The following is a 68,068-nucleotide window of genomic DNA, read 5'->3' as shown; positions in this document are numbered from 1 at the left end:
CAGTGATAATCTACAGTCCTAAAGATACCTGCCGTCCTCTTTCAACACACTTTTGAAAGTTGTAGCCAATGTTGTGAGGTCCCTCTGGTTCTTTGTTTGGTGATGTCCTTATGGCATTTCCCAATGACAAAGTAATTTACAAAGAATAATAGGAATCTGATAATGTTAAATCCAATTTAAAACAAGCGCTCAACTAGCATCTTTTCTGGGAGAGTAACTAACAATAATGTGAAATTATTTGTAACTGAAATAATGTGGCCCAATAAGGTGGAAGTCTAGATTGATATCATTTCAAAATGTCCAAAGTAAAGGCAACAAATGAACATCAATCAATCGTCAATAATCCAATTTCTGTTTTTCAGCCCAGGACTCAGGAGGTTCTCCTTGTCCCAGCTCGTGTCCTGATCTCAACAAGTCTCAGACGCTGAGCTCCTTATCAGAGAGTGGCGCTGTGCTTGTGGAAGTCTGCTGTCTGCTTGTGCTGGCCGTTGATAATAAGGTATTATTTTGCATCTGTGACTATGCTTAATGGAAAGGTCAGGAAGGCTTGTATCATGTGGTCACACAAACAACCTGACATTATAGAGGTCTGCTAAAACAAGTGCTAGAGTTAGCTAATGTCGCTATCGTAGCTATGTGTACTAAGGCATGGATACCCGAGTCCGACGGGACCCGATGGGCCGGGTTCGGACAGATATTTAGGAATTATGGTCGGGCTCGGTCACATCAGCGTGATAAGGCATTTGCTGTAAAATGGTGCTGCGGCTCCTTTAAGGTGTGTGTGTGTGTGTGTGTGTGTGTGTGTGTGTGTGTGTGTGTGTGTGTGTGTGTGTGTGTGTGTGTGTGTGTGTGTGTGTGTGTGTGTGTGTGTGTGTGTGTGTGTGTGTGTGTGTGTGTGTGTGTGTGTGTGTGTGTGTGTGTGTGTGTGTGTAAGAGAGGAAGCAGACGTGTTGTAGCCTAGGCTATGCAACCAGAGCAGAGTCGGTGGAATAAGTTTTGTAGGCTACACAGTGTGTGCGGTGTCCGAAATAATCCCCAGACTGAAGTTCATTCATTTGCTCACAAGAAACGGGATTTTCACCCCGACGTTAATCATTTTATAACGTCGACCCTGCAGGTAACGAGTCTCCCCTGGTTTTCTGACCACGGTCGGAAACGAAGCAAGCAGGAAAGGTTAACACATTGAACAATTTAACAGCTTAACGTGCGCTGATGTGCTCATCTGTTGACATTTCCGAATGCCTTCCTACAGTTGCTTAATAAAAGCTGGCTTTCCACACACAAACGTAGCCTACATGTGTCATTAGTAGGTATGAGAAGGTGTCGGGCTCGGGCCGGGTTCGGTCACGGCTCTGTCGGACACGGGCCGGACTCGGACAGAAAAATTCGGCCTGATCCGGACTCTAATGTGTACGTTTTTAAAAGTTGTTTTAGTCGTGCAAAAGAAAACTCAGATTGGACAGATAGTCTAGCCAGCTGTCTGAATTTACCCTACAGAGATCTGATATATCGGCTGGAGTTTAAAATGCCAACACAAAGGAAGCCTAAGGCAACAGATATCCGGCCTAAATGAGCAAAATCCGGCGGATTTTCCGGCAGCAACGGAGCAATCCCGGAAGTGGAACGTCAAGGATATAGACTAGGCTGTGACAGGCAAAGGCAGAGGGAAACAGATTTACTTTCTGTGTGAGAGCTAGTCGTGAAAGCCGTTGCTGTAGATGTAATGTTACAGTAAAGCCGGAGGCTGACTGCAGTCGGGTCAAGCCGTCCGTGAGCAATGTGCACAGAGATGAGGCCATAGATGAGGCGCTCTGTTTTTCTATGCCAGAAGAAGGAAGCCTTCTTCTTCTCCAGCATTTAGCGGCAGACTAAAACTCTTGCAGGCGTATACTGCCCCCGTCAGGTCTGGAAGAATTGCATCCCTCGCTGCCTACGGTACAGTAGAAAAACGAGTACAGTCACGTTTTCAGAATGATTGTATCGGCTTGGTACCAAAGTACCGGTTCTTGTGACATTCCTACTGCTGACATCATTACATGTTACAGAGAGTACTGTCATAAATTAGTTTCTGTAAAAATAGTGCATTATTAATAGCTAAAGTTTTTGTCTTTTAGGCAGCAGCAGAGGAGCTGTGTCTGTTGCTCAGCCAGGTCTTTCAGATTGTCTACACAGAATCAACCATCGACTTCTTGGACAGAGCCATTTTTGATGGAGCAACTACACCTACCAGACACCTTTCTCTATACAGTGGTAAGGGACAAAACAGACTTGCTCTTGAGAGGAAAAACAAACTTAAACACTTTTTTTTTTCTAAACGAGCATAACAAATGTGTGTTGTAAAATTGGATTTTCTGTAATCGTGTAATACTCTCTTCTCAAGCTACTGAAGTTTCAGAAGTTAAGTCAGATATGAACTCTTTTGTTTTGTGCAGATGATTCTTCAAGCAAAGTGGATGTTAAGGAGGCCTTTGATGCAGAAGCCAGCACATTGTAAGTACTCCGTTGAAAAGTCGATGAAAGGTTTCCATTTTGGGCACAGTGATCCAGAAAGATGTTGACCCATCTCTGAAACATGTTTACATTTTGCTTGTCACTTACAAGTGATGCTTTCTTCTCTCAGTCCTTTCCAGGTCTCTATGGACGCAGAAGAAAACTCTCCCTCAGCATCCACCCCAGCATCCCCTCAGATAAAGACTGCGAGTGAAGGAGAGCTCAGCACCACTGCTGCAGAGCTGCTGCAGGACTACATGACCACAGTATGACAATTTCATCCTCTCTTTCTTTGTCCCTTTCTGTTTTTGAGAGTATTTAGTAATAATTCTTGATTTGACTTTTCAATATCTTTGTCGTTCCCTTCTAGCTGCGGACAAAACTGTCATCACAGGAGATCCAGCAGTTTGCCACCCTGCTCCATGAGTACCGTAACGGTTCCTCCATCCATGAGTTCTGTATTAACCTGCGACAACTCTATGGGGACAGCAGGAAGTTTCTTCTACTTGGTACGACCCCTCTATTCCCACATAAGTTCAGAAACGATGATCTTGTCTTAAAGGGGTGATAGAATGATTTTATATAGGGTATTTCACACTGTTCCTTAAAGGAATACGCCACAGTTTGTTGAAAAAGGGTGATTCACTGTCTCCTCTATATTTATATAGATATAACGTGGATTTCGGTGCCTTATTTAGGTGCCACTGAAATGCCTGCCCTTCTCTCTGATGCTCCGAAACGGACGTTAGAGGCAACCTAAACATCGCCACATGTCACGCTAGTTAACGCTACACTTGGCAGCAGGTAACGTTAGCCTACCGTTAGCTAGCTAGCTAGAATGTGTCCCCTTTTTCAGCCCTTCTGAGTTTGCAGGTATGATTCTATCACCCCTTTTTTAAAATACTGTATGTGCTTAAAGACAGATGTCATGTCAGACACAGTCCATGACCATGTGCATTACAATGTGCCACTGCAGGCCTGCGTCCCTTCATACCAGAGAAGGACAGCCAGCACTTTGAGAATTTCCTTGAGACCATTGGTGTGAAGGACGGCCGAGGCATCATTACAGACAGCTTTGGTCGTTACCGGCGTACAGCCAGCTCCGCCTCCGATTCCACCACCAACGGCAACGGAGCAGCGGGAGGAAGCGCCGCCTCAGACGAAGGACAGGAAGCCTCAGAGGGAGACGAATGGGACCGTATGATCACAGACATCAGTAATGACATTGAAGCTCTCGGCTGCAGTATGGACCAGGAGGGAGTGACACCCTGACACGGTGAACAAAGGGAGGTATTGTTTTTGCAAGAGCAGAGGACACACAATGATCTGTTCATGAGCTAAATGGATCAGATGAAGGTGGTCCAAAGCACCAACCTAAGATTGGTTCATTGTATTTTCCTCTAATTATCAAGAGGACGTACCATAGTCCCTACACACTCAAGGAAAACCTCAACCTATTGCCAGAAAACATGAAGTCAACAAATGCACTTATGCAGACCTTGTATATGACACCAGTCAGTGGCTAGTTTTGCATTTCAGTGGGATTTGTAGCCTCTGATATATTTTTTTTTTAAAGTTTCTTTGATTTTTGTACTCATTTATTGGCAGTATCTGCCACGGCTGTCAGCAATAGTAGCAACAATCTCCAGAGTCTTTGAGAATATTTCAGTCTGTTCTGAATACCCTCAAAGGCTGCGGAGGATCCACCAGAGGACTGTGTACATGTTTTTGAAGGTTAAGACTGAGGCTGTACTTGTTTGTGCTTTGTATTACTATAGGTCAATCAGCTTCATCCAGCAGGAGAACTTTGGTTTTTCTATGTTTGTTTCACATTTTGTGTGTCGCTGTGAGTTTTTATATATATATATATATATATATATATATATATATATATATATATATACACACACACACTTTGGTTTTATAAGGTTCCTGTACCACTTTTTACACTATCCTTTTATCAGTGTTTACTCATTTATATATTTTTGCCTTACTCAAACTGACCAAGGAAATGCTGTAAAAACAAAAATTCTCATTCAATTAAAGCGAGTGAGCGGTGACTGTATTTGACAAAGCCAGTTATGGCTGATGTAAATTTATGATTTTTTGTTCTTCTCCTGCAGGTTATCGAGTATTGTGACTTTACATGTATCTGTCATTGTGCCTTTACAGTGCAGGACTGCTGCCAACTGTCTGTCACACACAGACAGGTAATTATGAACTGTAACTACAGTTGTTGAGCAAATCATGGTTATTAAATAACAGCTACTTTACACTGATTTGTCTCTTTTTGTTGTGAAATTACAATATTATTATGCCTTTTCAAAATTATTATCCTTTCCAACTGTCTGCGACACTATAAGCAGTTTGAAGTGACGCTAATCTCGTTGAAGTTGACTTTAATACACCAAAACCTGACACATGAGGTGATTTATCCGATTATGATCCTCTCTGACTGATCATTTGCTTGATTGCACTTAAGCTGCTGTGGAACTTCAGACTGAGTTTCATCAGAGCAATCATGCCAGACATTCCCCTCAAAGTTTGGGATTAGTTTTGGGAGTCTGCTGGATGAGAAATTGGCAGGACAGTTTGAGTTGAGCACATTCCAGTCTGTGAAGCCACTCACCAGGCTTTTAAACCATTTCCTTCACAGATCTACTTTTATATGACCTTCCTTCAGAAAGTACAAAACTACTGGGATGGGCTGTCTGGTGTTTGTTGTGGGAATGGAGCAGAGGTATTAGGAGTGCATGAACAGACTGGAACACTACACCTGGGTTCATATAGCCACTTTGGCTTGAGACGCTGTCTGCCTCGCGCAAAATGGATGAGATAATCAAGAAGCTGATGATCTCACCGAGCAAATTCTTCTTTTGTCATCACTCAAGCAAACTATTCTTGGTTAGTTTGTGACTGTGTTTGCATCATTGTTTTGGTGCAGAGGGAGAGTAAATGATTGTTTTTGACACGGCCTCAGTGTACCTGACCGTGTCTGCTTTCTCACAGGGCTTGGTGGACTCCTAATTGGCCTCCTGTAAATTCTCCTCTTTAGTCCAGTTTTTAGACAGAACAGAATGAGTCATCGCAGTGCCTCATTTGAAGCAAGTCATTATTAAATAGATCAGTTGGTTTAATGAAGTCATTAAAAGATCCCATGCTGCTTTGTAAAGAGTTTGCCAATTATCTTTACGACAGCGGCTGGAGCCCCTGCAGTGCCACCCATCACCTTGCATGATCACGTCTCATGAAGAAGAATCGGATGGGTGTTTACTTGTTTCACTGAGAAGATAATTGTAGTCACGAATGAAAACTTGAGATTTTAGCCATAATAGTAAGTGGATTTTTTTTTTTTACTGTCTGTGACTACACTGGATTGGCAACTTCAAATGGATGCACTGTATTAGACAGGGATTGAAGAAAAACTGATTTAAAAAAAAAAGGCTGTTTATTTTTAATACATTTTACTTCATTTAAAGGTCTCATGGCATGAAAATTTCACTTTATGAGGTTTTTTAACATTAATATGTGTTCCCCCGTCCTGCCTATGGTCCCCCAGTGGCTAGAAATGGCGATAGGTGTAAACTGAGCCCTGGGTATCCTGCTCTGCCTTTGAGAAAATGAAAGCTCAGATGGGCCGATCTGGAATCTGGTTACCTCCTCTTTCTCTGCTTTGCCCCCCCAGAGAATGTGGCCCACCCATGAGAGAGAGACATCATGGCTTTCAAACGAGCAAAGTGGCAGTTGGTCAAGGCCATACCCCCACCCTCCACCTAGTCCCCCCCTCTCTCCTAAATAGCTACGGACACAGAAATGGCACAGTGGCTGTAATTCTGCACCAAAGCTGAATTTCGGGAAAGAGACTTCAGATACAGTATTAGGGGACCACTAAGGTCTATATAAAAGCATCCAATGTCATGGGACCTTTGAGCTTCATAAAGCCGAAGTAGAAACATTCTGCAATTACTATAATCTGCTACACTAAATAGGTTTTATATTAACAATAGATATACTCAGAGAATTTTCACCTGACAAGTTCTCCGTTCTACAGAGCTTTTTAACATCTTTCAGCTCATTATTTTGGTTTTACTGCCTTTTACTTTACTGTTCACACTCACTGCTCTCATGGAGATACAGTATGTTCTGACCGCAGCAGGAAGCTGTTTCCAGCAACAACCAAAAACCGATAGATACACTGCACCATACCTGCCCAGCACCAAACCAGACAAAGTCAGTGACTAGCTGGATATGTTGCAACTAGTTGGACACATCCGCCCCAAAGTGGCTGAAAACATATTCAAATTTGCTTCACATATACAAAAAATAGTGACATTGGATCCACATTCAAGGCCCACTAACTGAATCTCACACAGAGCACACAGCCTAATCCCAAAATGAAAAGGAATCTGCAAGCAAGGGGCTTTTTCCCCAAATTAATATCCCACATAGAAAGCTATGGTTTAACTGCTATTTTTAGCTCCTGGACATGTTTAATATGTGTCCGGGAGCTGGTCCAAGTGTTGCTCTGACCTTTTAAATCTATTTTCCAACAGCCGACACAGTCAGAATCAGTGTCTCGGCACTCCAGGGGTTTAATTGTGTGGTCAAGCTTAAGCCTCTGCAACGTGCCTTGTTTCTCCAACAAAAACAGCTCTTATTTCCAAACCATTAAAAAATGAAGAGTGCCATTGCTGGTGAAGTGTTTTCCAGTAAATCACTGAGAGTGGTCAAAGTTCTAGCTTTGCAAAGTGTCACCAATGAGGAAATAGGAAATTTAAAAAAAATCATCCAGGTCGGCATGCAAAATGGGGAATAACCCATCGATTAAACTTACTGCATTTGTCTATTTATTGTGTTCTTCTCTGGGCCGGGGTGTTAAATGTCCCTTCTTTACACTAAATGTTTGCCGAGATGGGATGTACCGAGATACTCCTACACAAAGGCTCGGCGTGAAGATGCAGTCTGGGCTTCTCGCCAGCCTCACCCTGCGGTGAGGTTTCTGTCAGCCATTCAAGCCTGTGTTTGCAGCCCAGCGGTGGTGAGAACTGCATCTCTGTGGTGTTACATCTGTTACATTCCTGGAACAGGATGGCAGCTACATTCCCCTTGTGAATATGAAATAAAAGCTCTTTGTACACAAAAGGTAAAGATAGCAAATAACTGACCGCATGCTTCTTTAAAATATGTAGAACTCGGAGGATATAGCGTAAGTTCCCTTAAACTGAATGCAGATCATACCGTCAAAGTGTTTTCCATAATTTGTCGTCCAAATCATCCTAAACCAGCTGCCTAATTTTTGCATCAGGACTGTGGCTTTTGATACAGTATCTGGTCTTCATGCTTCAGATTTTATGCCTGTCAAGTCATTTTGTCATGCAGTTGAGATGGTTTAGGCATGTAATGGGCAGAACTGAGATTTAAAAAGTTGTTGCACAGAATTTATTTCATTCATAACAGCTTATTTTTTTTTTTTTTTTAGTTTTTTTGGTAGAACAGAACAAAAGAAATCCAACCAAACCTTGATCACCAGCAGCTAGTTAGAAAAAAGTATGCGATCGCCCCCTCTGGCAGCCTTTCAGTCAAAAGGAGTTGTGGCTTCCAGCAGGGATAAGCTCACATAAAGCTGGAGCTCATGCATGAAAATCTCCGGCTCAGCAAAGTCATTCATGACATGGCACTTCAGGCCCTCCAGATGGAGGGGGACGGGTTACACTGACTGTCACATGCAAAACCTCATGACACCCATGCTCACACATATCCTAAACCCGTGGGAGCCCCGGTCGTCCCCGACTGTTTACACAAGTTTATAGTCAGTCCCTCCAGGATTTCGCGGCCTTTTTTTAGATTGTTTCGGCCCAAAATGCCTGATTTTGCGGGAGCTTTTGCAATAAAAGTTGCGATTTCTTTTGTATTTTTGTTGCAATGAAGTTGAGAGAGACAGAGAAAGTTGCAAAAAAATTTGATATTTTTTTTTTTGTATAGTTCTTTAAAAATAAAAAGGAAACATGTTTCAGGTATTATAAAACTACTCTTGGCTGAGTTTTCCTAGTAACTTTACCAAAAGGGCTCAGGATGCTGCAAATGTTGGTATAATATGAAAATGGCTGGTGGATTTACGACAAAAATAATAACTTGTTGATCTTTACATTGTTAGTTAATTAATATCTTGGCCTGGGCCCCACATTCATACGGTTTGATCAAGTACTTATTGGACTTTAACTTATCATTGCACTTAGTGCTGCGTGCACGGATGACAGCTATTTGGAGAACAAAAGCATTAGGACACAAATGACAGAGAGGCTCATTTGAAGAAAGGAGGTGAGATGCCCAATTCATGTCACATTCCGACGCTTAAAGAAATAATTTATTCTGGTTGGGAGTTTGACGAGAACATCGACACCACTCTCATAGACCTTTTACAAGACAACCATACGTCACCCCAAGTCCATTCAGGTCAGCCGACCAGTCGCTCCTTGTGGTCCCAAGATCAAAGGCTGAAGCACAGGGGAGATCCCGCCTTTACAGTTGTAGCCCCCCAAACTCTGGAACGAGTTGCCTCTGCATGCAAGGCTGGCCCCTACACTGCCTGTTTTTAAATCCCATCTTAAAACACATTTTTATTCTTAGGCTTTCCACACACTATGATAGTTGCCTTTCTATATTGCCATTTTGTCTTTTGAACAGGTCTTTCTGATTTCACTGCTGTAGTTGACTTTACATATGTTTTTTTATTTTTTGTTGTACAGAACTTTGGTTAAAGGTCCCATGACATGGTGCTCTTTGGATGCTTTTATATAGACCTTAGTGGTCCCCTAATACTGTATCTGAAGTCTCTTTCCAAAAATTCAGCCTTGGTGCAGAATTACAGCCACTAGAGCCAGTCCCACAATGAGCTTTCCTTAGTATGTGCCATTTCTGTGTCTGTAGCTATTGAGGAGGAGAGAGAGGGGGGGAGGGGGCTAGGTGGAGGGTGGGGGTGTGGCCTTGACCAACTGCCACTTTGCGCGTTTGAAAGCCATGATGTCTCTCTCTCATGGGTGGGCCAAATTCTCTGGGCAGGCAAAGCAGAGAAAGGGAGGTAACCTTGCTCCTTATGACCTCATAAGGAGAAGATTCCAGATCGGCCCATCTGAGCTTTCATTTTCTCAAAGACAGAGCAGGATACCCAGGGCTCAGTTTACACCTATGACCATTTCTAGCCACTGGGGGACCATAGGCAGGCTGGGGGAACTCAGATTAATGTTAAAAAACCTCATGAAGTGACATTTTTATGCCATGGGACCTTTAACTTTTGTTGTTTTTAAATGTGCTTTCTAAATGTGAAAACAAATATCCCCATAACAATAAAGACTATCTAAATCAATTTGGCTTGGATATATGTCCATTAAAATGAAGCTACAGCCAGCAGCCAGCTAGCTTAGCTTAGCAGAAAGACTGGAAACAGAGGGATACAGCTAGCCTGGCTTTGTCAGAAAGTAACACAGTACACCTACCAGCACCTCCAAAAGCTTAATAATTACAGTACATTTATCTACTTTGTTTAATCTGTAGAAAAACTTTATTTTAAAATGACAATTTGCAGTTTCATGGGAGATTATGTGCAGGACTGTTTCTTCATGCAGTTTGGCACAAAAACAGCAAATTACAGTTTGTATGATTCTTTACACGTCATTTAGCTGACACTTTTATCCAAAGCAACTTACAATTGCTACATATATATATATATATATATATATATTGGAGGTTGCACACCTCTGGAGCAACTAGGGGTTAAGGGTCTTGTTCAGGGACACATTGGTTAATGTACCACAGTGGGAATTGAACCCAGATCTCCCACACCAAAGGCATGTGTCATATCCACTGCACCATCACACTATGTAAGATGTTAAGATGTAAGCTTTAGAGGTGCAGATAGGCAAGCTAGCTGCTTCCATCTGTTTACAGTCTTTGCGCTAAGCTAAGCTAACTGGCTGCTCGCCGTAGCTTCATAGGAGACCATTGGTGAGATTTTGTTGCGATGACAGGAAATTAAAGGCTAAAAAAAAAAGTAATACATCCAACTTCTTCATGGGTTATTTATTTCCAGTACATTTGTGTCATCATACTAGCACTAACAACAGCCCATTTAAGGTATCGGATTCTACCAAACCACTTTTAAGGTATTTTCCAGTCATTATAGGCTCAGTAACACAAGGTGGCATTGTGGCTCACTGTATAGAGGACACTATACAGTCTTTGTCAAACTGAGACAAAGACCAAAAAGCTAATCCTATAATGTTGGAGTAGTCTGAGCTGTGTAGACACCAGTGATAACCTCGTCATTTCAGTGGTTGTTAAAACTCTATTGGTACCACTGTTGTTGCAGACAAATTAGATGTGGTGTGTGAGAGAGCTTTAAAGCGCTGGTTTTGTTCAGATTGTATTCTAGAATATCTGGGCCACAAGGAGGGGCATCTCAAACCCTGACACTCAGGACTATACTTAACTCATATGCTCACATTTCAAATGCAAACCCCCCACAAAGAAAAGTAGTATGGAAGGATATATCCCATCATAACTGCAAATACAACAGAAGGCTCATAACAAGATCCACTTAATCATGTCATTTGGTACACACTAGAAGACTTCAATGTTTATCTGTAAAACTAAACCATGGTTTTCGTTCAGACAAACAATGCCACCTAAAATGGTTAGTTCCTGGCTGGAACTCAATAATTACAGCATAAAAAGGACAAAGCTCCAACCAAGAGCTAAATCCATCTTTACTTATAAGAAGCAAACTTCAGCAAACCATAATGAGATCCCCAACTAGTGCAATATGACAATCATTATAAAGAATAAATCATTTTCATCATAGTCTACAAAAAAAGCAGTCCTTGCTAAATTGATGCAACTACTCGCTTAAATATGCATTGGGTATAGTATACAATTTGTATCAATAGTAAGGCATTTTTTTGCCTTTATCAAAGCACAAGCTTTTAGATTAAGATGCAGGACGTGGAAAAAAACATATTCTTGACTGTCACTGAAAACATCATACAGACAGGTCTGTATACGAATAAATGTAAATATTTAATCTGTGCTTGATTATTTTAGTTTGTAGATAAAACCCAGCAAAACAGTCCCAGCAAACAACCAACATATATGGAAATATATAGGGTAACAGTAAAACTGATAAGGCTTAAAAAGTGGACAGGAATAAGCTTGAGATTTCTATTCTGTAGTTGAAAAACAGTATGTATTCTATTTCAAGTCATAATGGCCTAAAGGTCTAAACTCTTCTGCGGTTTTAGGACAGAGAGGTTTCTGTATATAGCTGCCATGTATAGTTTAGTGGCAAACACACTATATATGTACCTACTACACTTAAATTTGTCTTTCTAAATAATATACATGACCTAAATCTCTCTCTTTGATTATAGGGACTGTAAAACGAGTTTCCATCTGGGTTTATCCTCACAACATTGTGGTCAAAAGGATTTCACCACAATCTAACAAATGGCCAGGAGCAAAGATAGTATTAGACAGGCTTTTGTGTTTTCAGGATTTTCTGCCCGGAGTGGCATCACTGCCACTAGCAGAGCGAGAAGCGGCGAGAGTTAATGTTCATCTTGGTGACGCCGATGAGTCTCAGCGGGGCCGAGAGGCCGAGCCCCGGGGTGACTGGACACTCACACAGCAGGTCCGACAGCTCGTCCCGCTCCTCCAGGCCAAAGGTGGCGTCATTGAGCATCCGGCGATGCAGGTGGCACGTCTGCTCTATCTTTAACTTGTTGATGTCGCTGCGGAGCCGCATCAGCTGCCTCGCCAGCTGCTGGTCCTGCAAGCGCATGTCTGTCTGATGGGAGAGAGACAGAAAACAGTGGTGCTCTAACAACCTGCTGATGAACTGATTCATCACAACTACAATTCTGATGACATAATGTTTTAGCCAAGTGAAAATACCAAAAAAAGGATGCTAATCTGTTGGCTGCTTGTTGGCAGATTTTCTTAGTTTTGGACAGAGCCAAGCTAGGTGTTACCCCATTTCCAGTCTTTATGCTAAGCTAAGCTAATTGTTTCCTGGCTATAGCTTCATATTTACTGTACAGACATGAGAGTCTGTAGAGATCATGTCTTCTCATCTAACCCTCGGCAAGAAAGCAAATAAGCGTACTTGCCAAAATATCCAACTATTATAACACAACTTTTAGTTATATGCTGAACTGTTTGACTTCTTATTATGAATCCAACAACATATTATATGTAGTTCACAACAATCTAGATTCACTGGAGGTCCATGCATCCAGTCCTTATTGTGTAACAAAATCTAAAAAGAAAACTCACAGTAAGACATCCACAAACAAGTTTCTTATCATAAGCTCTCTCAATTTATCGCTCTCGCGGCCACTGTTTATGTGCAAACGTCCGTGCAAAGATCGTAATCACCTCTCTTGTCCACTGTCTTTGTGCAAAACGTTTGTGGCCTCATGCTTTATGAGTGTGCTTCTGCCTCCGACCGTGCCTCTTTGCGTGCTCAATCCAAGTTTATGAACCGTGGGTGAATGTGCAGCGTAATTGAGCGGAGTGAAAATGATTACACTTGCAGAAACTGTGTGTAACAAATGGCTAATGGTATTGCCTGAGCCCCAATCAATCTCACTCAATAATGTGAATGGGAATCTTCTTGCCACTAATTGGACATTGTGCCCTTTGTTAAATTCTAATTAGCTAAGTAGCAGGAAGTTATTATCTATTCTGGCCTTTAACTGCAAAATTATAAGGCTCTTCAAATTTAAAAACTTTAGGCCTAAATGAACCGGTATTTAAATCTCAAGTATTAAGCCAGGTGCCTAAACAGGATCTTTGAAAAAGGGTCATCCACTGGCTGCAAATACTAAACCAAATTAAATATTGTACAAACTGCTCCATATTTCAAAGATAGATGATACATTGTAAAGAATTTAAGCAATGTCTCACCAGTTCTCTCCTCAGCCAACAGAGAGCTTCATCTATGTTCCCGAATCCCTTCAGTACACCTGATGGCAACTTGCACTGAATCACATCAGACTTCACTACAGTCTCTTTGGGGGGGACAATTTCCCCCTCAGGTTCCAATTGGATTGGGCCTTTTTCAATTCTGGACTCTCTGAAGCTTTCCACCTCGAGTCGGGCTTTCCACTCCAGATAAGAAGGTCTCCTAGTCTCCAGTCTTAGTTTCTCCGTCAAGGCCTTCAAGTTCATGAGATGGTCATCAGTAGGCAGATCCACGTCCTCCCCACATTCTGCTTCCTCCAGGACACTAGTCTTGTCCACAATAATCTGAGGAGCTGAGGGAGTTTCCATCATTAATCTGCTAAATACAAAACGCTCCTTAAAAAAAAAAAAGTGTCAAAATAAAAATAGATAAAAGATATCTGCTCTTCATTGGTGGCCTCTTTCGTTTTTACAAATGACCATAGTTGTAGGTTTTTGTCCTTCCTGCATTTACTGTCTTTCTTTAAAGTTCCTTGATAGCTCCATTTGTGTTTCGGAGGCAGAGTATGTTTAGATCTGCAGGGGAGAGAAGAAGCAGGTTATGCAACATTTGCTGACTATTACCACTGGCAACCACATCCAAATGACAAGAGACAAAACTAACGCGACATCTGATCTGACAAGCAAGACACCTCAACTGTAGCACGACAGGCTCAGTTATATGCCAGAATAGATTATATCTCAGAAAGATTGAATGATGAGCATAATGAAAGTTTGTGCAATTTCTTATTTGATTATTATCAAATAATGTCAGATCAGCTCACTGAGGGAACACACCGCCAGGTCTTTCCTTTAAAAGGAACAAACTGTTTCCATAGCAACGACACAGGCACTGTAAATTAATCAGCAATTTCCCCTCTCCTCTTCTCAGGGCTTATCAACCAAACTGTGACAGACGACATGGCAGGGTGGCACAATGGTGGATAATCTTGCTCTTTTCCAGCAACACTGAAGTAATACGCGTTAAAGAAATAACAGATTGTGAACATTATGGGCATATGCAAGTACTACTTAAACAAGGGTAGGTCAAGGAAACTATAAAAGTGTCACCAGCTAGTGTTTTCTTCATATGTTTATTGTATATAGTGTGGTGGTTTGCTTTTGGTTGTTGTTTTCTTTGCTTGCCTGGCACGGACACTGATGACACCTCCAAACGCACCTGAGGCGCATCTCCTAATCAGGTGAGATAGGAGCTACATACGTATGTGTTCTGGGGCTGAGGACGTGAGGATTCTGATGTGGAAGAGAGCGGAGGTGGTGCGGAGCTAGCGGGCGCACCCTTTTGGTGTGCAGGACGACGTGCAGTGGGTCTTGCTTGGACGGCGGAGCTGGACCGAGGCCAGGACCTGAAGGGGTGCTGGTCGAGACCTGCGGAGACGCCCTTTGGGGGCGCAGTACGACGCGCAGTGAGACGTGCGATAAACGACGAGCTGGACCCAGGATAAAGTGGCAGGCCACTGTCCCCCTTCCCCGCCTGACGGGGTAAAGACTGTAGCCCCTCTAAAAAGAACACAGTTTTTAAAACTACTTGTAAAAATAACTCGTATAAAGACAATGTTTCACTAAACCCAAAGTCTGTGCGAGTGTGTAATAAGCCTGGGGATTTAAAGGACCTAAAATGTCTACTTTGTGACAAAAGTTTATTATAATATATAACTAATTTTATAATATATAACTAATTAAAATAGATCTGATGGAATGTCATTAGTGTTGCAGGTATTTGTTCATAAACCAAAGTATTGAAAAAATTTTGACCGGATTTTGTCAAATGTAAAGTTACAGTGTCATCCTGAGGAGGGCATGAATGTATGTACCAAATTTCACATTATTAATCCAAAAGATATTTACTTGTCAACCTCATTATGGTGCTAACCTTTTTATCTATCTATAAATTGCAGGAACGTCTGTCTGTGTGTGTGTGGGTGTTAAGCGCATGTCTCTCGAACCGTTAGTCTGATGGATTTCAAACTTGACAGGTGTCTTGCTACGGGCACGAGTAAGTGCAGTGCCAAGTTTGATGTTGTTTGGATAAGAAACGCAAAAGATATCGTTAAATATATAGGTAAAAGAAAAAGAAGCACACATTGGCTTTTGCCGCTCTCACACTGCATGCAAACACTGACTGAGCACCTGTTTGTGTTGTGACTCACTCTACACCGTCTCTCTCTCTCTATATAGACACACACACTGTGCACTGCCATGAGTCCATGATTACTCAATTACTTAATCTTCAGGTAAATCAGTAAGTTAGTAGTAAGCCTTGGGCTTGGACTCTTCATACGACACAAGACAACACCATCTCTCTCTCTTTCTCTCGCTGCACACACACACAGGTTCTGGTGGTTGATGAACGTTTATTTATTTATATTATTACATTTATATAGCGCTTTATCATAGACACTCAAAGCGCTTTTGGGGGGAGGGGAGATGGGGACTGCTCTCTAACACCACTAACACCGCTACACATTAGTGGAGCACCCACCTGGGTGATGCACGGCAGCGCCCATGCAACGACGCCAGACGCCAAAACGCTCACTACACATCAGCTAGTTAGGGAGGGGTAACATATTTTTAGTGGTGGGGGAAACCGGAGAACCCGGAGAAAACCCACGCAGACACGTGGAGAACATGCAAACTCCACACAGAAAGGCCTGGATTGTGTGCCTCTTGCTGTGAGGCCACAGCACTAACCACTGGGCACCGTGCTATGTGATATGTGCTGTTTAGCGCTCATACGACACGAGACAACACAGTCTCTCTCTCTCTCTCTCTCTCTCTCCCCCTCTCTCTGCACGCGTGCACGCACACACACCGGTTCTGGTGGTTGATGATCGCAGATATGTGCTGTTTAGCGGAGGGCCGGTGGGTAGCACACTTCCATGAGTCCATGATGCTAATGTCTCATTACTCCACATTTTCATTGATATTTTGTGATGATTACATTCTGAATCTGCAACGTTCTGTGTCAGGTAAACCAGTAAGTTAGTAGTATTGCATTTGAAGTGGTTTGGGGTCCTTCTGTAAGTAATTTTGGGGTAGGCTACAATTTGGTTTTGATGAATTCTACAAGCTGCAATACCACAGGCCAAGTAATTGCCCGTTCCGAACAGGCACATTTTCAACGGGCACTGCACTAGTAAAGGAAAATCCAGGAGGTTACTAAAGTTAGTAGGGTTCTTCCTCTGGTGACCATGAATGTCTGTATGACGTTTCACGGCAATCCATTCAATAGTTGTTGTAATTTTAGTCTGGACCAAAGTGGTGGACGGACCTACAGAATAACCTTGCCATCCACAAAGCCATGCATAACATTTAAAAAAAAACTGTATTTCCATATACATCCATAGACAAATGGATATACATTACATCATATGGCATCCAAATCTCAGTATTTCATTTTTTTTTATTTGAACGGTTTAGAAACACTGGGGCTAGTCTGGAGGATCCCAGGAAATAACTTAGGGAAAAAGTCACAAACTAAATATTTAAAGCATCCTTTAGAATAATATAACAAAACTTACAGTGGCAGCAAAAGCGGACTTTCTGCCCAATGTCCCCTTACAAAGTCTTCAAGCACTAAATAAGGGGTTAGTGCTCAGTTATTCCATAATGGGCACAGCAGACCAGACCAGCAGTGATGTAATTCCCCTTTCTCTAATGATGGGCTTGGCTATTCTGCAAGGTAAACTAGACCCGACTGTGCAGAGTAGCTGACTTACTGTATGAATGCCCGGGAATGGATCTTCTTATTTTTCCAAAGGAATCCGTGTCTCTCTGGAGACCCCATTGTTACAGGAGACCAATAAAAGGAGGAGGAAAATCCATGCCACATGCATTTTTAAAGAGTTTGTAAAGACCCTGTATAAGGAATTGATTTTAAATTGTGAATAGGAACTGCTGAGCAAAGAGGTTGAAAGATGGAGAGAGAGCTGCGATCACAATTAAAGTTCAGAATCCGAACAGCAAAACCCCCAAACCAGGTTCTTGTTGGCTGCTTGATCATTTAACAGGCACTTTTGGTGAACACAGCCACTCTTGCATAGACCAGCAGGAAATATTTATCGGAAGCCAAAATGTACATACCTGAATATCAAATGCAGTCTGGGGCAAATACAAACACTCACAAATTAGTGGGAAAGAGTACCATTTATCGTCATTATCCAAATATCTCAACTGGCATCCAAATCACCCAGCATGACCCATATATTCCTCTGGTTTTGAGGCAGCAGAGTTTGACTGCTTGGCAACATCCAGTTGCAGCGTTACATAAAATAAAATGTATGTTGTGGTGTGTTATGAGATGCCAAAACCGGGTCTGGCTAAAGAACTTAAGCAGTCTGGCACACGCAGGCAACATGACTGCAGAGTGACTAATCAGGCTTTAAACACAACACACCTCAGTTATTTACAATTAAAAAGACGTTACATTTAAAACTGGAGATTTAATTATGTGCTGATCTATCCAGTACAGCAGCATACATGAGAATATGAGCATTTTCCATATCATCAGCAGGATCACAAGGGGACTCAAAGAGATGAGTAGCCTAACACAAAAGCTATTCATAAAGGCAAACACCCAAATTACTGTGGTATATTGGATTCTTCGTTATGGCAACAGAAACTTAATAAAACAGTCTGTGGTTCAACATTAATAGCCTAAACCAACCACAAATAAAGAGGGAAAACCAAGACTGGATATCAGTAGCCTATCAACAGGTTTTATTTTCTGGTTACATGTTCAGAGGGAGGGATGAATGTAAATAAAAAGCACATATGGAGAGATTTAAGATAAATTATTTAAAAAATAATCTTACGATAGCCTACTTTGTTACAGTATGTTTTCGTGACCATCAAACATGATTCCTTCTGACTTTCATCAAATCCCACACACACACAGTAAACTATCAAGTCAACATATTAATAGTAAGAATTTAACATTTTTTCTCCTAATCAACACAAAACATTCTAACGTTAAGCTATGTAACTTATAACCGCAATACTAGCTTAATTAATGCCTTATTCCCATCTGTAGGATATTTCTATTGACCTTATATTATAGTCTTAGCCTAACCCATAAATATCGGAATATTGTGGTCAAGTTTACTAATTTCATACTTTTTCTCAGCATAAAGACAAAATGTAGTTATCATTGGTTTCTTCAGGATATAACGTTAGCCTAGCATAATTTCTGTAAACAAACGACATAGCCTAATGTTAAATTTAACAGATAAACAAAGTGCTACTAGCAACGTCCACATTAATTTTTTTTACCCACGATTAGGAGTTCATTTTAACCTCCTCTTGCTTTTCTGACAACGTGCTCCCTTAATTTTACTGTCTATGCGTGCTCCGGAGTGAGACACCACCGGAATCATCTGAAATTGAAACTGCGTGTGGCTCGGTGGCTCGTTTACCTTGTAAGAATCCCCCTGCAGCAGTCCAACTTTGTAGTTCAAGCAGCGACATAAACGAAGACCATCTCGAGCCCGCTCTCTCTTTCATATCATCCCTAACTGCTACACGGTCCACTTGTTTTTTTAACAGAGAGCTACCGGAGGAGGGGCGGGAACATGGTTGCGTCAGGTTCAGGTTGCTTGGAGACGTCCCAGGAATCCCTATCAGACTTCCCGCCGCATGAATATTACTGCAAGTGCGCCACAGTCTGATAACTAGAAAACTACTACTATCATGTATTTCCATTCAACAAAATACGACAAATACACTTTTTATAACAATACAATTGGACCATAAGTACAAAAAGTGGAGAAAAAGAAAAAAAGACAAATAAATACAGACCGATCACCACAGTTTTAATCTGTTACAAACAATGTGAAAAAATATACAGGTATCAATTGTACAGCTTATTGTCACAATGTGGTAATAGCCTTGTGCCACATTTGGAGTTGTAATGTAAGTCTATAAGAACTCAACATAAATAAATAGATAAAAGTAGAGCATTTTTGTCACTGGTTTTAGTCATAGACAGTATATAAGAAGGTTTTAGTGCTGATTGTCTGCAGGAGTGTGGTGCTGTCATCACAAGAAGCATATCAGTGACGGGGACAAGGACCCAGAACAGAACAATACCAGGCAATATTGATATTTACTGTTTTACAATATATTCAAGTCAAGTGAATCAAATAGGAACAACTTTTCTTTGTTAAAACACAACATTTCATAGACTGATTTAATGTAACACAAAACTACACTAGCTTGCAATGAGGTTGTTTTCACTTTATAGCATACTTTGATAATAGGACTTTACCATTTTTCTAAAGGGTAAATTATTTCTTTGTAATGGGACATTTAATCAGTATTAATATGATATTGGTGGTCATAACCTGCAGAAAACCATTTTCATAAAGTTGTAAAAAAAAAAAAAAATACATTCACAGACGACCAGGGTGCAGTTTAAACATACTATGATTGTCATATTCCTTAGTGGTAGATTATTATGGCATGGCCTCTAAAACAACTCCAAAATGTCTGTGCCCAAATACTAACATTTGTCCATATAAAGAAGCACAAAGAATTGTAGGATCCCAAACTATCCAACAACAGCAACCCCAAACTATTATTACTTCAAAATATTCAAAGCGCTAAAATGTGAAATGCAAAGAGACGTGATTTGCAGCAAAAGTCAGTTTCATTTTTGACCTGCATTTGTTGATTGGACAAACATTCTCGGGGCAGGGATTCTGTGTGTTGTGGTGTTGCTATTGTTGTGGCATTGGTCGGATAAACTACCAGTTATATTCTATCAGAAAAACTGGAAGGCAACCTGAGAAGTCTCTTCAAATGTAACAAGTAAAAGCCACTGTCTACACTGCACAACACTTACGAGTGCAACTAGCATTAAAACAGATCAAAGGGTAAAAAAATCCTATATTAAGTTTCAGCCATCCATGTGTCTACACACGTGTATCTAAATGTTCGAAGATCACTTTAAATTAAAGATTTTCTATATGAAACCTTAAAAACAGTCACACAAGTTAAATGATTTATCATTTATATTGTCATATAGTATTTTAGATTCTTTGTAGAAACCTTTTTTCGCTTCTAAGTTCGGTTCTGTTGATCATTTTAAAATGTGTATTGGGAAATCAATAGTGTTCGGACTTAGATATACAGACCGTGTTCATCCCTCCATCTCTTATTTTGGAGATCACCTCACGGTTATCATTGATGGCCTTCTATAAGACAAGCTCCTCTATGTCATCATCAAATGAGGTGATGGCACGGATGGCAGGCCTGCTCTCTGCCACGTGCAGGGTGTTCAGGGAGGATGCTGGAGGGGTGGAAGACCCTGAGTTGAAGCTGAGCAGTCCTTCCCTTCTTGAACGCACTCCATTGGTAGTTGGAGGACTGTTAAGGACCTCCATTTTATTGGAGGTGCTCACACTGTCACAAGCAGGTGTTGCCAGGGCACCAAATAGCTGCTGCATGAGGCTAGACTTCCTCTCCTTCCCCGACCCTCTTTCCATCTCCTTTTCTTTCTCCATCTCCACCCCTCTAAAAACACCTATTGCTTCTAATGCAGAGTCCCTGTCCTCTTTGGGCGGAGGTGGTGGGAAGCCTGAGGAACCTCGAGAAGCTGAACGCCCGAAAGAAGGCGCGTAGCTTCCAAATGCCAAGTCGTCACTGGAGATTTGGGGCCGCGGTGCTCTCCTCCCTACTCCTGTTGTAGCAGCTCCACCCTCCATGCCTGATCTTCTCTTTCCGCCTTCCCCGCTTCCAGCACCAGCGCGCAAACTGGCCGAATCCTCTGATTCGGTGTGGTTAAAAATGGAAGAGTTAAGGTTCCTCTGCTGAGGAGAAGAATAGTTACTGGTAGCTTTAGGACTAGACTCAGCAAACATGGTGTCCTGGGTTCTGTTGTCTTGACCGTCTATTTCACGCATCTTAGCCAGCAGCTGTTCTTTTTTGCGGCGTGCTTCCGCTGCTGCCTGCTGATTGGCCAGAACCTCCTGGTTCCACCTCTGCACCTCTTCCTGGACATGGCCACGCTTCCGGTTGTTCTCTTCCTCCTGGTTTGACAGGGAGCTTGTCCTCTTTCTATCTTCTTCCTCTTTTGTTTTCTCCCAGCCTGTGGACATAAGACAAATCCCTTACCGTTTTTGTACTCTTTACTAATTTTCTCAATGCAATAGGGATGCGTATGCTTATTTTACCATCTCTTAGTCTCTTTGCCTTCTCCTCCAGCACATTAAGCTCCAATTTGAGTTGCCGCTTCTCCTCTCTCTCCAGCTCTTTATCTTTCTCCTTCACCAACTCCTCCTCCTTGTCTCTGTCTTTTTCTCTGTCTCTCGTCTTCTGCTGTTCCCACTTTTGATGTCTGTCTTCTGTCTCTGCCTGTCTGTCCACTCCGTCGAGCTCCTGCTGATGTAAAGTGATTGAGATTAAGAGGCATAAGAGGTGTGTGATAGATGAAATGACTGACTGAAGAAGTGTGGACATGGGGGGTGAAGTGGAGTGACTTTACCTTGAGTGATAGGTATTCGTCAGGTGCATGTTCAATGTACTCATTGGCATCAGTAATAGCAGGGGGAGGTGTGGGGAAATCCACACTGGATGTCCTGTCTTTAGTCTGCACTGCCTTGGTGCTGCTCCTGCTGGGGACTATGTATGAAACAAAAATAAAATATATATATATATATATATATATATATATATATATATATATATATAAATATATATATAAATATATATATATATATGTGTGTGTGTGTGTGTGTATGTAGAGATATATATACATATACACACACATACATACACAGTATATGTATTAGTTAATTTTGCTATACGTATTCCAAACCTTACCTTGATACAGATAGTATGGTATAGTAGTATAGTTTCATGATTAATATTTATTAGCATCCATGCTCAACAACTTTTCAAAACTATTTCAATATGCATGAACTATGACAAGCTATGACACACCATTTTGATTTCCCTTTTACTCTTCCAGGTTTGCCATGAGCACTGCTTAAGGTTTTGTGATGACGAATGAGCTTCTATCTACCTAAACTAATATTAGGCATTACCTTTCCGCTTTGTGCCACTGTCAACATCTTTCCTAAGTGCGGGTTTCATCACGCGGTTGGCATAGATGTTCTTAGCATCTAGTTCTCTCTCTTTCTCCTGATAACAAAACATATCAACAAAATGAAAGATTTCATGCAATGCTGCTTTTTATACCCAATAATGAAGAAAGACACAGCTGGTTTCAGCTGGTATTTGTAAGTATATTTTTACTGTATTTGGACCTTGAGTTTAATGGTCAGTCGTTCCAGCTCCTCCTGCAGAGTCCTGATCTCTTCCTGGGCACTGATTGTCTTCTTCCTCTCTGCAGCCAGCTGCCTCTGGTAACTGCTGTTGCTCAGCTCCATGCTACGCTCCAGCTCCTTCAAACACACAGACAACAAATACACTTTTCCAGCTGCCGCATTACAAAAAGGAACTCAAGTCTGATGATGACATTCTGTTTGTATGCTTGTCAGAGAACCACACAGATTTGGAGCAAATGAGCGTGTGTTGTCTGCAAGTGATTGTTTATGTAACTAGTAAAAGTAGTATAACCTTGTAAACCAAACACAAATTATTTCATCCCAAGGATCCAAATCTGTAAGCCTCATTTCAAGAAGACAAAGATCATGTAAAGAAATAGTTTATTATAGGGCAACTTTTATCAAATCTGAACAGTCACTGTCAGTCACTGACCCAACAGCCAATAATGTGAAAATACCCAATTTATTTATAGATATTGTAAAACTGAAAACCTGACCCATTTAGGCAATTTCCATTGAATGAGATACAATTCAGAGGCTCTCAAATCTGTCCGTACAGATAAGGGTAAGTAATAGCAGCACTACATTCTACAGTATCTGCAAAGCTCAGCATTGTTGATAAAGAGCTAAATAAATGAAATCTAAAATAAATGTACCTTAATCTTGCGTTCCGCCTCTTGTGCCCGGGTCTTCTCTTCCTCTAGCTTGCGGCTTAGCTCGTCTCTGGTTCCTAACTCTCGCTGGTCGACCAGCTTCTTCAGCCGTGCGATTGTCCCCTGACTCCTCTGTAGCTGCTCCTCGCTGTCCTTCATCCGCCGCTCGGTTGCCCGCTCCCGCTCCTGAGTACGCCTGAGCCGCTCACGCAGCACGTGGGTCTCATTGTTGTGGCGTGACAGTAACTGGGAAATCTCGCTTTCTGTGTCATCGTAGCGATGCAGGGCTTTTTCTTGACGCACCTGAAGCTGCAGCGTGGAAAAGAAGAAATTCAATTTTAGAACGCCACAGGTGTTGAAGATGATGAGAAAACTGATTTAAAAAAGGTGAAAGATTATGTGATTGATTTTCCTGCTAAGATGTGTGTGTTTATGTTTTCTTTCTTCTGTTTTTTACTATAAAATATCAGTACTGGACACCAAAATCTGATATTGTTTAATTAAAACAGTCTCTCTATATAGTTAACCCAAACTTAACTAGAGGGGTAGGCCTACCTGTCTGAGAACTCGATTTTCCTTCTGCAGCTCATCAGTGCGTTGTTGCAGCTCAGCAAGGGAGTTACGCAACTCATTGATCTTCAGCAGGCGGGCTGAAAGCATCCTCTTGGTGACCAGGTCCAGGTCTTTAGGCGGTGTGGACTCCTTGCTTTGTGAAAGCATTCCCCTGCGATGCTGCTGGATCAGAGGCTGGCCACCTGGACGCTGTGGGCGAGACACACCCCGGCGCCCCACACCAACTGCCAGGAAGAGAAACACACATGATGTAGAAATAATTTAAAGGCAATGACAATAAAGACTTTTACAACACATGGACATGTGCACTAGTAGTGGTGAATAGAAAGTAAGGTTAGGGCTACAGACTGATCAAAATCAAACTTTATTAACATAATTAGTGTGTTAAGAACTTTTACAATATTCAAATGGAAATTGTATTTATTTGTATCAAGTTCGGGGTGAAAAACAGCTCATAAAAATCTACATGTCTAAAAGGAGAACTTTTGTTAAAATCTGCCTTACACTGCCATCATCTGGACAGTAAATTAAATGTAACCAGCGAGGGTTCCGTTTCATTCATTCATCGTCCATACTTGATAATTTTCTTGCTTTACATACCTGTCTTGTAGAGGGGGCTGTTATAAATCCTCTTTGTCCGCACCCCTCTTTGAGGAGTAGGGGATGGAGTCCGGGACCGGGAGTATGGGGAGATCGAGCGGTCTGAAGGAGACTCATTCTCATAGTCCTCTGAGTACAACGACCGACTACTTCTCTGTCCCTCTTCATCTGATATCTGGTCCCGGTCTGGATCTGAACGGCAGGTTCGGGTTTTGGATCTACTCTCAACACAGCTGTCTTTTTCCCCCTCATCCTGGATCTTGTCCTGGTAGTTCTTTTTGTGTTTTTGGAAAGATGATGCTCGGGAATCTTCCTTTGTACTCTGGAGTGACTGACGACTTTGAATAACATCCCGATTGTCTTGATACGGATCAGATATGTTTTCAGATTCCATGTTGTCACTTTAAGAAGAAATGCTGTGCTGAATTTAAACACAAAAAGTGGGAAAGAAACATCTCAGACTTTGAATTATATTAGGGTTACAATTATAATAACAATTTAACAATAACAAAGCCTTACTTGGAATGGATGTATCTTAGCGGATTTAACAAACTTACATTAATAGTCCCCTGGTAAACGGACCTCAACATTTGTAATGTGCAACCCAGATGAAATTTCTTTAAATTCATTCAAAACAGTAATAAGAAGCTCGGCCAACTGGTTTGTCTTAGGTTTTCTGTATTGTGTGTCTTGGTCACTAAGCAACAACACACATGAGGTGGAATTTTCCATGAGGCTGAATGATGTATGATATCACTAGTCAACACTACTGCTGCTACATCCAAAATACTAGCCTGCTTCCATCTGCCCTGGTGACTTATTAAACAGCCAGATTATTATTTCTGACTGCAATAGGATATGGATAGGAACACACATTCAAGTTCAAATAGTACAGAAAAAGAGGAGGGGGAAAAAAGCATTCAGGTGTTGTTACCTGATGTTTTTATTCTGCTGATTGTAGTGTTGCATATAAAATATATTTTGTACACATATCTTTTTATTTTGTAAGTAACTGTTTGTATCTATTATAATGTTGGTCTTTTATGATACCAGCCTAATGGGTAGGTATTTTTAGTTTTTCTACATTGAGCAAATACTATATTAAACATTTCTACACATTTGCCCGACTCATTTTCTATGTGAACAAAGGCCCATGTGTTAAAAATAGTCTAGCAACACCAGATTTTCTTGTTGCTGAGATCAAACAACCTTGAATAGTTGAAGAATAAATATAGAATTCAAGACTAATAGCGAGTACACGCTTTGACATTTGTGCTAATGGCATGTAAAGGTCATGCAGTCATCTGGCCCTTTCATCAGTCCTGACAATAATAGAATCACTTGACAGGTATCTATGGAAAAAGCAGCCCAAACCTTAATACAGTGGTTTTCAGGGGTTCTTAAGGAGGTTCCAGGAGGTCCCCAGCAAAAGGGGAATTCTTTTTTTTTTTTTTTTTTTTTACAATAATTCCATCCATAAGTAACACAATGACAGAATGCATTAATATTTTGGTATTCGGTTTCCTACACTTTCTGTAATAAACATCTAAAAGCAAAAAGCCTACCAAATGGGGGTCCGTATTCTAATTTGTGTCAATTTAGGGGTCTTTGGCATAAAAAAGTTTGAGAACCACTGCACTAAATTTGGTCAAATATTTTGAACACAAAAAGTGATTTAATTATATGAATTACCATTATTATCAAATATGGCTGGGTGTATAGGAGTATTAAGGTCAGCTTATTGTAACATATCTCATTAGATTGGTTCCATTATATCCCCATCATCTCTGTTGACATCATCATTCACATCTTCGGGTTCATCGTGCTTATGTCTGACTGTCTCCGGAGGCTTCTGATAACTCTATTATAGCTGAGAGAATATATGCAGTCGGGTCACAAGCTCTCCAGCTAGTGAAAACAATTATTCAAACAGATGCGTGTTATCAAGGGCTTAATATAGCGCTACTACAAGCTTCCTCTGGCCTGCCATCTGTGTGACACGCACAGATTGGATTACAGTAGGCCGTCTGCTGTTGACAGGTGTATTGTTGTGAGACTAACGGTCAGGTAAAAGCTACAATGTGGCTAGTAGGTTAGTGGGATCTATACTCAAATGCAACATGATAAAATAGACGTCAATAAGAGAGAAGTAGCTTTGTTAGATGAGGTTCCAAACAACATTCAGCGCATTTGCATTGGCAAACGTTAGCCCCAAAGGGGTTGTAGAAAGCTAACGGTGATGGAGGACTGACTGATAATAATAGCTTATTAGCTTAGCTATAGCAACAACAACAACAAAAAAAAAGACTACCATCAACAGGTGGAGTGTGTTTTAACGTTACCGCTCGGCGTCTGCTGGCACCAACCTGTCAGTTTTCCGCGTTTACTCTTTTAAATCTTGCCGACTGGTTTACCTTTAACTTTGTAGCAATTCACGGCTTGTTGTTTGGACTCGATCGACTAATGTTAGCTAACGCTACATAGCTTCAACTATTAGCTAGCTAGCTATCTAGCTAGCAAGATACTATGAACTTAAGCTAACTTAGCTAGCTACCGTTACATATAAGAAGGCATAACGTTAGACGTCCGCCCTATTTGGAAACTGTCATGGCTATCTTTTTTTAAGTGCGTCGTCCTGTAATTATCCACAGTTAAACAGCAAACCGGAGTATAATCCTGACAGCTATTTATTTGGTCCACGCCTTGCTTGAGGTTTGCTCCATTCCTACCGCTGACGCCGCACCATGGCAACCGCAGCATTCCCTGCAGTACCACTTTAACGCCAGAGTGGCGCTGTAGTGCATAGTTTTAACTGTGCTTTTTCAAGATGTACAAACCATAGACTAATATTATAAGGCTATGGTACAAACGTGGGGAAAGCTTATGCTGGGAGGCTCAGTTAAAGAAAAATAGTATGTAGGAAATCGAAGGGACATATTAAAATATATTAATATGTCATCTGACCATCTAATATAATATGGTACATAATTGTGCAATGCATATTTCAATTGTGCTAAAGTTTTTAGAATGTGTGCAGAATGTCTGTCCCTTCAAGACCATTTGCTTGGTGTTTGAGATTTATGTCATGAGCCATACTGCTATCTGGCCATCTGTAGCATACCATTGTCACAAACTGGACAGAAAACAACCTTGCTGCCAGAATCCTGAGAACTAGACCATAATCCTGTTATCAACCCCTAGTAGCCTACTGTACCTGAAACTGACGGAGGTTACCAGTCTGAACTTGGGCCTCATATATAGTTCACAATTTGTTGAGCTCAATTGGCTCCCTGTTGAGTCTCGTGTTATTATGTCAAGGCTGACCATGATCCATGACCATGATCCATAAAATATTGTCAGATAGTGTCCCAATTGTTTTGTACACACACAATATTTACACTCGTGGCAGCATATCAGACCTGTGTCCTTATACATTTAAGTCAGTGTTAGGGAAAGGAACCTTTGCTTATATAGGGGCAGTTCAGTGGAAGAAATTAGACCGGCAAATTAAAGTCATTTTCAGCATGAACTCTTTCAAAAAGAGAATCAAGACCTGGTTAGTAGAGAGGGTAGCTGAATAGAGCAGGGGGCCAGTTACCGTTTTTATTTTTATTTATTTAAGAAAAATGTTTTTATGTCATGTCATTGATTATCACACACTCTGTAAGTGTCTTGCCTTGTCCTGATGTTATGTGTTGAGGACCACAATGGAAATAAGTCCTGGACTTTATTGTGTGTGACTCGATTGTATTTGATGTCTTTTCATGTGTAAGGCATTCTTGATACAATTAAATAAATCAAATCAAATCAAATCAAACCAGTCAAGTTGCCTGATATAGCCAGAGTCAAGAAAAATACATATTTTTTTCCTTTCAAAATAAACAATATTGAATTGAATATCTAATTGTGCTTGGTAAAAACATGAGGAAATACTAAATCCGAGGAATTAATTTAAAACACATACAGACTTTAACCTACATTTATTTATACCTTATTTTGTCTATACTTTACCAATGAATAATATTATGGATGAATTGTAGCCTACAGTATTACGCACTATAATTTTAGTTCTCCAAAAAAAGAAAAGTAAAGAAAAGAAAAAACACTTAAAGATTGACTTTTTTATTTTGAAAACTGTGACCGGAAATCCAATGTTTGATATGACGTCTGTTGCATCTGTGCTGTAAGAATTGTTGAGCGCCACAGTCTGCAGAAACCAAACGCACGCTGTTTTATTATCATGGTTCAGTTTAAATAGGCTACTGGAGACGCGCGTCTTCTCTCTTCTAAACACAGCCGGTAGTTTAAAGTCTGAATTTGTGATATTGAAAACCAACGGGACTTGCTGCCACCAAACAGTTTGTTTGTCAACTGTCTGACATTCATTTGGGATTAAAATGGTCATCAAGGTTTACATCGCCTCCTCAACCGGCTCTGTCGCGGTGAGTGTTGACAAATGTATTTTCAAGCTTTTTGACAGTTGTATATAAGACATGCGGGCACATTACAAATGCAGGCTAGCCTACATCTTTATGCTCGCCGAATAGTGTTAATTGCCATTTTTTAAACTGGACTGTAAGTGCGACTTCAGACAGTTCACAAGCAGTAAAATTAATCAGCATGATGCAGTTCATTCACTGACGAAGACGCACAGATTTATTTGGAGAGGCAGATTTATTTTGTGTTCTGTGCAATGCATTTGTTAATTCAATCTGTTGCATTTTTTTTTTTGTGAGATGCATTTTCAATTCATGTACAGTGGGCCTTCGTTGTGTAGAAGCTTAATAAATAACATGATCTTGTAAAACTTCTCCTTCCTGGTAGAACAAAGTCCGTGTTTGGTGTGCAACCCTCCCACTAACACATAGGCACTTTACTTTGAAGCCAGCATCAGCAGCAGGTAGTACCTCTGGAACCTTGTCCTTTTTTGGGGTAATCTACTCTTATATGTTGTGAGATGTTACTTTCAACTTGAACCCCTGAGTAATTCTAGGGTAGGGCTCCTACAACTGAGCAGCAGCATAATTATTCAGAAGGGCCTACTGGAAATACATAAGACTTAATTAGAAGGCCATTTACTGTGGATCTTGTGTAGTGCAGAAATGATTAATTAGGGAGTTGATCAACACAAAATTATATATTGTATACTGAATATGATTGGGTTTTGGACAAGACAAGAAAAAGACATTTGACGATGCCACTATTTTCTGACATGTTATAGACTGAGAAATAAATGGTAATCCAAAAAAAATACTAGACAGATTAATTAATAATGAAAAAACGAAAATAATTGTTAGTTGTTACCCTAGTCCTGTAGTGCCTGCTGGGAAACAACAGGCACATGTCATAGAGAAGGCCCTGCTGATATTAGAGTACCAGCACAAAATCATCAAACAACACTCCTGCGTGAATGCTTCAAGGCTTAGGTAATGGGGGAAATGAGTAATATATTTATTTAATCATGATTTGTCTTGAGAAGAGGGCAGCACAATCTTTGAGCGTTTACAAAGGAGTTATTTTTAGGCCTATGACACATACATTCAAAACACACAGACTCTATCTCCCCACACACACACACACACACACACACACACACACACACACACACACACACACACACACACAAAACACAGTCATGCACGCATAAATAGGTCTACCATTTGGGTCAGTTATGTGAGTGTTGAGCTCATGTGAATGTAATTTACTGTGAATGCTTTTGAATTGAGTTACAAGTGATTGAATAAAGAGGTGAGACTGCTAGAATCCCTCAGCTGATTTAAAGTGAAATGGAAAGAGTAAAAAAAGAGAGAGAGATAGTAGTGTGAGATATGAAGGGAGACAAACTGTGAAAGATAGTGAAGTCAGGGGAACCAGACAGGTGCTGCAAGCAGCTAATATCTGAGCGGACTCAAGGCGGGAGCAATAATCAAAACATTACAGTGAACCCATCAAATGAACACACAGCTTAACAACAGCAGATTAGTGGGGCGGAAAATCAACACCCCAGAATGAATGAAGTGCAAATTAGGTTATTCCCCCCACCCTAACCCCCACATCCAACCTCTTCTGTGGATAGTCTCATCAGATTTTTACATATACTTGCTGTTCAGTCTCATCAGATTTTTACATATACTTGCTGTTCTAATTTCTAATGCCTAATGCCTAATCTGTATTTTTACTAATTTAAAAAGTCACCACTGTGTCCTCACATTATTTGATCTCAGCAATGATTTTATACGCTATACGCTTGATTAGAAGGCCATGCAAGTTGAAAATAGTTTGTAGTGGTAATGTTGGCGACAACAGAAACTGTCCCGTACTTTTTATTTTTTTTATTTCAATTTATTTAATTTTTTTGCTCAGGATATAGGTGGGATTTATGTACGTTTTCCTATCCCAAGTCCTCTCTTTCCCTGTGTCGCTCTCTGTCCGTGACTAAAGGATAAGTCTTAGCTCTAGTTAATCCCTATTTCAGAAAGTGCTCTTAAACAAAGCATGCATTACTCATATACTGAAATGTGAGCGTTTGTTTAGGAGTGCAATTTGTGTATGTGTCTTTAAGCTTTTGTGCACACCAAAATCTGAACTCACCTATCTCCTGACACACACTCTCACTCACCCTCACTGGGGGGAACTTCTTTCATTATTTAGACTCACGCTGCCTACTCACTTCTTTTCATCTCGGAGAGAGGTCGTATCATTTGTACCATGTTGGAGAAAAGCTATGTGATATACAGCATGGAATCAGACCAGTTATTCTATATGGAGGTTTAACTTTTGACCAGAGCAAACAGACATTGTTTCTCATTAAACACCGTATCCTGGCACTTCATTTGCTTTTCCAGATAAAGCTGTTTCATGGCCACAGAGACAATTGCAGTAGGAAGAAGACACAACAGATTATCTTGTTTGGGTGTGTGTCTATAACAGACTGTACAGAACAATCCCTTACTGTCTTTAATGTAAAACAATAGCTCCATTGTGGCCCTTAGCATCACTAAAACAATGGGCACACATGACATGTACACAAGCACAGGGCAGATATTCAATCTTTGTGTATTTATTTTTTTCGAATAATCAGCCCTTTTGTCATGTTAATGAATGCTCAAGCATAACTATATTGCCTGAACTTGAATCACCATGATAGACTGCATTAGAAAAACACAGATGACAATTCAAAATATATCAGAAATATAATGGAAAGTATGTTGTTGCGTGTCATTGGGCATTTTTAAGTGGGTATATGGAAATCCTGGAGCTTTCTTAGTGGGTATACTGCGTATACCTGCATATCACGTAGACCACCACTGGCTCCAAGCAAACTTAGAATGACTGGATCAATAATACAAGCTAGATGTGAATGCAAAAGATAAATAAAAACAAGTGTAAAATAAGTCTGTTTTACCTTTTTTGTATCTAAGCCAATTGAGCAAATTATGATCATCATCTAGTAATAAAACTCCAAGACGTGGACTTGGCCTCTGTGTCTAATGTTTGTTTACGACTCTCCCTTCCGTGGGAGTTTTCTGTCTTCTAAAATTATCTCTGTATTTTTTTCCCTCTCAGCATTCACAAACACTGTCATGCAGTTTCAAACACAGAACATCCCAGAGCACATACAGTACTGTGACAATACCACAGGGAGCTGTAGTATCCATCCCCATAGACCACAAATGGCTTCATTGCATGGTTTTCAGGTGGACTTTCCTCTTAAATGGACACTTCATTGTGTGCTTGGAAAGTGCACAAAGGGCACACAGCTGCAGAAGTGGTCGAACTATGTCTAAACAAAAAATATGCTAATGTGTTACTTTATAAAATAATAAGAATAGTAATTGATATATTCATCAATAGATAATAATTGTTAATGTCAGCCTTATGAAATCTAGTAAACTGTATTGATGTACTATGAGGCCATAGCATACTGTACAGGAAAAGGATTTCAGCTCTCCGATTTTAAACCTAATCTCCTCCACTAATCGATAACCCTTCTTAATGTCCTGTTACCAATGGAGTCCCTATGAAGTGAATACATACAGTACACTCCACAAGTGTGTGCTCTGGTTGTCAGCTTACTGTTTGTCATTGCAGGAGTGTATTGAAAACCCTACTGCTTGGCCAAGAGCAATATACATGCAGAGACAAAGGGAAAGCCATGCACACATACAGTACAGTGTCCAGCTGCATGTACATACATGAAGGCAATATGAGAGTATGCCTTAGTGGTAACATGTACATTTGCTTGCGTTAGCTCACATTATTGATGTAACAAAGTCCTTGTCCTTTTTCTTTCAATTATTTTTTTTAATCGACATCTTTATCAACTTGATCTCACCACCTCTCCTGAACCAATTCTCTTCCCCCTCCCCCCACCACCCATTCTTTGATGTATCTAATTTTCGACCTCTTCCAGGTTAAAAAGCATCAACAGGCAGTGGTGGGTTTTCTGGAGGCCAATCGAATCAGCTTCCAGGAAGTAGACATCACCATGCTGGAGGAGCAGAGGCTCTGGATGTACCGGAACATCCCCAGAGACAAGCTGCCGGAGAAAGGCAACCCGCTGCCTCCACAGATCTTCAACGAGGATCGATATTGTGGGGTATGATGGGTGTTTGTTTCTGATGTTTCTAATCAGCAACTGTACCTCAGGTAGATCTGAACACACGGAAACAGTGTTGTCCAAACTTATTTTTTGGTTTCTAAATAAATAAAGTGGATGGGAAGGTTTTGATATTTCATCATGTAGAAATTAAAATCATGAAAAGTGAAGCAAATGCGGTGAGTGCCTTCAACTTGCATTCTATCTAATTTCCAGCAGGGGGGTGACTCCACCGTTTGCAAAAAGAAGTCAAATTACATAGAAGTCTATGGGGAAATAACCGTACTTCACTTGATATATTACCTCAGTTAACATTGTCTTCTTTAATACAGCAAGATGTTCATTTTGTTAATTATGTTCCCATTTATTTTAAAACAGAAGATAAAGCAGGGGATGCTTTAGGGCGTGGCTACACGGCGACCTGTCAATCAGGACAGAGGCTTAACAATGCTAATCCATGGCATTGTGTACATTAAAATCGCCCTCAATCACATTTGATTAGTTTTTAATTTGATCCTGCCAAGTTCAAATGAGCGTTTCATCCAAAATAGTGCACATTTTACAGGAAGAGCAAAGAAAGGGAATTTTACACAGGAACACAGGATTCAAATTCATTTTAAAGGTGTAAGATTGAGTTTTTATATACATTGATGATTGTTAATGCTCAAGATGGTTATGCCAATAGTTCTCATCATTCAGTACAAGGCTGAGCTACCTATGCTGGTGAATACGTTTGACCAGTTACTGCTTGCCAGTTTATGCCCTCCACTTGCACGGCACTTTGTAATCCTGCCGTAATCCATTTTCATGGACGGTGCAGATTATCTGCTCTGCCTGCCGTCACTCTCACTGGCCAAAGTAATCCAAAATTACTCTGCAATGTCATGGCCATTGCATTTTATTAATAGAAGTGGAGGGACTATTTGCCAGGGATGTTCACAACCATCATTCTTTACGTAGATTTATGTAACATTGTCATTTTTTTCTCTTTCCCCTTAGGACTATGAAGACTTCTTCCAGTCGAAAGAGGACAACACTGTGTTTGCATTCCTTGGGCTCAGTTCCCAGCCCTCAGTGAAAGTAAGAGGAGAGTATTTATGCATTTAAAGACACAGAAACACAGCACTGTCTCTGTGGTATAAATTATACAGCCTTTTATCAGTCCTTTTTTTTGGTAGGTCAGTTTAAAAGCGCCAAATCCCATCCATCTAGAGTCAGTGGTCTTGTCTCCTCCCCTCAATCTGTTTTTCAAGTATCAAGATTTATATGATGATTCTCCCAAAGGTCTCCTTAGAATTTTGATAATCATAGTTTCCACATTGAGATCAGTGCTTAGATGATGAGGAAATGAATACAATACACAGTATCTCTCATCTTCATAGTGGAAATGGACTTGGACTATGTTAGTGCTTTTGAAAGAATACAAAATAACAGGAACCTTTCGATGATCCACTTACCAAACAAATTAACTTATTTATATTTATTATACTTATATATTTCTCACTAAAGATCATTTATTTGCCCCCCCCCTACCCCCCCAGTCACACCCCTTTTCTGTCTCTCCTCTAGAGGTTGATTGGATAACTAAGTTAAAAGAGATCGGATTACGTATTAACGAGCAGGATATTGCAGATGCATTAGTAGTATGGACATGTTTCATGTTTAGCAGAGATGTCTGGCTATATAGCATACTGTGGGGTCTTTTAAATCTGAGGAGAACATAGATGATAATTGTTCAATCTCTCCACCTCTTTACCCCCATTCTCTAGGATTCTGAGTCATAGCCTAGATCAAACTCTTAAAATAGGAGGATGGAAACTGCATTGCTTCCTGTGTTGCACCACCTCTTCTCTCGTGTTCCTCCTGCTATGATGCCAGCATGTTGCCAAACATCAGACCCCGCGGATTTCCTGTATGACCTCTCCTGACTCTGTAAACTCTCATTCCACCATCACTTAAATCTGCAAGAAGAGTCTTGATTCTCAAGAGAGACTTGTTCACAGAACAAGAGGATTAACTTTATGATGAATGCATTTGTGTTTTCCTTTCATGTTTAACACACTGTGACAGCAAGCACTGGCAGTAGCATAAACAAAGTGCAAACTAGATGGAGCAGCTTTTGCATCAGTAGACCAGTTGCTTTATGTAAATCTACAATACCTACAATACAGTGGATGGAGGAATTACTGATCAGGTGCAGCACAAGTCACCAAAAAACACACATTTTGTGTGTGTGTGTGTGTGTGTGTGTGTGTGTGTGTGTGTGTGTGTGTGTGTGTGTGTGTGTGTGTGTGTGTGTGTGTGTGTGTGTGTGTGTGTGTGCATGCGCGTGTGTGTGTGTGTGTGTGTTCTTGTTTAACTATATTTGTGGGGTCCAAAACCCGGAGTCCAGTATACTTGTGTGGTCCCGACAGCTTTGTGGGGCCAAAATGCTTTACCCCACAACTTTAAAGGGCTGTTTGAGTGTTAAGACTTGGTTTTGGGATTAGGGATATAATTAGTTTATGGTTAGGCATTTAGTTGTGATGGTTAAAGTTAGCGCAACAAGTGTGTGTGTGTGTGTGTGTGTGTGTGTGTGTGTGTGTGTGTGTGTGTGTGTGTGTGTGTGTGTGTGTGTGTGTGTGTGTGTGTGTGTGTGTGTGTGTGTGTGTGTGTGTGTGTGTGTGTGTGTGTGTTGTGTGTGCGTTTGAGTGTGACAGGATGCTGTCCCAGACATGCTAGTGGAACTGCAGTTTACCACAAAGCAGATGAGACCAAATGGTATGAATCCTAAAAGATATGAGGGATAGACACATACCTAATATCAATGCCAGCATTCATGTTAAGTGTGTAGTCACGGTCATCAAATTAAACAAACATTGTTCTTGTGTTATTCCACTGCCAAACTAGTTTAAAGGACAGGGTGTCCGTTATTTTCTCTTTTTGTCTTATTGCCTTCAAATCAAATAATAAGAAAAAAAACAACAATGAAAACAACTTTGTACATTCTGACTTCCCTACCCTGTCTGTGCCACTCAGCCCTGAGCCCATTCTTTTTTACAGAGTCTCTAAATATGTTTCAAATATATAGTTACATTTTTTGAATATTTATTTTAAGATGTGGATTAATACACATTTGGTGCTCTGAGTATTTACAGCAGCAGGACGGTGTTACATGAACATATCACCCAGTGCAACGTTGTGGCTCATTCAGGTGTTTATTTTTTATTATTTCCTTTTTTTGGACCACTATGTAGGTCTATGGCACACAGGCTTTGGCTGAACATATGATATTTGTCAGTAGGATCAATTCATTGTTGGTTTAGTTTTTTTCATTGGATTTGTTGGCAACATGAAAAACATAGACTCAGCTTCCCCTGCTGAGCCTCCCCTTATATTTCCAAAATGTTTGAGTAAATAAATGCTGAAATGTGAGCAGACTGCCCGGGTTTTACATATTATGAAATGATCATAGGTTGATACGTCATGGCCAATTTGTAGACCTGTCCTCCAATCTGTATTTCTCTGTCCCAAACACCAACACTAAGCATTTTCTCTTTAAGTCTCTCTTCCTTATTAAATTATTACGGGTGGGTGGTTGAGTTATTGCTTTTTGTTTACACATGAAGGACGCACACAAACAGATGTACCCTCGCTAGCCATTCTTCCCTAAATGTCGTGCCATCACGTGAAAGGATGTCATTTTTATTCAGTTTTAGTCACGGAGGGGACATCAATGTATTTTTGCCACTAACGACATTCCTATTTTGCTGAGTTGTATCCTTATGTATTGTGAAATCATGTAATGACTTTGTTGTGAAATATTAGATACAAACAAGTCTGTTGGACTGACTAAATGTACTTTATCTTACACTTCTCTGTCCGTGACTCTGTTGTGTTTAATTGTGGCATTTTTCTGTTTGTCTTGAGAATTATACGCAATGACACTTCACTGTATGAAATGTTTAAGTTATTTTGCCTCAGTATTTTTCACATGTTCATGTGATACTACCAGGGCTTTAGATTTAGACTCGCCAACCCGCCAATTGCGGGTAAAAAATTAACTTTGGCGGATAAAATTTAAAGGTATAGCCAATTTGGCTGGTGCTGAATGAAGCCAAGCGTCTGTTTGAATCAGCAGGCTGCAGAAACGATGTAACAAGTCAGTGTTTCCAGATTGGTCTGTTTTCTGCCAAGACAGTAGGGCCGTTTTTTGTGTCTTTGGCTTGGAAACATAATCTGTATCTGGCAACACTGCTTGTAGTACTAATCCTAAATTTTCCCATGAGTCGTGTCGTGTCAGACAACCGCTGGCTACGTGCCTATAGCATGCGTGTTATTGAGCACGTGCTATGCTGAAACGGAGAAGACGAACGGACCGGAGCCAAACACACCAGAGGAGCTGAAACTAAAGTAAAGTTAGTTAGGAAAAAAAAACGTGGCTAGTAGAAAATCTGATTGGCTGGTAACTTTTGAAATCTACTAGCCTTGTTGGCTGCTAAAAAAGTAAATTTAAAGCCCTGGATACGAACACAAAAGCGGTACACACAGTTGTTTTCTTTGCATATTTGAAACCACCCTGAACAACCTTTTGTCTTGAGAGGATCAATCTTAAGTCCCTTTGTAGAGGTGGAGGGGGTGTTGTTTTTTGTGATGCAGAAAACCCAAATTGCCAACTGAAAGAAAAAATTGCTAAACATACGTTTGTGTTGCTTATGTAGTGTCACCTACAGAGTCACAATAAACTCTTGGACCCACTATTGTGCAGTGACTGCGACTGGCTAAGAAAAATGGACTGAAATATAGACTCCAGAGACAGGTGAAGTGGCAAAGACAGTGTAGCAGAGATTATATGAGGTCACTGCGCACTAATGGTGATTGCTGATGAGGCAGAATTACACATGAATGGATGTTTGTTGGCCTAACAATTTTGTCTAATCTGACGCCAGAAAATGAATTGATACATATTGTACCTTCCTAGTGTCTAATTATTGATTATTAAAAACACCAGCATATCTCTGAATAGAGTAACAGCTTTTTTACCCACTTCTAAAATGTTGCTTGCTTTTCAAGGCTGTTCATCACTTAGTACTGCCTCTACTGGCAGAAGCTGTAGCACTAAGAATTAACAAATGTAACAACTGTTAAATTCCCCTGTGTGCTGTTGTATTTTAATCAAAAGAAACTGAACTGAGATTTTCTCATAAAAAGAGTCACTTTTGAGTTGGTCCTCTTTGAATTTGCCTTTGAACTTGTGAGACGATTATCTTGCTTGTGACATGGTCATCCTGTGTGTCAGGCCAAACACAGTGCCCCCTTTCCCCGGATGTAATGATTTACCCAGACATCAATATGTGCTTAACCTGCTGTCCAAACCTCAGTATCCTAACTTCTGTCATTAGAGAATACGGATAGAAGACTGAGGTCAGAGCTTCACTACTTTAAGAGCTTCTGGCTGTGTGACCCCTTGGGGGGGAAGGAGGATTGGGGGTTATATGAGTATGAGTAGCATCAAGAGGAAATTTGAGGTGTTATTATTTTGTGAAATGGTGACACATGCAACTCTGATCCGAAGGCAAATTAAGGAAATTATTTATACGTGCAAACAGATGGCCGAACCAGGCAACCTAAAATGCTGAATAGACAAGACAGTTATGCAATATCACCTAGACACAGCCTTAATCAAACAGTATATTATTATTATTATTATTATTATGAATAAAAAGCAAAAGAACAAAATGTCAGGAAAATTAGCTGAAGCGAAAACCACGATTCAGACCCTCCCCCAATAACAAAACAACTACATTCATTGAAATTAACAAAACACACAGGGATCACCACGACAGATAACAGATAACATCAGATTGAATCTACTTGCTGTGTATGCAATTTATTTATTATTTACTTCTTACTGATCGACAGAAAAGCTAGAGAGTTAGCCTAAAGGTTGTCGCTGTTGTCCTTAGCCTAGCTAGTTGGAGTTGCACAGCATCAATTGTTGCTCCACAGGTGCAGTGGTGATAGAAAATAATTCTGAAAGATGACTGTACTGAAGTATTTTGCAGTCTAGAACAGGAACTGAACAAAAATAAAATACTGAGGTTTACACTTTCACAAGGGGAAGCCATTCCCACTTCCAATGAGTCATGTTGATGTTAAGATGTTGGACAAGAACTGGTTCTGTCAAGTCAAGTGTTTGTGACAGAACAAGTCCTCAACTCATTTTGTAAGGTAAGAAAATTAATTGTAAAATATATTTTGTGTCAACAAAAAAATCATTTTAAAGCTCAATGTTTGGCACATGTAACTAACAGAGGAGGCTTCTTATTATTATATTATTGGGCTTGGAAGTGGCCTGGATTGTTTTGCAGCATAATCCAGGGCTTGGATCACATTGTGAGTAAAAAAAAGGCAATAATATTAACCATATGAAGTTTTGATGCATTAAAAACAACACATTTGAAAATGCATAATTAATGCCAAGATTAAAATTGAAATATGAATGCCACTGCAAAGCTCATATTTATAATGGAACTGAATGTGGAATTGCATTCATATTTTCTAATTGAATGTATGAAATTCCTGCAACAGCACTGTGAACTTTTCAAAATATGGTGTCATTTTTTATTTAACATATTTCTGTAATAGATTTGTACTCACACCAAGTCATAGGTTCTGTGGAGGCTTTCTTAAAGATCTTACGATGTTGTGCAGACGCAGCAAACAAACAGCTAAGTGGCCTGTTTATTGAGGCTACCACTTCATTGGAATTTAAAGAAAGGAAGCGAATTGGCTGTGCTTTGTACAAATTCAACATAAAAGGACTGCTGTGAATGATAACCAGAGGTGGGAGGGGACAGGTGGTTGGGTTAGCATTGGGAGTCCATGGTCACCTCTTGACATTCGCTCATAACAACTCTCCTTTTTACCTTCATTTACTATTTTTTTGCAGTTGTTTATTTGTTCTGTCCATAAATCTGCGATTTCATGCACAAGTGCTTAACAGCATTATTATACACATGGGTGTGTTTCCCTGTTGATTATACATTTCTTTTTCAAATAGTAATGTAGATGTTGTGTAAAACAAAATGAAATCCCCCGTCTTTAATGATTGATCAAAATGTCAACATGCATCCAGGTTGCAGTCCAAGTCCAGGCAGCCTCTTTTATTCATAACAATTACTGGATCTGCACATGCGGTGTCTATCCTTTAATGTTTCAGATGGAATCAGCTTTTTATTTTGAATTGTGAGTTCAAATAGCCTGGTGGATTCAAAAGGTAAGAGGTGTACTTAATCGCATTCGCAGATTTTTGTAAAAATCCAAAAAGAATTAACTGGATGGCTCCCAAAAATCAACTTTGCCAAAGACAGATAGAGACAGTAAAGTACCAAACTTTTTAACAATACTTTTTTTTTTTTTTACCTTGACAGCATTTGATCTACTTTGAAGACACAACATGATCTCCATTACTGCTGAAAAACTACATTTTGTTTGTTATTTGTCAATAGGTGAGTTTCTGTTTTTTTAAATTGACTTCTTCCTTTTGACTTCTTAAATCAAATCATATAAGTACAATTTAGTCAAACATTTTGGTTGCATGCTCTCAAAACCATGACAAAGATGCATTCACTAACCCAATTAATGCTAAATAGTATAGAATGTATGTATGTATGTGTTAGTATCTGTATTTATTGTTAGTTTATTTTATATTATTGTTTTAATGTATGCACCTTCAACCAAGACAAATTCCTAGTAAGTGCTACATACCTGCCAATAAATCTCTGATTCTGATTCTGACCAGAAGTGAAAGTCTCATTGTTTGTATCCAAAGAATATTCCTTTATTATTGATGTTTTGTTTTTTCAAATGTTCTTTCTTTGATCAATTTGACAAAGTTAATGTTGGACAATTTTGAGGGATGTTTTTTTGTAACTTAATGCTACATCTTAAGGGGCTATCCTGATACATAACACATTTGGTAAATTACAGCACTAAACGCTGCGCATTCATTGTACAATGTTGTTTGAAATATTCATGACCAATCTCTGGGCTGAACATTTTACTATATATTGCTGCTGTAGGTCTACTGAGTCTACCACTGCTTACAGGTTAGTAAGTTCTATTTATGTTTGATGCCAAAAAAAAAACACATGCACATTGAGAAGATTTTTAGATTTCTACAACCCAATCTAATAAAAAAAGGACTTTTTGTTATTGAGTTTGGTGACACAACCTACAGCTATTGTGCTTTCATTTTTCATTACTAGAATGTGACAAAATTAGGCTGGTCGGGCCTTCCCGTTGCTCTGGTAGACTTGAGGTCTACCACAGTGATAGTTGGGGAACAGTGTGTGATGATCACTGGAGCATTGCCAACGCTGACGTGGTGTGTCGAGAGTTAAACTGTGGGACAGTTCTTGATGCCAAAAAAGGCGCCTTTTTTGGAGAGGGACAGAACAGGATCTGGTTGGATGATGTTCAGTGTACTGGTCATGAGCCTTCTGTCCTCAAGTGCCCACACAGACCAATCGGGGAACATAACTGTGGCCACAGTGAAGATGCAGGGGTTGTCTGTTCAGGTAAGACTGTGTTCATTCTTATAGTATATTGTTATCTCAGTTATGTTTGCTTTACACCCACTTGTGTTTTATTTAAAGTTGAATTACTGGTTGGATACGACTCAAATTATACACTTTGTTCCTTTATTAAAGCAATAGTTGGACATTTGTCTTTGGGAAATTGGTCTTCTCACAGAGTTGATAAGATTGATACTACTCTCATATATGTCCATTAAGACTACAACAACTTAGCTTAGCTTAGCATAAAGACTGGGAACATGAGAAACATAAAAAGGCGAATTGTTATTTTTACACGAACAGATATGCAGATTATTGAGCTTTGGTTCTGGTAAGTGGATTTTGTCACCTTTGATCAGAGCCAGGTCAGCCTTATCCCTGTTTCCAGTGTTTCTGCTAAGGTAAGCTAATTGGCTGCTGGCTGTAGACTTATTTATATCAATTTTCTCATCTAACTTTCCATCTGTAAGCGAGTAAGCATTTTATCCAAAATATTTATGTTTCTTCTATAAACATTAATTAGGCGCTAACCTCTAATCACAGAGTAAGCTCATGAAATCAAAAATCACAAAACCCTGCATTACAAGTGCCCTGCTCAAATAATATGAAGACCAGAAATGTGGAACTGTCAAGAGAAATTGGGAAATACAGCTGTGGAGAAAAGCAGCTAACGCAGCATTTATCTTAGCAACTGATCATATTATTGCATCAAAAACCTAGCGATTGTATTGTCAGCAGAGCGTGTGAGCAGAGTTCAAGCGGGAGGATTTTGGATGGAGCGCAGAGCGGATTTTTTAAATGTTGGAGCTTTATCTCCAGCTTTGAGCAGGGGAGCGGAGGGAAAGAACAGCTCCGTGAGTGAGGAGCGGAAATTGTCACTGTTCCATGTTCGCATGGCCTGATCAGATCACAATGTGTTGTCTGCTTTAAAATGATTGCTATGTGTTGCTATTGCAGCAGAAATACAACAGACAGGTCAGTACATGACCAGCTGCTGTAAAGTGCAAAGAGCATTGGACAGAGCCCAGCAAACTGGCACTTCCTGTTTGGCTTCACTTTTCAAACCGTCCATTATTTTTTGCAGTCTGTTCTACTTACACACAATCATTTGTTGTGTATTTGTTGATTTTAGTTCAATTTCGATCTACATATTTTGCAGAATATGTGAGAGTGGTCAATGGAAGCAATCGATGCAGCGGTCGAGTGGAAGTCCACCATGATGGCAACTGGAAACGAGTGTGTAATGACTGGACCAAGGCAGACGCTGACGTGGTGTGCCGAGAGATTAACTGTGGCACTCCTGTCGATCAGGCTGAAGTGCTATATTTTGGAGAGACACATGACCTGGGTGGCGTCAAACCCAAGTGCTTTGGGAATGAGAGCTCTCTCTCACAGTGCAGACTTCAGGAATTCAAGGAAAGCTGTGTCGATGCTACTGTTGTCTGTACAAGTAAGTCATCTATCTGTTCAAACTACATCAGTAATTTTGTGTTGAACGTTATGTGGTTACTGGCTTCTGAACAAAAATGCCATTGTTTTTTTTCTTTTCCATCTGACAGACAATAAACTACTTCGGCTGAGTAACGGGACTAGTCGGTGCTCTGGCCGAGTGGAAGTCTACCACGATGGACAGTGGGGAACGGTTTGCGATGACAGATGGGGGATGCCGGAAGCAGATGTTGTATGTCGAGAGATGAACTGTGGGAGTGCTCTCTCGGTCCAGTACAAGGCGTTTTTCGGCAGAGGTCAGGATCGGGTTTGGTTGGACGATGTTGAGTGTACTGGTCATGAGAAGTCTCTTGCTGACTGCCCTCACAGAGGTTTTGGAGAAAACGACTGTGACCACAATGAAGATGCTGGTGTTATATGCTCAGGTAACACATGCTTTACTATGTGTAAATACATTACATGAATGAAATCAGGTTCAAAATCCTGATGACACCCCAATTTCAAGTGCCAGAGCGATATAAAAAACAAACATGAAACAAATAAAATTATGACTTTGTACTTCACTAAAACAAGAGCTGAAAATACCACACTTATCTTTCTCTTTTTTAAACTCCTGCATGTACTGTATACTGTATTGGAATTTTTATAAACATTACTTCCAAATTTCTACTAGAAAATTACTAAATTAGAAAATCCTGTGCAGTGTGGCGCAATCATCTTTTTGCTGTTCCTCTTTTATAGTTGTTCTTCGGTGCATTATCACATATTTAGAGGCAGTGCTGTTCTACTTGCCACAAATCCTATTTATGCCATTGCTGAAATATTAACATTTTTCTTTAACATTTTAAATACAATACCTTCTTAACTGCTTTCCAGATTCAGTCAGATTGTTCAATGGGACGGACCGCTGCTCTGGCAGAGTGGAGGTCTTCCACAATGGCCAGTGGGGGAAAATTTGTAATAACTGGGGCAATGAAGATGCTGAGGTGGTGTGTAAGGAACTCAATTGTGGCCCTCCAAAACCAACTCAAGAAAGCTTAAATTTTGGTGAAAGTGGACTGAGAGCCTATACAAGTAGATGCTCTGGCAATGTAACCTCTATCTCCCAATGCACACTTCAAGAATTGACAGGGAGATGTGAAGCTGTTTCTCTTTCATGTGGAGGTAAGACACAAAAGATAGGAATATACCGTACTGTAGCACAGTTTAACTACAATACCAAAGGATATGTGGTCATTGAAAACAAGATCAGCCTATCTATGTGCATTAAATCTTCTTCTTACTTACTTAAATGGCCTGATTGTGATAAATAAGTAACTACCTTAATAACTACAAAACTGAGTACATTTGACAGTCCAGATGAAGCCCACTATTTCATAATTTGACTTTAGCTCGTCATTACTTTTAACATGAGTGGATCTGTCCTCAGGTAATCCACCACTAAGGCTTGTCAATGGCACTGACAGATGTTCTGGTAGAGTGGAGGTTCAGCACGATGGCCAGTGGGGAACGGTGTGTGATGACGAGTGGGACATCAAAGATGCTGAGGTGGTGTGCAGAGCCATGGACTGTGGAACAGCTAAGACAGCCAAATCCAGTTCCTTCTTTGGTCAAGGCCAAGGAGACATCTGGCTGGATGATGTAGGCTGTATTGGTAATGAGACGTCTCTTATGCACTGCCGACATTCCACCCTCGGAGAACATAACTGTGGTCATGGGGAAGATGCCGGTGTGGTGTGCTCAGGTATCATCTCGATTATTGTTAGCATGTTATTTACTTTATTTTACACAGTGTTTTTATGCTTATTTATCTGTCGCCCCTAATGCCTCAAATGAATATTTTGCTGATTATTGTCAATAATAATATCATAGTTGTTTCTGCTACAATATCAATCAGTATATCACATACAATTTGAATTAACCAGCTATTCTTTTCAAACGTGTCCAAACCCCAACTAACTAATGGCTGATTCTCTCTTCTTTTGCTCTCCAGCTAACATTAGACTGATGAATGGGACTGACCAGTGCTCAGGCAGGGTGGAGTTATACCATGGTGGCCAATGGTCAGCAGCATATAATCTTAACTGGGGAATGAATGAAGCTGCAGTGGTGTGCAGAGAGATGAATTGTGGAGATCCTGTTAAGTTCTCAGGATCATATGGTCAGGGCAGACATTCAAGAGGGTATACAATCAGTTGTAGCGGTAGAGAGAGCTCTCTCACACTGTGCACACTGAGAGAATATGTCAGGACCGGGCAAGATCGCTTTGAAGAGGCATCTGTCAAATGTTCAGGTAAGACTTGAAGTTGAATTGAAATTTGAATTCCCCTCACATGCCTCTTGTGTGCTAGCCATTGTTTTAGAGCAGAGAGAACTGCTTATTTTTCACAATTTTGAAACCTAATCTTTTAGTCATTGAGTTTTGGCTGGGTGATTAATAATAACACATTTTCCTGTGGGGTCACAGCCTCAGAACACACATTTATTTTTGCTTTACCAGGACTTTAAAGACATTTGTCTCTACATTGAACATCTAGGAGGACCCATCATGCTGTTCAGTTTGTACTTCACATGGGAACATGGAAGCTAGCAAGTTAGGCTAGTTAACCTAGCTTGCTAACGTTAGCACCGATCACTAGGTGTTACTTTTCATTCATGTTAGGCCTATTTCAACACCTGCTGAGGTAGGTTCTGAAAGGAGGGTCGCCAAGCTAGCCTTAGCTGCCCCTTTTTACGTGTCAAGATATGGTGACAATATGACAAATGACCAGACTGTCAAAGGTCAAAGCAATGAGTCCAGTAATTGTCCAGCAACCTCATTACTCCATATGTTAACTTGTCATTTAAATCATGGAGTAACTAACATAGTCAAGGAAGAATGCAAAAATCACAGATGGGACCCAGCAACAACTAACAATGTTGGTGGCCCCCCCATTTGGGGTTTCAGTTGTAACACTTATGTAGGGGGCACTATCACAGCAGAAAAATAATTACAATTTCTTCTTTTAGGTAATTACAACTTTGACCAAAAAAGTACACAAATAAAAACAAACACCAAAGTTGGACTGTAAATTCATATACTGTCATTTCCAGGTAATGTGAAGTTGTCTGAGGGGCCCAGTCAATGTGCTGGAAGAGTGGAGTTCTACGACAATGGCCAGTGGGGGAATGTGTGTGGTGAATCCTGGGATGTGAATGATGCAAATGTGGTGTGCAGACAGCTGGACTGCGGGAGGGCTCATAAAATTACCACTGTGGCTGAGTATGGCCATGGTACGGGACACACCTGGATTGAACAAATTGAATGCAATGGAATGGAGTCAACACTGAGTCAGTGCTCACAGAGACCATTTAGAGACAAAAAATGCAACTCAACCTCAGTTGCTGGTGTTCTCTGCACAGGTAAGAAAAAGCATACAAAAATGACAAAAGATAAGAACAGAACAGAAAAAAAGATAAGTCTTGTTTGTTGTTCAGTTGTATCCCTCCCATAACTATGTCAATTTCATGTATGTTTTTTTTCCGCTTAGTTTTACAAAACTTGTTTCTATATATTGCCACTTTCAATCTCATTCCCACATGGCTTGACAGAAAAGATCACACTTACTTGGTGTTTCAACCACATTTTCTGGTCTTCCTCCACAGAAACAGTAGAGTTGCTCAGTTGTCATGAAGATGGTTTAGAAGTTATTAAATACCTACGTATGGTATTTCGGTCATGTAATAATAGGGGCTTGTAAATGCTGGGGGGCGTAACTCCCGCCACTGGTCAAAGATAAAGAATGACCTTTCAAGCTGAACACAGTTTTTTCATTGCTCTCAGTGTGACATTCAGTGTCCCCATTAACTTCATGACTACATTTTAAATCCCTCAATCCATCATATGAAAGAAAGGAAAGAAAAAAATAGATTGTCTCACTCTGCCTGTTAAGGCAACCCTAAACAGGCTCCAGTATGTCCAAAACTCTGCCGCCAGGGTCCTCACCCACACCAAGACCTTGCAGCACATCACCCCAACCCTCATCCACCTTCACTGGCTCCCAATTAAGTCCTGCATCAAATATAAAAATACAAATCCCTCCATGCTCTGGCCCCACAGTACCTCTCCAACCTGCTCCATCCATACACCCCACCCCGAAACCTGCAGTCCTCAGACACTGGCCTGCTCTCCATTCCCCACACCAGACTCTGTACCTTCTGAGACAGAGCCTTTAGTGTTGCAGCCCCATCCCTCTGGAACACCCTCCCTGCAGATGTTCGAAATGCTACATCCATGGACATTTAAAAAAAAAAAAAATCCTGAAACACCACCTGTTTACCACAGCCTACTACAACCTCCTTTAGTATAGCCACTGTAATTCTGTAAAGTGTCCTTGGGTTTAATGAAAGGCGCCATATAAATAAAAGTTATTATTATTATTATATTCATATTTTTCAAATGTATTGTGTTCCAAATCTGAATAGTGTGCAATGTAAGGAATACAATTCTTCATTAGTGTTCTTTTTTGATTAATTATCTGTCATATATTTGACTACATTAAAATGAATTTGAAATGTCTGATACCATATAATCATTTAGTTTACTCTACATTACAGGAAGTTTGGAGGTCCGGTTGGCTAATGGTAAAGATGAATGCTCTGGCAGAGTAGAGGTCCGTCATGGCAATGTGTGGCAAACAGTTTGTGACACAGACTGGACCCGGAGTAAAGCTGAGGTGGTGTGTGAGCAGCTGGAATGTGGAAATGCATTGAGTGCTCCTGGCGCTGCCCATTTTGGCCAAGGCAGTGGATCAGTAGTGGAGGCTAGCAATTCATGTTTTGACAATGTGACATCTCTTCAGCAATGCTCACTCAAAGGTTTCAGAGGAGCAAGGTGTGGGCACGAGCATGATGCTTCTGCTCTATGTGCAGGTAATAGCTTTTAATTTATGTAAAAACAGTGGAGTGGAAAATAATTACACATACTTCTTCAATAAAGTGCAATCATCCCTTAAAGAAATAGTTTGACATTTTAGGAAATACACTAATTTGCTTTGTTGTCAAGAGTTAGATGTAAAGACCGATACCACTCTCACTTCTGTAAGGTAAATAAGTAACTGGAGCCAAAAGTTGGTTGGCTAAGCTTAGCATAAAAACTCGGAAAATGTGAGTTACAAATTACAATTACAAACAGATATAAAGTACTAATTAGTTAGCTTAAGAGGTGCTGGTCAGTTTTGTTACCTTCAAACAGTTCGAGGTGAGCAGGTTTCCTGTTTTCAGATTTTATGCTAAGCTAAGCTAACCAGCAGCTGGCTCTAGTTACGTTTACATAACTAAAGCTCAGCACAAAAGCAAATTAGCATATTTCAAAATTCAGAATGTCTAATTATTGCTTTAATGTTTCACCTGCATGACAAAAGTGATATAAGCCATATTCCACATCATTATTTTTCTGTCAGTCCACCATTGTTTCCCTTTTTGCTGTTGAAATTACAACCGATATGATGGTGGGACAAAGAGTACTTTCAAAACACAATATGAAATGTATTGTGTTTTAAAATGAAAATGTATGTAATAGTACATGCAAATGTAATTACAACAACATATATACTAAAATTCTATGTAAATACATGTCTCCAGGACTGTCCCATTTGGACTCACTTAATTTCTGTTTTCATATGCAGCACAGATACGGGCAGTCGGCGGCTCAGGTCAATGCTCTGGTAGAGTGGAGATCTTCTATAAAGGCCAGTGGGGAACTGTGTGTGATGATGAGTGGGGAATGAGCAATGCTGATGTGGTATGTAGACAGCTTGGCTGTGGTCATGCCGTTTCTGCTCCTATGAGTGCCCACTTCGGTAGAGGCACTGGCCCAATATGGCTGGATAATGTGGATTGTAGAGGCGAAGAGTCTGCTCTCACACATTGTACGCATCCAGGTTTTGGAGTAAATAACTGCGGGCACGGTGAAGATGCTGGTGTTATCTGTTTAGGTAAGAGGCCTGGCTCATTTTTTATCTGTGAATGACCTTCCAACAGGTATTAGATGAAGCTGTGTTTGCTGTGATGAAAACACTTATTATCTGTTTCAGGTGCGCTACAGAAGCCCCAAATCACTTTCAGTCCAGCTCCGGAGGTAAACTGGGGTGAAAGAGTTGAGATCACCTGCAGTGTAGTAACGGAGCACATGGGTGGGACATTCGTCCTTAAAAAGACTCAAGGATCATTTCAAATGGAAAAATTCTCAGAGAACGAAGCTGCAACCTTTATCTTACCTAGAGCGGACTTCAGCCAAAGGGGGTCATACTTCTGTGAATATCAGAAGAAATTACCCAATCAAGTCATCTATTATCCTCAAGGAAATACTGCTGAGCTCTCTGTCAAAGGTATTGTGTGCTTTGTTTTCATCCAATTGAATATAATTGTTGGAAATTTGACTGTCCAAGATTTCAAACAGGTTTTATGATCCATATGAGTTTGTAAAAGTTGGTTTTCTATTCTGCAGTGAATTTGGAGAAGCCCAGCATCTCCCTGACATCTCCGCATGCAATGGTGATCTACAGCCCTGACAAAATATCGGTCACCAAAGGCAGCAGCTTCTCCATCACATGCTCCATTCACTCTACATATCCGGGAGGTTTCTTCTATCTGACAAAGTCTAACAAGAGCACAGTTGCTTCATTGTCAGCATATGGCCACTCTATCTTCTACATGGCCTACTTTGAATTCCCTGCTCTCGATTATACAAACCAAGGAGAGTATAACTGTGTCTACGGGCTTAACATTTCCTCAATGTCCTTCTGTTCTGTTCCCTCCAAGTCACTTCAAGTCACTGTAATTGGTAAGACCCAAAGAGTCCTTGAGAGTGTATTTGTCTTATTATAACTAGTTTTCTCCCTCGCTAACTCTACTACATTATCTTTTAACCCCTACAGCCACTTCATCCTCTTCAGTGGTCTCAGGACTAGTGGGTGGGCTGGTGGTGTTGGTACTCGTGCTGGTTATAGGTTACCTGGTCTGGAGAAGAAGAAGGCGAGGTGCTGGTAAGTGGCACACTTCTTATTTTACAAATTTAGCCTGATGCTCCCTTTGTTTTACTGTCATATAATGTGTTTAGATTGTTTAAAGCTGCACCAAGTAATATTTGATATTAACAATTGAAAAATGTAATTATAATATGAAATTAGCAGCCTGTCGTGACACAACCACTAATAATTATCACTCGACTGTGCAGTTCAACCGCAACTCTACTGTTTTGATTCACATAGTGTCATTTTTTTGGCAAAACAAACAGTGCACCTGACCAGCAAATGGTGCACAGATTACCTTAGCAACTAGTTTGTGAACATAGTGGAACATTTTGCAGCAACAGGTGATAATACGTTGGTGTTGGGTTTACAGATTGTTTCTGCTGACTCCAAGAGGTTCATTATGAAAAAACAACAATATGTAACTGATAATTATCATCAATTTTGCATATCCCCTCAGCACGAAGAAGTGTTTTAACATCTTTCAGCTCATTGTTTTGTTTTTTCCCAACCCGTGACTTCACTGTGAGCATGAGTTGCCCAGCACCACAGCAGATAGGCAATGTTAACGACTAGCTGGTGAACATAGTGAAGCATTAAGCAGCTAAAGAACCAGATATTCTTCAGAGTTATTGAGCTAAACATATCTAAAGGGATAGTGCACTTGTACTGTAAGCACCAAATTAATGCTATTGTTGCTCAGAGGGGCTTATGGAATATGTCGATGTTGTGTTTATGGCTTGTTGGGCTAATGCAGGTTAATGCAGGTTTATAAATGACAGACTTAGTTTCTCTAGATTCCCCCTGTATTTGATTCAGCTTAAACTATTCATTTTTTTTTACTACTTTTTAGGTACCATGGTTGAATTTAGTAACAGGTTTGGAGGAGCAATAAAGCAGGACGTGGATGACAGGAGTAATGGAGCATTCGATGGAAGGTAGTAAAAAAGGAGAACTTAGCTGATGTTATTTGCCGAGATATATACGTTTTATTTATTACATCAAACAACTTAAAATACATCCTTCTGATTGCATTTGTCACCCTCCTTATCTCCCTCAGAATCCACAATACCCAAGTGAATGAGAATGCACAGAGTCACAGCCCGGAACACAACAATGCTGATGTTGATAACTCTGTTGAGAGGGTCCCTGAAGACCTGGCTGGGAGAGTGTGTTATGAGCTTGAACCGCTCGTTCTCTCGTGATAACAAAAGGCTTCAAGGAATCACCTATGTCATGCGATTTCACTAAATTCAAAGAGTAACAAAACACCAGGCTGAAAAATATGTTTTTACGGCTCTCTCTGGTTAAAAGTTTCAAGTCTGGCACACCTGTAACCTCACCCAACACTGATGTCGCAGTGTACTGACACACCTGACGTACACTTTTACATCACGGCAACAAAAAGAGAAGTTAAACCACTGGAGGTCTGCTAAAATCCAGATTTTCAGCCGGTGTTCAGTTGCTATTTAAGGTAGACCATAGGAACTTTATGGACCTGTTTTAAGTGTTTTTACACCTTTTTAAATCAACACACTTTACATTTCCTCAAATAAATGCTGTGTTATTTGCTTTAAAAGACGTAGAAAATAAACTTTGCAGAAATTGAAAATGTGATTTTGAATAACATGCATGACGCTTATGTAAATGGTCAAAGTTTGCCCATAACACTTATTTTCCTACTTATTCCTGTAGTGATTTCTATTTTTCTGGGAGATTCTGCCAATCACAAAGCTAATGTCCCCTGACCTGTCGGAAGATACTGATTATGTTGTCTTTGTATTGCATGATATTTTGCTTTATTTAGTGTATGTGAATGCTGATCAATAAATTTGTAATGTTGAACAACACTTGCACCTTTTCATTCGGCACAGTTTTAATATGATTACACCCTCCTGATTTAGGAGCAAATGTGCTTAAACTTGACCAAAACAGCAGCCAAAATACAATATACACCATCAAATACAGCAATGAATTCTTAATTTGTGTAAATCCTTTAATCATCATAGATAATAATACAAACATAATCATCATCATTATCTAAAGAAGCACCTGAATTGAATTCAGCCTTCATAAATGTTATTATTTCCACCTACGTTTTTCCTACTGTAACAAAATGTCTTGTGGTGGAGGTAGAAGTTTAAAGTAGCATAAACTGGAAATACTCAAGTACCTCTAATGTGCTTATGTTCAGACCGTACAGTTACTTTCCACCACTGGTGTGTGTGTGTGTGTGTGTGTGTTTGTTTTGTGCTTTCACAATCGACATAGGCAGGCTACAACTGGAATGGCAGTCCCACAAGTGGGTGTGTCTATGGAGGCAGGTAAGCCGTGTCCAAACCTGCTCACCTTGTCTGCTGTTGCATCAAAACAGCTCCACATACCTGCATTTAGTATACTGGAACCTTCTGTCTCTGCACTTCTCTCAATCTGTCTTCAGATCAAAGTGTTATTGCTAAAATAGCAGCTATGCCGGTCATAGTGTTTTGTTCCAACGTGAGCGGTTCCCGAGAGGTACAGTATGCAGTCTTACTTGCTTCATTATTTTACTTCAAGTCTTATTACATTACCATATTGGTAACATTTAACAAAATATAAAGCATGTTGGATTCAGTACATCATACTTCATATTACATTCTGTAGACAAACTGTAGCTGCCCATTAATTCATTCAGGAATTTCCCCAGTGTGGGATTAATAATGTTTATCTTATCTTAAGGACAGGGATGCACATTTTATTGCAAAAGAGTGGTGTACAAGTGTGTAAAACTTGCTGTACAGTATAACCGTATAAGTCAAAGGGCTACACATTAATTTAATATTCTTGTGAATGTAACTAATGAAATACTCTCCTCTCCAGATAAAGACAAAACAGAACAAAATCTTTCATGTCCTGGATGGCAAGAAGATTGCCTACGAAACTGTCGACATTTCTGAGGATTCTAAAAAAAAGGATCTAATGAGGAACCTGGCAAAGAACTCAACTGCACTGCCTCCTCAAATATGCAATGGGAACAACTACTGTGGGGTAGGTCTCACACAATAACCTACAAAAGTAATAATAATGTGTATTGAAAATTTCTAAAAACTAATGGCATTCTAACTCAATGTAAATCATTTACACGCTTGCTGGAAAGAGGAAAAAAAAACGTTGGTAGTCTAGGGCGTTCACACAGCAATTAAATACATTCGTACACATGTTTACAGTCTATTATACCACCCACATTGTTTTTTTTACACACACACACACACACACACACACACACACACACACACACACACACACACACACACACACACACACACACACACATCAGAAATGCATGCGTAAGTGCCCACTCTACAAACACACACAGGTATGCTGGCACACACCCTATCACTCCACCAACACACACAGTCCAGGTTGCTCCTGGCAGGTTTTGAATCATTTGCCATTCCATTCAGATTTAGTTGTGACCTTATTTTTACAGTCTATAGTTGTGACAGAAAAGTTACTCTGGCTTTAGGAAGGCAACTTTGATCATTACAGATTACAAAATACCTATTAAGAGGTACAAATTAGCATAGAGTTACATTTTATTCCCTCAAACATTATAATTTTTAGCCACACTAGCGGCATGGCTCTAGGGATGTAAATAATAGTCGACAACTATTGGATGGATTTACTTCAAATGTTGTATAAATCTTTATGTTCACGTTTGGAAGATTGTATAACATTCACAGCACACAGTCTGTACAATATATAATAATTAAGATTTTGTTAAAAAAAGCTGTATAATAACTGCTACTTTCTTTGTCTCTCTGCATCCCCTCCACCCTCACCCCCAAATCCCTGACCCCCAACACCTTTTCTGCCTTGTCAGGACTATGATGCGTTTGACAATGCAGTCGAGGAAGGAACTTTAGAGAAGTTTCTCAAACTCTAAAAGCAATGGAGACCTGCTATGGGACAACAATGAATCTATAAAATACTATATTAACATTTCTGTGTCCTTTTATTTGATTTGGTTATCAAGGAACTGTACATTTTCCATTTGTACTTGCCTTCTTTTCAGGGAAATCCTAATGGGAATTTTTGGAGTTGCACATCTGAACAGTTTGTATGATTAAAAATAAAAAATTCTTAATATCGTTTGAACTCTACCTGTTGCACTCATTAACATGAGTTTTGTTATGTCTTATTTTTGTGAAAGGCTGATACAATGTTGTATATATCTGCAGATTTGACAGTGAGGTGAGATCACAATTACTGTATAACCTTGCTTTATGTAATTACAACAATGTAAACATAATGTCTAAAAAATAATGATTATTGTGGCCAGCTCAGAGCATCAGCACAGCAACAGATCACATTTGCTCTTACATCTAAAAGTGACACCAAACCTACACAAAACCACACTTACAGTCTAACGGTCTAACCATAGTTGCCCTTAATACTGACTGAAATAACCACAAAATAATTGTAGGAACAGCGGGAACACTAACACAACAATAACACTGCACTGTTGTAGGACTTTATATAAACTACAGAGTGTATTGAGGGCAGGGCTTGGGAACCGGAGGGTCGTCGACTCAAGTCCTCTTACGGACAAAGTATGGAGTGTGGACTGGTAGCTGGAGAGGTCTGTGGCTCAGAGGTTAAGTCCCACAAGTCAAAGTGTCCTTGAGCAAGACACTGAATCCAATTTCTCCTCGGACGCTATGTGGCTGTCCACTGCTACTAATGCTTAGGATGGGTTCAATGCAGAGATTGAATTTCACTACATTGTACTGTACGATTGTATGTGACGAATGATAAAGTGTCTTCTTGAGCAAGGCACCGGGCCTCTGTGTAATGTGGAATAACAACAGAGTAAAAAAAAAACATAAGTTCCATAAAGTAAGTGACATAATTTAATTTAGCCTATAGTTTAAAATTAACATTGATAGATTGAAAAAGTTAATACTTAGTAGGTCAATTCAGGTACTAGAGAGTAGGGATTTTAGCACTGTTGCTTTGTTTCGGTCATTGTAAAAGGAAGAATAAATAATCTAATGCCCTAATAAAGATTAAAAAAAAATACATTTATTTTGCATTATTTTTCTCTTTCATAGTTAATTGCATATGTTGCCTCTATTTATTCATATGATTCTATCATGGTTATTTCAGGTTTTGTGTAATTTTGAACATTGAAACTACAACAGGCGCCACTTGGACGCCACTGTATGGCACAGATGGGTCCTGGTGCTATGAAAGCAATGTCGCAAGTTTATGACGTCCTCTTTTACCGCTACCCGAGAGTAGGATAGGGTACGTTTCTCCGGCTATAGGCACAATCCAAAGGATTATTCAAACATCTTAATACATACATTCATCACTATGAGCTATTTGCGATGTATATTTACTCTTCTTTCATATATGTTCTTTATTGCAGAACTTTTAAGCCTACCATCCATCTTTAATCAACAATGGCCGAGGAAGGGTGAGCATGACGCTTTTATTTGCTGCTAGCCCACACAGTGAAAATCGGAATATCTAACAAACACATGGGAGCTGATTTCTTGTGAAAAGTGGTGATGGCAGTGTTGTAATTTTAGATTATTATGGGTATCTGTTTCGTACAATGACTGGTTCGGCGACTAACGTTAGGTGTAGACTGTTCTTTTGCATGAGCTAACGCTAGCTTAATGTTAGCAGAGTTGCATGTAACGTAAAACCGGGCAAGGGGACACTTAAATACTGTGCTAGCTACATACGCAGTTATCAAGTGTAGGGACGTATTTCAAACTCATAAGAAAGTTGAGTGTCTGATCTTGCTTTTTATAATTTAAACTAGAACAAAGTCAGTGGCTGCAATAATGTTCTATGAAACGTAGCAAAACTGGTTCCCACTTTGAAGCTGTGACTGTTAGCCTGAATTTAGAAGTACTAACGTTTTAGCTGAAAGAGCTCAAAGCACTATTGTGTAATAGCACATGCAATTTTGATTAATTAAGGTAAATGTTAAATGTCACACCAGTTGGACAGATGTCAGTTTATGTGCTGTGTGCTAAACACAACACAAGCAAATTGAGAAACCAATTCACTAATTTGATAATGCACGCAGTTTAAATGAATGAATGAACTTAACATCTTCCTTAACCTGATGCTAGATTTGACATCCCACTGATCTTGAAAGGTTAGCTGTTCTGAGGCATGCAATCTGTTTAACAGAGCTCTCTGGTGTGTGATGACTTTACTTTCTTTTGTCGGATACCCCTTCACTCAACAATGAGTGAGATCCTCAGTCTGACATCCTGGAAGCTCTACTGTAATCCACTAACTTGTCATGCCCATTTTGGTAAAACTTCATAAAAACTTGCAAGCCTGTTTTTGATAGCGTCGCTGCTGGAGGTGTGATGGATGTCAACACTGCTCTCCCTGAAGTGCTTAAGACCGCTCTCATCCACGATGGCCTCGCCCGTGGTATCCGTGAGGCTGCTAAGGCCCTGGACAAGTATGTTTTTAATTTTTACCTCATCAATATTTTGATTTGTCCTTTAGGAGGTGTATCGCTGATGATATTGTGGCTCCCTCTACTGAACTCTTATGTGGAAGCCTGCCATTGTTACCCAATTTCTGTCTGAGATGTGCCGTCAAATTTTGAAATGCCCAAAATGTTGAATGAGCCCTTACTGCGAGTTAATTCGGTGTTCTTTTGCAGGCGTCAAGCCCATCTCTGCGCCCTTGCAGGCAACTGTGATGAGCCCACCTACGTCAAGCTGGTGGAGGCCCTCTGTGCTGAGCATCAGATCAACCTGATAAAGGTAATGAACCTGCTCCTGATCAGACTGATTTAGTATCAGGTGTTGGGGACATGCATACGGCCAAATTCACATGGAATGAAATTAAATCCTTGGTGAGCTATGAAGTCATGTTTGATTGACTTCCAGTGCTATTGTTTCAGAGGTGTCTTTTGACTAAAAAGGTAGCCAGATTTGCAATGTACTGCTGTATCGCTGATGATAATTTGGCTCCCTCTACTGAATACTATGAGGAGATTGCCAATGTTACCCAATTTCTGTCTGAGATACAGCAAAGAGTTCCCACACTGCCGTTTTATTTTGCTGCACAAGTATTGTTTAAAAACTGAACGTAATTGTGGCTACATTTCAGTGAACATTAGTGACCCTGTTAATCAGGTGACACAAGTTAAAAGACTTAAAACTTTATTTCAGGTTGATGACAACAAGAAGCTCGGCGAGTGGGTCGGTCTGTGCAAGATCGACCGTGAGGGCAAACCCCGCAAGGTTGTGGGCTGCAGCTGTGTCGTTGTCAAGGTAAATCATCTTTTGCAAGGTTTTCGAAGATGCCTTCAATAATATTTTGATGAAACGCATTGCTGTTGAGACTAGATCTGCCAGTCAAGTGCAGTTGCTGTGCCTCGTGCCATGCAACTGTTGTAGATAATTCTTGGCTAGATGACAGCCAGGGTACGAGCCCCGTCGTCTACCTGTGATGTCTGGGGTCCCTAAGAATGGCTACAAATAGTAACACATGACAGAAAGCACCATGATTGATGGGTCATTACTGTAATCTTTCAAACTCCTCTGTCTGGCTATATTTGTTTCAATTTTATGTTTTGTTCCCAAAGAGTTGGAATTTTGGAAAAAGGTGTAAGATGATGCACAAAAGAATATTTCCATGATTTTTATTGGCCCGGTATTAAAATGGTATTTTGGGTTGGTTTATTTCTGTGTGTGCTGACATTAGTGATGGTCAAATTAAGCTTAGTGAAATACTTTATTTTCTGAGCTCACTAGATGGCGCTATCTGTTCAACAAAAGGTTGAAAATACACTGAATTGCCATTCCTTTAACCTTTTTTTTCTTTGAACAGAGCACCATCTAGTGAGCTCAGAAAGTAAAGTGGTTCGCAAAGCTTCATTTGACCATCACTAGCTGACATGTCCTATTTTGTTTTGGTTAACATAACACTGACACTGCTTAATTGGCCAGTAATCTTGCTTGGGCTGTAATTTAGAGCTTTGTGAAGTCTCTAACCTGCTCATGTCAAACTATTTCTGTCTACAGGACTATGGCAAGGAGTCTCAGGCAAAGGATGTGATCGAGGAATACTTCAAAAGCAAGAAATAAAATGTCAATAAAAAGTGGAAATGGAGCAGTTGTCTGAATGTTTTTTTTCCTCTTTGGATATTTTACTGAAAACAAGCAAGTCAACTAATCAAACTGGCAGTCACTATAAAATGTCTGTTAAGATGTGTTGCTGTACTCTGCTTGCTCACAAAACTTAAAATGTGTTGTCTGTACAGTAAATGGTGGTAAACATCAGCAATAAAAAGTGCCACTAAAGGGTTTTGAGCTCATTGACAAAGTTGTGCAATGTCTTCTGATTTATAAAATGTGTGCTTCACTATTAGCTAATGGGAAATATTGACATTTTAAATAAAATCCAGCACATCAATTTTGGTCATCTGAATTTTGATCAGTTATACATTTCATTAGGGAACCTTTGTATCTACAGACATTTCTGAATAATACATTACGGCATAACACGTGACCTCCTCAACTCTCCCCACCCACACAATTTCAAAAATCCAGAAAAGAAGACTAAAAATGTAATTGTCTTTACAAAAACATAACACTTCCTTTTTAAGTTTAAATTTACACCAGTTTCTGATGACTGCATTGTGTTGCGATTATTATACCACTAGGAAGAAAACGCGTGAAAGTGCGTCCGCCTGTTAGAAGTGCATTTACTCAAGAGGCGTAGCAGCGAAATATTGATTCAAATCTCCAGACATGCCTATGATTAATTTACCTAGTGTGTGTGTTTCCTGTATCAGAGAGAGTGTACATCAGACAGATGTCTGGCTCAGACTGAAAAATGACAGGCTAGGTCTTGGAGTGATGTGCCTGTTCAGTGCTCTAACACACATAGTTCCTGTACAGAGAAGCCCTCGTTGTTTGAAGCTCTCCCTGAAGTGCTTAAGACCGCTCTCATCCACGATGGCCTTACCCGTGCTATCCGTGAGCCTGCTAAGACCCTGGACAAGTACGTTTAATTATTTGACTTTGTCAATCGTGTTTGTTTTGCACTTAGTAGATAGCTCCCTCTACTGAACTCTTATTTGGATTTCTGAGATGTGCCGTCAAATGGTGAATGAGCCCTTACTGCGAGTTAATTCGGTGTTCTTTTGCAGGCATCAAGCCCATCTCTGCACCCTTGCAGGCAACTGCGATGAGCCCACCTACGTCAAGCTGGTGGAGGCCCTCTGTGCTGAGCCTAAGGTAATGAGTCTGCTTATAACATCTTTGGGATTTACAACAAGTCAGTGCACATTAGTGGCCCTGTTTTTAAAAGAGGCTGTTCAATTTTATTTCAGGTTGATAACGAGAAGCTCGGCGAGTTGGTCAGTCTGTGCAAGATCGACCGTGAGGGCAAACCCCGCAAGGTTTGGGTTGCAGCTGTGTCGTTGTCAAGGTACATGGTCTGTTGCAGGGTTTTCAAAGTGCCTTTAAACATTTTATTGAAACAGATTTCTGTTGAGACTAGATCTGCCGGTCAAAGTGCAGTTGCTGTGCCTCGTGCCATGCAGCTGTTGTTGGTAATTCTTGGCTAGATGACAGCCAGGCTTACGAGCCCCATCATCTACATGTGGTGTGTGGGGTACCTTAGAATGGCTACAAATAGTAACACATGACAGCAAGCACCACGGTTAAAGGTATTACTGTAATTAATCTCTTAAACTCTGCTGTGTCTGCTATTTATTTGTTTTTCAAATCAACATACCTCAAACACATATCTGGTGAGGTGTATTTTCATCTTATTGTATTGTATGTAAGCTTTGGGTAACAAAGGAAAAGTAGAGTGACTTTCGAGAATCTGAGAAGCTGTCCTCTCCGAGCTCTGCAGAGCTTGTACATGATGCTGATTTCTTTGATGTAAATAAACCTTTATAATCAAGAAACAGTGTCGACGGATTCCTTTCCACACAGCAATGCAGCATCGCTACACAATACACCACACTGGCATGGCTCGTTACTTTTTGGTTGATATACACTGACATCGATGTGACACGGCTTAATTGGCCAGTAATATACCTGCTCATCTCAAACTGTATTCCTCTGTCTACAGTAGGCTACTATGGCAAGGAGTCTCTAGCCAAGGGTGTGATTAATGATTGGATAGCAATAAAAGCAATACAATGAAGCAGTTGTCTGAAGTGTTCCCTTTTTGGATATTTAACTGTCTGTTACTATAAAATTGTGGTCTCTTTAGACATGTGACTGTATTTAAGCTTGTTTGCAAAACCTAATGTGTACAATGCACAATTGATGGTGGTAAAAGTCTGTAAAAGTGCCACGGAAGGGATTGAGCTCAAATTGTAGCGGACACATTTGTGGGATGTCTGATTTCTCACAACTAATAATCTAACCATTACCATCAGACATTTCTGTCTAAGTAATTCTGATTTATAAAAAGTGTGCTTTACCATTAGCTAACAGTAAACATTGACATTTTTAACAATATGCAGCCCTACATTAATTATTGTTGGTTATAATCTGAAGTTAGTCAGTTAAAAGTGTAATTAAGGAAAAACAAGATGCAAAGGTCATTTGGATAAGTTTTCTCCTTTATATCTACATACATAGACATTTCTGAATAAAGAAAAGACATTCAAACACATTAAGGCACAACACATCATGACGCACATCCTCAGTTCTCCCCGCCCAAACAATTACAAAAATCCAGAGAAAAAAAACAAAAGACCCCAAAAAGTCTTTTCCTTGACAAAAACATCCACCACTGCCCTTTAAGTTTATTGTAAATAATTTACACAAGTTTCTGATGCAGTCTGCATTGTGTTGTGATTATACCAGCAGGAAGAAAACACTTAAAAAAAAAAAAACATTCGTTATCCCCGCACACACATTGCCTGTACAGAGAAGCCCTCGTTGTTTGAAGATAGTTTGTCCCAGGTGACCCACAACAGGACTGATACTAGTCTGGGCTGGTTGCCCCAGAGCAAACCAAACATCAAGGAGTTTCCCAAAAAAAACCTCCTCCCAGGCCAAGGGAGGTCTTAAGCCTTTCCAGGGTTTTAGTCTGCTACAGCTGCAAGGACAGTAGACAGGAGTTTTTCACAGCGGTCCGTTCCCAGTATTGGGGTAGCTGGGTAGTTGAGTCACCTCTGATTTTCTATACCTCCTTTCACCTCTCCTTTGCTTCTTAAGACCGTTCAGAGTTTGTAAATCCAGACGTTCAAAAAGACAAGACAAAAAGGAAAAATCACAAAAACAATTGCAGTGTATTGTTTGTTCTTAAATAGTTATACAAAAGAAGGGGGCTGCCTGGCTGACCATGTCCACGGTAACATTGCATGAGTCCATATTGCTATAATAGTTACAGGTACTCAAACTCCAGTGCTTGGTGTAGTGCCAGCAGGTCAGAGTGACTGGATATCCTCCAGAAAGGCATGTTGTGCTGCAGAATAAACACACACACACACATCATTAAAACCAGCAGTACTGTTTACGTATCTGCACACCGCCACCTTAAGTCATGCTAGCTACACTACAGTAGCTTGTTGCTGCTTGCTTTGCAAAAGCACTGCAAACAAAATCCATGCAATCCTAAGGCTCGAAGGAAGAGTTCAGAATTTTGGGAAATACACTTATCTGCTTTCGTCCTGAGACTTAATATAGATGAGAAGATCGATACCACTCATATCTGCCAGTTCAATAGCTCTTAGCTTAGCATAAAGACTGGAAATGGAAAAAAACATTAGCTGGGCTCTTTCCATAGATATAAAAATAGTACACCTAAAAACACATCTAAAGCTAACATCTTGTTTTAATCTGTACAAAAGTGTAAAAATGACAATTTGTGGTTTCACAAGGGACAACAAGTTTAAAGGTCCCATGGCATGAACATTTCACTTTATGAGGTTTTTTAACATTAATGAGTTCCCCCAGCCTGCCTATGGTCCCCCATTGGCTAGAAATGGCGATAGGTGTAAACTGAGCCATGGGTATCCTGCTCTGCCTTTGAGAAAATGAAAGCTCAGATGGGCTGATCTGGAATCTTCTCCTTATGAGGTCATAAGGAGCGAGGTTACCTCTCTCTCTTTCTCCTGCTGCCTCTGGCCCCCCCAAAAAATGGGGCCCCCCCCCCCAGAGAGAGACATCATGGCTTTCAAACGAGGCAAAGTGTCAGTTGGTCAAGGCCACACCCCCACCCTCCACCTTGCCCCCCCCTCCCCTCAATAGCTACAGACACAGAAATGGCACATACTAAGGAAAGCTCATTGTGGGACTGGCTCTAGTGTCTGTAATTCTGCACCAAGGTTGAATTTCAGGAAAGAGACTTCAGATACAGTATTAGGGGACCACTAAGGTCTATATAAAAGCATCCAAAGAGCACCATCTCATGGGACCTTTAAACTAAGCCAACAGGCTCTCCTTAATGCTAAGCTAACTGGCTGTAGCATTATGTTGAAGAGAAAGATAAGAGTGGTATCAATCTTTTCTTCCAACTCTCAGCAAGAAAGCCAATATGCATATTTCCCATAATGTCAAACTATTTCTTTCACAATCCCAGCACCCAGCATTATGAATGAAACCCAAAGCTGGAGAAGAGATGGGATTTATATTCACACTTAAGGAAATATGTCCTAGCAGTACTTGTCTTTTTTGTGTTATAACTCTGCTTTTCTCTTCCATAAACTACTGTATCAATGGAAAATAAGATTCCGAACACCACTGGGAAAAAAACTTTATTGCTCTCAACATATGAGATTGTTCAAAGCTTAATCACTGTATACATTTTGGCCGCTATTCTTTTTCAATGTCAAACGTGACACAAATCAAAATGAGCGAGGAAGTCAATTATGAAAATGTAGTCTCAATCTCAAATTTTCACCCTGAAAGTTGCAATCAAAAGTCTCCTGTCATTCCATAGTGATGGGGGAGGGGGGAAGCAACAGCAAGTAGAACAGAAAAAAAGTAAACAACCAACACAAATCCTCTACAGCAAAGAAAGGCAGGCTTCGTCCAATCAGAGCTCACACTGTGTGGAGTAGGCGGGGTCACAGTGAGGGTCCATTACCTTTTTGGCCGCCTGCTCCTCTTCCACACCGTCCCCAATTACAACATACACTACTTTCCTGCCAAACCTTTGCATTATGCGTTCAAAGCAACTCTCTTTTCCTGCAAAAAAAACAAATAAACAAGGGGGGAGGAAGGAGGGTCACATGGTCAGAGGGGTTAAAGTTCAGAAGTTTGTTTACCTGGCTGGCTGCATGCTCTTCATCCTTCCCATCGCCAATCACAACATATGTAATGTTAGTGCCAAAGCGGGAGACTATACGCTCAAAACAGCTCTCTTTGCCTGGAGACAAACAAATGGCTTTCACAGGTTTTTCTTTTGTTGCGTAGATGGGAATAAAACACATGAAGAGGCAGAGCTGTCTGCATCTCTCACACACAGACACACAAATTATCCCATGACGGATAGTCAGTTATAATAATAATAATAATTAATCCTGACATGCACATGGTGCATACTGAGAGGTACTTCAATTCAGAAAAATATAATAAATCTGGTTGCCACAACAACTGGAAAAGCAAACGTGGTTGTGAAGTCAGAAGTCACACCCCTCGTTAACCTTTAGCCTTCTTCCTGTACAACATACACAATGCTAATTGCATATAGAGTCATTCCAAATGCATAGTAACATCTCCATGAGCTTCTGGGATATGGCATCTGACCTGAAACACTTATGCAGTCTGCTTGTGTCTTAAACCTCCGGCGGTTGTCGTGGTTACCACATTGCTACGTCCATTTGAATCAAGGCACCGTGGCGTTGAACTGGGTGTAACATACGCTCACAAACACACACTTGGCTTTGAGTTTTCATTCCTGAATGTTTTGGCTCTCTAACCCTCTAATCCGAGTTGTTTTGTTTCCTTTGTTCAGATTGTAAGGTTAAAGACGATTTAGTGTTGGCCACAGCAGTTGCGGTACATTGGCGTAACCGGCTGAGGTTCAGGCTAATGGAGTCCATTCAGAATATGGGCATCCGGCCTAGAAGATCCCACGAGTGTGCGAGTTGTTCAAGGCCAGATCAGGACCAAATGTGAGTTGAGATCGAATATAATGTTGTTTAGGTCAGTGTGAGCTGGAGATTAAAGGTGCCCTGCCACACAAAACCGTTTTTACTTGCATTTTTTGAAATATGTTAGGTCCATATGTGTTTGTGTTATGTTGTGAATGTGAAAATAAACTGCTACCTCCTCTGTCAGCTCTAGCCACTGAAAAGAAATTAACAGAGAAATCAGGCCAATTACAAAAGCTGGTCAGTCTGACATCATGTTGCCTGAGCTCATTACTATTCATTAGCTCGCCCAGTTGGGCTGGGTAAAGGATTCTGACATTGATTCATTGGCTAGCTTTTAGCCAATCAGATTCAAACAGCTTAGCTTGTTGAATATTAATGAGAACTGGCAGAAATCGAGTCTTCCTGTAGGCTTTCTATACCATGCTAGAATGGCTTGAAACAAGGTAACCAAGGCATTTTTTCCACAAAAAATGTTACAGAGTCCATGGTAGAACTTCAGACATTACCACAAAGTAATGAAATACGTGTGGCAGGGCACCTTTAAACATGGCATATTAAATTCTGGCATATTCTGGCTGATTAGACTTCTGCTCAGGTAGAAATTGGGTGGAGCTCTGCTGGAATAATGTAAGGTCACCAAACGTTATAAACCAATGAGAATGACGAGGGTTTAACGTCCCTAACACCTAATGGGCCGGTCAGAGAGATGTCAATCAAGCTCAGTCTTCAGAAGAGCTCTGATCAGGCTAAACAAGTAAAACACCTGTGTGTGTGTTCTTTATCTATAATCTACAACATGTAAAAATGTGGTTGTTTAACACAGACATTATTGTTGTGCCCCATCAGTGACAGTTAAGCAATTGTCAACACAGTAAATCATTCCAATCAGGGGATGTATGTGTTCCGGCGCTGTAGCAAAGAGGCTGGCTGCACAAGTTTGCATTACTTCCAGTTATTTTGTGTTTTTTAATCACAAACCCAATGCCACTTTGGGATAGTGGAAGTCTTTACCTTTACTATGCAAAAGTATTCATTTCACGTGGCTTAATTATATTCACTGCACATAGAAATTTACATAAAAAACAAACTGTCACATATTGTGATCAATCTTAAGTTGTAAATGCCCAATGTTCACGGTGCACTTGTTAATAAATACCATTATTATGAGTACTTGATAGCCTTTTGCTCAAGTTTGTGTGTGTGTTTGGCCAAGGTGTAACCAGCATGATCTGTTGGTTTAATGTGAATTGGGTTCTCTCACTCTCTCTCTCTCTCCAAACATTCCCAAACAGCCGTTCGTTGAACCTTAGCCCAACTAAAGCAATATGTTTAATATCATAACAAGAAACAGGATATCAGTAACATATGGAGTAGGTGAAGAATCATCAAAATAACATAACCAGCTAAATAAATGTGACCTTTGAACTGTTACAATAACATAAATCAAATATATAGCCAGTTTCACATTAAATAATTACCATATGAGATTATTATTTAGAATGTATGTAAAGTGTGTGCGCAAGAGTGTATGTGCCTTACCTATTTTTGTTGCACTGTAAATGTTCTCAATGGGGAAAACAGATCCCAGACTATATAAGAGAACTTTAGCCAGCGCTGGTATGAGCTGCGTTGTGGTCACCAACACGTTTACACAGTTACTCCTGTGGGACACAGACGGAGAGCAGAGCGTATTATGTAAAGGAAGGATAGATGAACGGATCAATAGAGGGATGAATGGATCATGGGTTAATGTCCTTTGATGCTGAATATGGATTAGTTCCCACGCTCTAAATCTCAACCTTATTAATTAACGGAGGGGAGGACTAGGAGAGCGATTACAGTCTCTGTGAAAGAAAGGATAAATATAACAAAGTGGCACCTGGAGCTGATGATGGACAGGGACTTGAGTGCGTGGGTGAGCCAGGAGTCAGTCAGAGCCTCCACCTCTGCTCTGAGCTGCAGCCAGGCGTCTCTTTTAGCAGGACCCAGCAGACCTGAAACCCAGTATGACCTTAGTAAACCCTCACAGCATCAGGCCTCACACACAGCAGGAAAGGTAAAGACAAAATAAGCAAAGTCCTCTAGGGTTAGACCCATATGAAGTCGTAATGTGGGCCTTCAATGTAATATTGGCTTAGGTGTTATCTATTACAAACTGTAATGATGAAGTTTTAGTTTCCTCACATATTTAATTTGTGCTTAATGGCTGTTATATTTGTACAAAGCTGCTAAACCTCATTTACAGGAGCCTTAATGTAAATAAACACTGTTTTAGAATAGTTTCTACTAAATAAATGTCAGGAGAAAACACTAAATATATTTTACATTTTGGCCTGAAGTTGGCCAAATAAAAATGATTACTGTATTGTGAATTATAGCTAAAATATCGGCCAACATCAGTTGTGTTATTAATATTTGCTTTCATAAACCCATATTGATCAAAAAAGAAATAAAACCCTATATACAGTAGTTTGCAGGTTTTTTTATGAAGATTGACTGGATTCTTTATTATATTAATATGTGGAGTATGCCTATATACTGTATGCATCTTATATACCAGATGTTATTGTCCACCAGGATTTATTTATTACTTATATTATTACTTATTATTACTAATGTGGCTTCCAATTCCAGGTTTGTATCTCTTTTTTTTCAGCTATAGTATCAGATACATTTAACATTATTTTATTAGAAGTATTGTACCCTGCTGCCTCTGTCCAGAATATATGGAAAACATGAAACAAGCTTATTATTTTGGTACATTTTTGGAATCTCTTCAGACACAACTTTAATCTGTAGTTTAACAACTCCTTCCCCTCTCTGTCCCCCTCTGGTCTGTCCCTGGTGTCCAGCAAACTCCCGTCAGATTGGCTTACCCCCCACATTGTTTTTGTACGTGCTATACAACTCTTTGACTCGTCGGTAGCGGAAGGCCAGTTTCCTCATCCAGTCGACCCCACCGCGGACCCCCGTAGCCAGGCACAGGTTGGCGCTGGTTGCAGCTGCATGGAAGCCATCAGTTGCAAAACTGTAAGTACTGTCAATAATAACGATATGTTTTATTTAAAAAATCTGCTCTGGTAGAACAAAAAGATCAAATGGTTATTTTCATTATTCAGTACTATAAACATAACTGTACTTGGAAGAATGCAATTCATTACTACTTTTAAATGCAAAGAAAAATATTTTTTATTTTTAATAAATTAATATATTACATCCTTAAAATATGATAGCCTACTTTAAGAGCCAAACAACAGAAAACAAATACTGTAATTTGTGAATGATTATCCTACGAATAACAAACAAATAACATCAACACTGTTTACATTGTACTTGTTATAAAAAACAAAAGTGAATGGTTAAATTCTTACCTTAAGTCCTGGCCATTGTCATCTGATGACACATCATCAATATGTACCTGATCACACTCCTGTGCAAATTGTAAGTGTCACAGCAGCAAAAGTACAAAAACAGATGCATAGATTAGTAACTTAAAAAAAAATTGTATGCTATATGAGCATTTAATATATACAAATGAAGCATGAAATAAATAAAATAAAAAGGTTCTAATACCATACACAGCAACATAAATAGTACTATAAACTGTATTAAGTAGTACTGTATTCTGTATAAATAGATTTCCAATGCATAAATGCATTAATCCATTTACCATAAACATTCATCACAAAACAGCATGTACTAGAATTAGAATATAAACATGGTGCAGCCCTG

General features: G+C 40.1%; 8 protein-coding genes and 3 non-coding genes across 28 annotated transcripts in view; 8 read left to right on the top strand and 3 right to left on the bottom strand.

The window, feature by feature from the left end:
- ccm2 (CCM2 scaffold protein) overlaps nt 1-4,769 on the top strand; it is a 10,043-nt gene extending 5,274 nt beyond the window's left edge. For both annotated transcript variants that reach the window (XM_039781500.1, XM_039781501.1), the window contains exons 5-10: nt 363-499; nt 2,115-2,250; nt 2,433-2,490; nt 2,621-2,756; nt 2,861-2,999; nt 3,467-4,769. In XM_039781500.1, coding sequence (XP_039637434.1) covers nt 363-499; nt 2,115-2,250; nt 2,433-2,490; nt 2,621-2,756; nt 2,861-2,999; nt 3,467-3,762 — 902 coding nt within the window. In that variant the 3' untranslated portion in view covers nt 3,763-4,769. The remainder of the gene's footprint in view (nt 1-362; nt 500-2,114; nt 2,251-2,432; nt 2,491-2,620; nt 2,757-2,860; nt 3,000-3,466) is intronic.
- A 5,782-nt stretch (nt 4,770-10,551) lies between these two features.
- Nucleotides 10,552-19,154, bottom strand: fam167ab (family with sequence similarity 167 member Ab). Its single transcript, XM_039781499.1, has 3 exons — nt 18,921-19,154; nt 13,450-14,022; nt 10,552-12,328 (listed from the first exon to the last, which is right to left on the bottom strand). Exons 2-3 carry the CDS (start codon nt 13,816-13,818, stop codon nt 12,065-12,067), a joined length of 633 nt encoding a protein of 210 aa, XP_039637433.1. The 5' UTR covers nt 13,819-14,022; nt 18,921-19,154; the 3' UTR covers nt 10,552-12,064.
- A 141-nt stretch (nt 19,155-19,295) lies between these two features.
- On the bottom strand, nt 19,296-27,391 carry lca5 (lebercilin LCA5). Of its 11 annotated transcripts, none has more exons than XM_039782777.1 (10): nt 26,931-27,391; nt 26,312-26,489; nt 24,620-25,040; nt 24,002-24,243; nt 23,450-23,755; nt 22,773-22,910; nt 22,551-22,647; nt 21,989-22,125; nt 21,678-21,885; nt 19,296-21,592 (listed from the first exon to the last, which is right to left on the bottom strand). In XM_039782777.1, the coding sequence occupies exons 3-10, from the start codon at nt 25,011-25,013 to the stop codon at nt 20,700-20,702; spliced, it is 2,415 nt and encodes an 804-aa protein (XP_039638711.1). In that variant the 5' UTR covers nt 25,014-25,040; nt 26,312-26,489; nt 26,931-27,391; the 3' UTR covers nt 19,296-20,699. The 11 variants fall into 11 exon arrangements, with proteins under 11 accessions (XP_039638711.1, XP_039638712.1, XP_039638716.1 ...); XM_039782778.1 differs by having other exon boundaries at nt 26,986-27,391; XM_039782782.1 differs by having other exon boundaries at nt 27,034-27,391.
- A 1,373-nt stretch (nt 27,392-28,764) lies between these two features.
- On the top strand, nt 28,765-35,505 carry sh3bgrl2 (SH3 domain binding glutamate-rich protein like 2). The gene is made up of 4 exons (XM_039782789.1): nt 28,765-29,061; nt 33,033-33,218; nt 34,218-34,298; nt 34,988-35,505. Exons 1-4 carry the CDS (start codon nt 29,017-29,019, stop codon nt 35,000-35,002), a joined length of 327 nt encoding a protein of 108 aa, XP_039638723.1. The 5' UTR covers nt 28,765-29,016; the 3' UTR covers nt 35,003-35,505.
- A 3,828-nt stretch (nt 35,506-39,333) lies between these two features.
- Nucleotides 39,334-52,085, top strand: LOC120547258 (scavenger receptor cysteine-rich type 1 protein M130-like). 2 transcript variants are annotated; one of them, XM_039782775.1, is made up of 17 exons: nt 39,334-39,428; nt 40,631-40,708; nt 41,282-41,308; nt 41,468-41,779; nt 42,936-43,226; nt 43,336-43,650; nt 44,102-44,389; nt 44,655-44,969; nt 45,219-45,518; nt 46,319-46,627; nt 47,822-48,136; nt 48,892-49,200; nt 49,300-49,593; nt 49,713-50,048; nt 50,143-50,250; nt 51,089-51,173; nt 51,296-52,085. In XM_039782775.1, exons 2-17 carry the CDS (start codon nt 40,657-40,659, stop codon nt 51,438-51,440), a joined length of 3,801 nt encoding a protein of 1,266 aa, XP_039638709.1. In that variant the 5' UTR covers nt 39,334-39,428; nt 40,631-40,656; the 3' UTR covers nt 51,441-52,085. The 2 variants fall into 2 exon arrangements, with proteins under 2 accessions (XP_039638709.1, XP_039638708.1); XM_039782774.1 differs by lacking the exon at nt 39,334-39,428 and adding an exon at nt 40,267-40,476.
- Nucleotides 52,086-52,333: 248 nt separating this feature from the next.
- zgc:153284 (uncharacterized protein LOC751696 homolog) lies at nt 52,334-54,377 on the top strand. The gene is made up of 3 exons (XM_039782776.1): nt 52,334-52,749; nt 53,095-53,262; nt 54,098-54,377. The coding sequence occupies exons 1-3, from the start codon at nt 52,705-52,707 to the stop codon at nt 54,158-54,160; spliced, it is 276 nt and encodes a 91-aa protein (XP_039638710.1). The 5' UTR covers nt 52,334-52,704; the 3' UTR covers nt 54,161-54,377.
- Nucleotides 54,378-55,435: 1,058 nt separating this feature from the next.
- rps12 (ribosomal protein S12) lies at nt 55,436-58,374 on the top strand. Its single transcript, XM_039782772.1, has 6 exons — nt 55,436-55,524; nt 55,649-55,696; nt 56,594-56,710; nt 56,918-57,020; nt 57,432-57,533; nt 58,287-58,374. Exons 2-6 carry the CDS (start codon nt 55,683-55,685, stop codon nt 58,347-58,349), a joined length of 399 nt encoding a protein of 132 aa, XP_039638706.1. The 5' UTR covers nt 55,436-55,524; nt 55,649-55,682; the 3' UTR covers nt 58,350-58,374.
- On the top strand, nt 56,436-56,511 carry LOC120547353. The gene has a single exon (XR_005637056.1). It is a non-coding gene; the product is annotated as a small nucleolar RNA SNORD101 (small nucleolar RNA).
- Nucleotides 56,762-56,846, top strand: LOC120547359. Its single transcript, XR_005637061.1, has one exon. It is a non-coding gene; the product is annotated as a small nucleolar RNA SNORD100 (small nucleolar RNA).
- LOC120547356 lies at nt 57,206-57,288 on the top strand. Its single transcript, XR_005637059.1, has one exon. It is a non-coding gene; the product is annotated as a small nucleolar RNA SNORD100 (small nucleolar RNA).
- A 2,455-nt stretch (nt 58,375-60,829) lies between the features above and the next one.
- Nucleotides 60,830-68,068, bottom strand: part of eya4 (EYA transcriptional coactivator and phosphatase 4) — a 48,616-nt gene continuing 41,377 nt past the window's right edge. For 4 of the 6 annotated variants that reach the window (XM_039782454.1, XM_039782457.1, XM_039782458.1 and 1 more), the window contains 6 exons: nt 67,708-67,766; nt 67,213-67,373; nt 66,216-66,330; nt 65,876-65,997; nt 63,325-63,425; nt 60,830-61,701 (listed from right to left, as the gene is read on the bottom strand). In XM_039782454.1, the coding sequence (XP_039638388.1) occupies nt 61,621-61,701; nt 63,325-63,425; nt 65,876-65,997; nt 66,216-66,330; nt 67,213-67,373; nt 67,708-67,766 (639 nt within the window). In that variant the 3' untranslated portion in view covers nt 60,830-61,620. Of the gene's footprint in view, nt 61,702-63,324; nt 63,426-63,505; nt 63,607-65,875; nt 65,998-66,215; nt 66,331-67,212; nt 67,374-67,707; nt 67,767-68,068 lie in introns of those variants that run through there. The other 2 variants (XM_039782456.1, XM_039782460.1) reach the window with 2 other exon arrangements.

The sequence above is a fragment of the Perca fluviatilis genome, chromosome 18 (assembly GCF_010015445.1).
Source record: "Perca fluviatilis chromosome 18, GENO_Pfluv_1.0, whole genome shotgun sequence".
NCBI lineage: Eukaryota > Metazoa > Chordata > Actinopteri > Perciformes > Percidae > Perca > Perca fluviatilis.
The sequence above is the reverse complement of the archived record's forward strand: the minus strand, read 5'-3'. Positions and strand labels throughout refer to the sequence as shown.

What these genes read in the sequence shown, in the direction of transcription:
- zgc:153284 (XM_039782776.1), top strand. Translation starts at nt 52,705, where the DNA reads ATGCCGGTCATAGTGTTTTGTTCCAACGTGAGCGGTTCCCGAGAG. An exon ending in ACGTGAGCGGTTCCCGAGAG is followed by an intron (nt 52,750 to 53,094) that starts GTACAGTATGCA and finishes TCTCCTCTCCAG; the next exon opens with ATAAAGACAAAACAGAACAA. An exon ending in ATGGGAACAACTACTGTGGG is followed by an intron (nt 53,263 to 54,097) that starts GTAGGTCTCACA and finishes CTGCCTTGTCAG; the next exon opens with GACTATGATGCGTTTGACAA.
- rps12 (XM_039782772.1), top strand. An exon ending in GCTGCTAAGGCCCTGGACAA is followed by an intron (nt 56,711 to 56,917) that starts GTATGTTTTTAA and finishes GTTCTTTTGCAG; the next exon opens with GCGTCAAGCCCATCTCTGCG. An exon ending in ATCAGATCAACCTGATAAAG is followed by an intron (nt 57,021 to 57,431) that starts GTAATGAACCTG and finishes ACTTTATTTCAG; the next exon opens with GTTGATGACAACAAGAAGCT.
- sh3bgrl2 (XM_039782789.1), top strand. Translation starts at nt 29,017, where the DNA reads ATGGTCATCAAGGTTTACATCGCCTCCTCAACCGGCTCTGTCGCG. An exon ending in CCTCAACCGGCTCTGTCGCG is followed by an intron (nt 29,062 to 33,032) that starts GTGAGTGTTGAC and finishes GACCTCTTCCAG; the next exon opens with GTTAAAAAGCATCAACAGGC. An exon ending in ACGAGGATCGATATTGTGGG is followed by an intron (nt 33,219 to 34,217) that starts GTATGATGGGTG and finishes CTTTCCCCTTAG; the next exon opens with GACTATGAAGACTTCTTCCA.
- fam167ab (XM_039781499.1), bottom strand. Translation starts at nt 13,818, where the DNA reads ATGATGGAAACTCCCTCAGCTCCTCAGATTATTGTGGACAAGACTAGT. An exon ending in GTTGGCTGAGGAGAGAACTG is followed by an intron (nt 12,329 to 13,449) that starts GTGAGACATTGC and finishes CTCTCCCATCAG; the next exon opens with ACAGACATGCGCTTGCAGGA.
- lca5 (XM_039782779.1), bottom strand. Translation starts at nt 25,013, where the DNA reads ATGGAATCTGAAAACATATCTGATCCGTATCAAGACAATCGGGATGTT. An exon ending in AAAATCGAGTTCTCAGACAG is followed by an intron (nt 23,756 to 24,001) that starts GTAGGCCTACCC and finishes TCCACGCTGCAG; the next exon opens with CTTCAGGTGCGTCAAGAAAA. An exon ending in ACGAATACCTATCACTCAAG is followed by an intron (nt 21,886 to 21,988) that starts GTAAAGTCACTC and finishes ACTTTACATCAG; the next exon opens with CAGGAGCTCGACGGAGTGGA.
- LOC120547258 (XM_039782775.1), top strand. Translation starts at nt 40,657, where the DNA reads ATGATCTCCATTACTGCTGAAAAACTACATTTTGTTTGTTATTTGTCA. An exon ending in TGCCGGTGTGGTGTGCTCAG is followed by an intron (nt 44,970 to 45,218) that starts GTATCATCTCGA and finishes TTTGCTCTCCAG; the next exon opens with CTAACATTAGACTGATGAAT. An exon ending in AATGGAGCATTCGATGGAAG is followed by an intron (nt 51,174 to 51,295) that starts GTAGTAAAAAAG and finishes TATCTCCCTCAG; the next exon opens with AATCCACAATACCCAAGTGA.